This window comes from Mizuhopecten yessoensis, unplaced genomic scaffold (genome assembly GCF_002113885.1).
Source record: "Mizuhopecten yessoensis strain PY_sf001 unplaced genomic scaffold, ASM211388v2 scaffold10227, whole genome shotgun sequence".
Lineage (NCBI taxonomy): Eukaryota > Metazoa > Mollusca > Bivalvia > Pectinida > Pectinidae > Mizuhopecten > Mizuhopecten yessoensis.
The window spans coordinates 396,293-468,381 of record NW_018408441.1 but is presented as its reverse complement, the minus strand read 5'-3'; the positions used below and the strand labels follow the sequence as shown (position 1 = coordinate 468,381).

General features: G+C 36.8%; 2 protein-coding genes across 2 annotated transcripts in view; both read right to left on the bottom strand.

Annotated features, from left to right (window-relative positions):
- LOC110459825 (neuroglobin-like) overlaps nucleotides 1-16,852 on the bottom strand; it is a 93,347-nt gene extending 76,495 nt beyond the window's left edge. Inside the window, exon 1 of the mRNA XM_021512277.1 lies at nucleotides 15,976-16,852. Coding sequence (XP_021367952.1) covers nucleotides 15,976-16,127 — 152 coding nt within the window. The 5' untranslated portion in view covers nucleotides 16,128-16,852. The remainder of the gene's footprint in view (nucleotides 1-15,975) is intronic.
- Nucleotides 16,853-34,323: 17,471 nt separating this feature from the next.
- On the bottom strand, nucleotides 34,324-63,092 carry LOC110459826 (globin D, coelomic-like). Its single transcript, XM_021512278.1, has 4 exons — nucleotides 62,179-63,092; nucleotides 38,117-38,354; nucleotides 36,273-36,415; nucleotides 34,324-35,367 (listed from the first exon to the last, which is right to left on the bottom strand). Exons 1-4 carry the CDS (start codon nucleotides 62,322-62,324, stop codon nucleotides 35,346-35,348), a joined length of 549 nt encoding a protein of 182 aa, XP_021367953.1. The 5' UTR covers nucleotides 62,325-63,092; the 3' UTR covers nucleotides 34,324-35,345.
- Nucleotides 63,093-72,089: the final 8,997 nt, after the last annotated feature.

The following is a 72,089-nucleotide window of genomic DNA, read 5'->3' as shown; positions in this document are numbered from 1 at the left end:
AAACCAATTAAGGATGAATGCATTCGGCAAATGAAATCGACGGTTTAGAAATGTCAAACCAACACCAAATGGTACCTCTCTATGTATGTCTACAGTTGATGTTATTCCGCCATTCCTTACTCTGATTGGCTGGTCTTTGTTTCTTTTGTGCTATGTAACCTTGATGTTGCGTTATACATTTGGTTCTTAAATTTAATTTATGCTATGACTGATTGATTTTGTTTTTCTATATTCGGTAGCTACGTCAGTCTGTCATACTTCACTAAAATAAGTTTATCTGTATTCGGCATACTCTGCAGTTTTGCCATTCTTACTTTGATTATTTTTATCAGTTACGTATTGGTTTTTTGTTTGAGTTTTATTACTCTTTATTGAAATAAAGCGTCATGTGCGTGCTATATTCTGTAGCGTTGTCATATTTGCACATCTTGGCTTCTCCCTTGTGTAGACTCTTTTTTGCAAAGAAAATATTTATAGGAAGGCCTACACATTACAATATTGAGAAGGTGTTTCATTAGTTACATCAAGAAGATGACAGTTAATGTCAATGTTCTATAACACTGTATCCGATAGACCTGCTCTGGTTAACAATTCGGAAGAAACTGACACGCCGCACGGAACTCCTATTCTAAACACAACCATTCGACACATATTAATCATATGTATCTACACTTTTGACACGTTCCCACACTCCTTATAGACATGATTTATGATACAGAATATAACAGTTGTACCATAAAATAATGTCACATTTCGAATAGGATCTTAATGTTACAGTCTCGGTAATGTGTACTGTCACATCATGTAACTTACTATCATTGAATCAAGTGTCGTTTCCGGCATTTCACCAAGCTGTCTTATGTTTTAAGGTACAGAGTGGTAGATTTTGCTGGTAGAATTTCTTACTGAGGTTTTCCATAACCTTGATGGTCACAATACATCTTTGGATTATTTGCACGGTTCGAACTGTACATACTTTACTCGTTATTAATTTAAAGTAAACTATTACTTCTATAATTTTCGAATTCATTTGTTATTATAGGGTTTGTATAAGTCCTTTCTGTTTAAACAGTATGTAATTCATTATTGGTACATTTGTCCTATTACCAAACTGTATCGCTGCTACTATATATGTTTGTCTAACGTTCATTTTCGCAGTAACAACAACTATTGTGGAAGATGAAAAAGCCTGAGTTTAGTAACCAATCAGTAACGTAATATCGCCAGGTCATGTGGCAGACGACACGCACATTTTGTGACTAATTCACGCGATAAACACTGATGATCACATTCTATCCGGCCAATAATTAATTAGCGCGTGACTTGGGTGCGTGCCTCGCTACACTCATATAAAAATATCCAGCCATTTTCCAGGATTCCAAACAATTAGTAGGTAAATCGGATCGCCCTTATCGAAAGTTGGTCGGCATTGCTACCGATGCTGAGATTTGGTGAGGTTTTGTAATTGGCTACATTTTATTTTTACTGTCAGGTTCAGGATCACACTCGTATTTGTGTTTTTTTTTATAAATGTAAAAGATAGCCATCGACACACATCCTACACCAGTAGGTCAATATTGGCCTTACACCAGAAAGTCAACGACTTTCCTCGTACATCAGTAAGTCATCTTATTCAGTCGTGTATCAGTAAGATCTCAATGACAACAGCAGATACATGTCCTCCCTGATCTCAATGACAACAGCAAATACATGTCCTCCCTGATCCCAATGACAACAACAGATACATGTTCTCCCTTATCCCAATGACAACAGCAGATACATGTCCTCCCTGATCTCAATGACAACAGCAAATACATGTCCTCCCTGATCCCAATGACAACAGCAGATACATTTCATCCCTGATCCCAATGACAACAGCAAATACATTTCATCCCTAATTCCAATGATAACAACAGATACATGTTCTCCCTGATCACAATGACAACAACAGATACATGTCCTCCCTGATCCCAATGACAACAGCATATACATGTCCTCCCTGATCCCAATGACAACAACAGATACATGTTCTCCCTGATCCCAATGACAACAGCAGATACATGTACTCCCTGATCCCAATGACAACAGCAGATACATTTCCTCCCTGATTCCAATGATAACAACAGATACATGTCCTCCCTGATCTTAATGACAACAACAGATACATGTCCTCCCTGATCTCAACGACAACAACAGATACATGTCCTCCCTGAGACCAATGACAACAGCAGATCCATGTCCTCCCTGATCCCAATGACAACAGCAGATACATTTCCTCCCTGATTCCAATGATAACAACAGATACATGTCCTCCCTGATCTTAATGACAACAACAGATACATGTCGTCCCTGATCCCAATGACAACAGCAAATACATTTCATCCCTGATTCCAATGATAACAACAGATACATGTTCTCCCTGATCTCAATGACAACAACAGATACATGTCCTCCCTGATCTTAATGACAACAACAGATACATGTCCTCCCTGATCCCAATGACAACAGCAAATACATGTCCTCCCTGATCCCAATGACAACAACAGATACATGTTCTCCCTTATCCCAATGACAACAGCAGATACATGTTCTCCCTGATCCCAATGACAACAGCAGATACATGTCCTCCCTGATCTTAATGACAACAACAGATATTTCTTAACCTCATTGTCAATATCAGAACTTACCTATTAGGAAGCTTGGGCTATTTTCTTATCTCTATGTCACAACCAGACAATGTATTAGCTCTATGCCAACATCAGACACTCCCTGATCCCTATGCCCACAACAGGCACGCAATGCCCCTTTGTCAATTTCTGCCACCTACCTGTAAGGAAAGATGAGCAACTTTCTTATCTCTATGACATCATCGATAATGGGTGAAACGTGTAAGAGTTCCGTGAAAACTCCCTTTCTGAATTGGTTCAATATATTTTACATCTCGAGGATCTGCGTGTCTTACAGACCAACTCTCTTCCAAAAACCTCCCCCGCATATGTTAACAAACGAGCAGCGGGACTGATTTCTTTGTCGAATGTACAATGCTTAAAATATTGCTAGCACTCAAACGAAAGAATTACTAATTAACATCTAGATCCAATTTAAACATGTCAAGCTCACGATCAGAGTGTTCCACCGAACTTATCGCGAAAGTGACCTAGTACCATGTAAATCTGTCAAATGCAGATTTCATGTGTTGACGGGCGAGGCCGATAGATTGTTTGATTTGATTGAGTAAAATAAATATCTGGTATGAAACATAACATCAGATTTCATTTTTATCCGCTGTTGAACAACAAATGTTTGCACGCGCAAAAGAACAGACTAATTTAGATAATCTAAATATCTAGCTCACCTAGCTTGGATACTGAATTGACGATAATAGGCTTTCATTTTATATTACTGTACTAGGTAGGATAGATGTAATCAACATATTTATGTTTATCATGGAGGAAAATATTACTCTGGATTAAAACACGCTAGAAAATAAAAATCATTTTCTCTCACTGATTATATATGTTCAACCATAATGCACGAACAAAATTATATTGATGATTACTTTTGAAATATGATTTCCACTGTCTTTGTAAAGAGCTCAATTTATATGGCAATATGTTGGTACTGTTATTCCCAAACTTTCATTAGACGCCATATTGACCAATCACGATCAATGGTTTTTGAAGAATTTTCCAGTTTTTCAAAACCCTTACAACTAACCTAGCCAACGTAAATGACGACTGACTGTTTATGAATTGTGATATGTTATTCATTTGGAAGCATCAATAAAAATGTGTGGACTTGGTATTTATAAAGAGCCAAGAATTGCCAACATTATGTTAAATAAACTGCGCTTTCCCATATAGTACATCCTTCCTCGTGCTAAGTTCAACAAAATCACGTTTTAAAATGTTAGAACACCCATCCTTTCTCCGTAAATCAGGCAAACAAAGATACAAAATATTTGTTGTCAATAGAAATGAGACTTATCTAGTCCAACATCACACTCTTGGTAATAACTAATACACAGAGGGATGGAATTTCATTATGCTCCACTTCTAACTAACTGTTTTTGCATTATTTCTGTCTTAATTGATAAAAGAACTATGTACAAAGCCTGTGAGATACTTGGCCGCTCCCTTAAATACGTCCAGACAATTAAAAAAACAACTACACCACAGTAACACTTCCAGGAATTGAAATTTTAGATACACTAGATTCTTCCTATTGATCTTTATACATATCTGTACATTTCACAACGCTTGAAAAATGGATACCTTACCACAAAACTCAATGACAATCGTCACGATTTTAATTCCACGATCGTACATTGTAAACCTATTTCAAAGGTTTACACGACACCGATGATTAGTTACTTCTGGTCTTGTTTTATAAGTTAAAATACTTAGCGGGGCTTTTATTTTACCGGAGAAGACTCATGCTCTGTAAATGTGTTTTACAGTTTCCAGTACGACCTGATTTTCAACATTAAAGTAAAGTATTACTATGTTTATTATAGCGAAATATTTGTTTTTTCTCTGTATGTCCTAGATACGTGGTAACCTAACAATTTCCCAGATTTTACAAGGACACATTTTGACAGGCATCAAATGTGGTTCATGGGTTAAAATTTTCCTATCGACTTAATGGTACGATTTTGTGATGCGTTGATGTATTTCTATTTCTATTTTTGTTTACATGTGATACTGAACGTCGCCATGAAACATGAATAAAGCAAACGTATATATCGACATGTAATATGGAGGCACATTGACTAGCTAATGTACGTTTACGGTGATGCAGGGCTTGACCACGATTTTCGGTATACTTTGTTTATCCAAGACAGTTATATCACAATAACAATATTAAATGTGTAGCTGTCAACATTATTAAATAGTTTTTCAGTTTTCAGGCCCATTGCCATTTTAAACGACCATATTTTTCTTAACAGTCTTAGGATACATTGACATAATTACTGTTGTTGGAAGTAAATTATTGAACAAATTGTGCGATTTTCATATTCATTAATAAATCCTGATTTAAAAAAGACACTGTGCTTGAATTGTGTAATTAAAGAGTGTAGTACATCGATGATTTTATTTCAGGGAAAACGTCGGAAATGTATGTAGAAATGATCTATCATAGGGGGAAATTTAGGTTTTTTGATACCTTTTTATAGGTTTCGAAAACTTCATAAGCTGAGTATTGTATTTAAAAAAATAAAAACATTTTCGTCTGTTTATTATGTTGGAAATATGCGCAAACTCTTCGGAAATATAATGTTTAATGGATATAAAAAGAGTGTTATGTATACCACTATCCATAAACGTTAATTAATACATAACTATCTGTTTCAGCCAATAATGTTCGCTGTACATGTACTTACCATCATGCAGAGGTACTCATATCTGATTAGAGGATGTTTTATGAGTGATTGTTGATGACAATTTCTATAAGAATACTGATGATACTATGATGTATAATCCCTAGAGTAAGCGATAATTGGTAATGGTTTATATCTAATTAGCGATGTGTGAATGTTATGTCGACCTATCGGAGATTAATTAGTTTCATTTATAGCCAATGAGTGATGATCGAATATTACTTCTGTCCAATCAGAAACGATTTATTATGATACGTATTCAATGAGTGATGATTAAATACTATTTTTTATTCAATTCAATATTACAGTTATAAAGAATTATATGTATCACAGGGCTTTACACGTACGGGATGAATATGCTCACGTCATTCACTTTTTCATGAAATGTAGTTTAATAGAATGTGGTTCAATAGAAATATAAACGGAAAGTGGAACACTTCAGACACATGAGACAATCCAAGAAAATGTCTTCGGGTTTAGAATATTTGTTTAAATTTTGTTTATGTGATACAATTGAGTTTGTATTCATTTTTCACTTTATATAAGATTGATTGACTTGGTCTCGTTATTTTCTACACACTTAACATCACGAATGTAAAACAGTTAGTTCCCTCAACCTCAAGTAGAGGAGTGATCATTTACAAAATGTATTGACGATAGTTTTTAGAATATATATATCACTTCCAACCGTTAGTCCGCGAATCCTTAATGCAGAAAGTAAAAGCTCAAAATACATAAAAACACGGACCAGTAGAGACAACAGAATAGGAATCAAAGTGATGTTGTGTAGATTACTGCCCCCGCCATATTTACCTTTTTTTACAACATTTGTTCTTTTGATTAAGCTCACACTGACAGCTCAAAAATGAAATTAAATTAAAATAAAAAAGAAATTATCCTAAATTTCCTTTCTGATATTTGTATGATAATGTATGAACATTTGTGTATGTTTGCTTGTTTGTTTTATATCTTGTATATATTGTATATCAATGAAACAATTTGAAAAATTAAAAATTAAAAAATATTAAACATTATGCTTTTCTATCTAGCCTTTTTTAATTGCATGCGTACTATTTAGCCAACTAAGTCACCTAAGACATGTCTGAATCGCTTATATAATAACGTAACAGTAATATTCTTTATTGATCATTAGGCTGAGCGTATAATTATAATAATAATAATAGTCTTTATTTATACTTGATGGCAAAGTTTAGTCAACGAATCGTCTTACATTTGGTCAAGTAGTTAAAAAATATACAATAATTAACAAATAAATAAGAATACTTCACGGTAAAATGAAATTTGCTATAACTTACATGAACACTTCATGAAAAACAATTACTTTTTATGTGTTCATAGATTGATTCAGTAATCAAATTTTGTAACATCTTGATATACTGTGGTCGTTTATGGATTCCTCATAATGTAGCAAAACGGCATCTTAATTAGACACACAGAAGTTCTAACGGAATGTATAGCATTAACACGAAATGTGTTTACAAAAGACATTACATAGATACGTTCACAATGTGTAAAAACAGATAGATGATGAATTAATCAAACATCGTACTCTGTAAGAACGATGAACATGGAAGCATATTCAAGTTACCATATGGTATTCTGTCAGGCACGTGCGACCTAATAAACATGGAACCAAGTGAACAGTACTTCGATAACATACCTACACCTGCTGTCATTTGTGAATAATTAATCAGCACGGGTATACTCAATACAGTATAAATAGCAACTGTAGTACATGTAAAAAGGACAACGTGCTACTTAGCAATTGTAGGATATATAAAGCAGTGCACTGCACCATTTTCACTGATTTTCTTTCTTTCCCTCTCCCTCTCTCTTTCCGAGGAAAGAGATAAAAAAAAAACATCATTAGTTCATGAGTCACTTTGTGGTAATGTACGTAACAGTCCTAATGGAAGAGGTACGTAACTACTAATTAGCCATACTAGCGCAAACACAACACAGGGACAATAAAAAAAACACTCGACGAGCGTGTGTTAATTTGTGTACGACAAGATACATCAAATATCATGTTGGCAAAAGCAAGTGAAAGGGGCGGAAAGCATTGATGGATAGACCCTTAGCTCGCCCCAACCGTAGTTTTACATTGTAGAATACAGAGTCGATGTTCTATGGTACAAGGTTATTTGAACAAGAGTAAGAGAGATGTGGTAAACTGCGAACCACTATAATACACTTACAAAAATGTATGTACAAGTAACACGTTAAATGTGTCTACCATTTACATATTTAATATTTAATATTTTGTTATGTGGGCAATACAAAATAAATAGTAGCTTTTTTTCGAATGCTTCACACATCATTATTATACTTTACCTTCATAACATAGACCATGTGGATGATAATGATCACATGACGGGTCAAAACACATTAGGTCGCTCGAACATACTTGCAGCCCCCCGATCATATTTCCCTTAATCGAAACCTCTCTAGCAAGAGTCACCAGAACCGAGTTCGAATGACTGAAACAGACGATAACAATGACGCGTCAACTTAACTTCAACTTCACTATTGTATGTATCATTGTGTTATTTCGGCATAATAAAATCTGTATTGCCTTTGTGGTTAGGAAACACGATTCTTCATTTCTCCGAGATTAATCATGATTCATGAGGTCGAAGAATCTCTGAAACATGATTAATCTCGAAGAAATTAAGAATCATGTTTAACATTCCATAAGGACAATAAATGTTTATTTTAGAAACCAAGTCTTGTGTCAATATAAGCATGTCCATATATATTCGTGTCTCACCAACCTTTTACAATTTTCGTTATAATAATGGCAATCCTCTTTGTGAATTGACTCCAGTTTTCTTAATGATAGCAGGCACCTTCGTGAATTGATGTGTGTAATGATGATAGCTCACCACTTTGTGAATTGAATTTAGTAATGAAGATAGTGACCCCCTATGCGAATTATAATTCGGTCGTAATGATGACAATCCTCTGTCAGTAATGTTTCTTTTATTCAAATCAGCTTTTCCTCAATGAGTATTGTTTCAGTAGAAGTGAATGAACATTCTTCTTGAGAATTGTTTCAGATAAAAAAGGAGTTAGACTCCTAGGCAAACAAATTTGCCATTCTGGCGAGAGCAACCTCATGGAACTCCATGCGTAGTGTAAAAGTACAAAAATGTTTGCAGGTGTAGTTGATCTGTTTCACGCTAAGCAGTGCATACCCTGTCACGGTGCGTTAAAGTGACGTATATCTATGTAAAACCATATTCCACTGACTGACTGCTGCACGCAGTGTCGGTAATCAGGAGTACTCTTTGATTCTCCGTTGCACCCAACCCTACGTTCTGTAGCTTACACTCAAAATATTTCTTACCAACGACCAAGAGCTTCCAAGCTTTTAACATGTTCATGTGTGAGAAATGTTGCTCAACTGAAGGGGAAAACAAATCTTATTTTTTTCCTATGGAAGAAAACCGCCAAACCGGCTAAATGTCATTGTCATACCCAGGACAATTTGAAAGGTTTGGGGGCGGGGGTATACAAAGGGAGGCCGTAGTCCGAGTGCAATATCATATATGATCAGTTACCAGCAGCACAGAGGGGGATTAGAAGAGTCAATAGCCCCATGAACGTAATTTCTTCTGGTGTGGTGACCGGCAGTGGAAATGTAAATTTTATTCGCTGTAACTTTGGAATCTCAATCACAATTGTTTTTACTTTAAAATAAACAGACTCCCGAAAGAATCACTGAAAAGATGAATGGCTTGACAACAATGTCATTGTGTTTATTGTACATTATCTTCCTAAACAGTTGTTATTGATTCACTATATGTCAGATCAATTTGATTTTTAATCATTGTCAATATGAAATTAGATATTCCCTCCTTCTATCATACAAGGGGTTGTATCTCTTCAAATCTCCTCTAATTAGTGAATCATTGACTTGTCCGCAAAATCGTATTCCTTGAAACTTCCAATTTCATCGCTGTCACAAAAGATGATAGTCAGTGTGCTTGTGTTCGGAAGTCTACATGAATATTTATAGATTTGAAAATCATGCTTGCAGCAACTGCCCTTAATACTGTGCTGTAATGCATATAGATTTGCAATATCATATTTCTACATGCAGTCGTGTTTGCTTAGGTAAACAGAAATGCATCAGTTAGATAATACATTTAGAAAGCGATATTTAAACAATATACATATAATGAATGATATTATCCTTGTTGACATATGTACCAAATATATACATAGAAATAAATGTATTTCTTTGGACAAACACGCTCCGCTCAATGTTCTTGTTTTATGTAAACAAGTTCAAATTTATATACATGTGTGTATACATATCAAAGAATATGGCCAAACAAAAATAAATATTTATGTAAAATCAATGCTGGCAACCCCATTACCTTAACTTAAAGGAATATTTCTTTAATTTGAATCGACAGTCATCGAACGCCTGTATACCGACTGCCATTTGTAACGTGTCGTCATACGAGTTCGTCTCAGTGGACAACGACATGTAGACTTGTTTACTATATGACTTCTCTGTGGCTCGAAATGGATCTTTCTCAACTTACATGTCTATAAGAGGTAGGAGGAACGGTGACATTAACATCCACTCGTCAAAAAAGCAATGTTTTATTACAAAAAAGCTTTCAACAAAATGTCCGAATGGTGACAGTCGAATTTCAGAAAATTCATTTGTAGGACTTGGCGCAGGCGTGTTGGCAGCGCACCTTAATGTTTTCTGACTTAACACCTGGTAAGGACATACAAATATTGCGTCAAGTGTCATCCTGCGCATCTTACACGAGAGTTCAAGCATATTCTTTGTACTTATTTGGCAAATATTTGAAGAACACGAAAGCGACATTTTTTGAAATACGTGTATGTGAAGACTCCTGCAGAGATAATTCCGGTTACGACTCGAGTGAGATTCGAGAAAGACTCCATGGCCATTAACTAAGACAGTTACTCTGTGGTAACTCGAAATATACTGGACGGAATTTATTTTTTATCGGAGTGGTACAAATGGGAATATGTTTTATGTCAAACGACTGAATTTAAATTATTTGCTGATGTATAACCGCTTATTTTGAAAGTCAACCTCAAAATGTTCAGGCACGTGGTTACCTTTTTTATCGTTACGCGGCCGTGCGATTCTTTTGACGTAAATCAAACTAATCTGCGTGTATCATCCACAAGGTGGCGCGTATCAGAACCTCTAATTTCGTCATGAAAATTTGTACGAAATTCCACAAGGGTTCATGTTAAATATCGTTGTGACCATTATTATTACTTTCTCGTGTCGTTTTGAAAAAAAAAAATCAGGGACACAGGTCATGGTCTTAAACAATAATGCACATTTTTTCGCAGTGTTGATATAGTGAATCATTGTGTTAATATGAATATAATTTCAAAAACAATTATGAAATATATACTGAGAATGTAAAGGCGACATACAGGACAATTCAAACTTTCATGTGAAGGAAGTTATTTGTTTCTTATCCATTACGAAATAACCATAAACTGACAATGCGCTATACCTACCCATCCCCTCGCCTCCCCACTCTTACCGTCCGACCCCCTTTTCTCTGTAAGGATTATTCTTCCCCCATCCCTTCCCCTAATATCTTGTCTCCATAATTCATTCTTCTTCCCCAACTCCATTTATCTTGCCTCCATCAAGGTTTCCCCCCTACCACGTTCCCTAATCTTTTGTATCCTTAAAAAACCTTCCCTGCATTCCTCATTCGCACAAGTTTACACCATTGATTTGACTGACTGACCACTGAATTTCATTACCATTAAATGAAAAAATAACATATATGCACAAAGGGACGGAAGTCCTTGTCCTATGTCACACAGTGAAAATCACAACAGAATCCGGCGGAAGTTTGATCTCCGAAATGCTGATTTCTTACGACGATCAGAAGAAACTGAAGTAAGCTATCGGTATACAGCAATGTTATACTGGATCGCCTACGTGTCTCCAACTATTTCACTCACTGTGTCACAAAGCAGAGGACAAAATTGCTTTGGAAATATGAAGCTCCGCGTGGCGATCAGGTACATGTACATCGTTAAAGCAAGTTTTTAACTGGGTTAATAATGAAAATATTTATTGCATTGGAAAGCAATGAAACCGAACTAATAAAATAATTTGTTGTTTGTTAAACTTGTGACTCTTTTGCATTCTACTGCAGCATGGATGATGACGAGAAAGTGGAGTATTTGCCTTAAGATCCACTGTGTCCGAGTTGGTGGGCCGACTAATCGTATAATGATAATTACTACTCATTCAGTGTTAAAGAAGGAGAATCGGTGGCTGCCACAAGTCGATGTATGGCACACGGTGTATTGAAGGTCAACAGCCGTTTCCTGATTGCTTTATGATCGCTGGAGCAACTTTAGAGTAGGGTATACATTTATATGGCAACGCTAACTCAATGACCTAACCGTCATCTTACATTGCTATCAAAATCGTTTATAGAACTTTCCATGTCGTGCCCGGGGGCCGTGTGTTTGTGTATTCGCCGCTCCGTGATCCGGTTACTGTGATGGTAGAATATCAAATCATCACACAAAGCCATTCCTGCGACGTCCATATGTTCTGTCCATAGTCAACCATCACTGGCCACAGCAACAAGGACCCGTTTATTAATTGCACTGGTTACAGTGACAAGAACCCGTATGTTCTGTACACTGGTAACAGTGACAAGAACTTTATGTTCTGTACACTAATTAGACTGACAAGAACCCGTATGATCCGTACACTGGTAACAGTGACAAGAACCGTATGTTCTGTACACTGGTAACAGTGACAAGAACTTTATATTCTGTACACTAATTACACCGAATAGAACCCGTATGTTCTGTACACTGGTAACAGTCACAAGAACGTTATGTTCTGTACACTAATTACACTGACAATAACCTATATGTTCTGTACACTGGTAACAGTCACAATAACGTTATGTTCTGTACACTAATTAAACCGACAAGAACCCGTATGTTCTGTACAATGGTAACAGTGACAAGAACTTTATGTTCTGTACACTAATTAGACTGACAAGAACCCGTATGATCTGTACACTGGTAACAGTGACAAGAACCCGTATGTTCTGTACACTGGTAACAGTGACAAGAACTTTATATTCTGTACACTAATTACACCGAATAGAACCCGTATGTTCTGTACACTGGTAACAGTCACAAGAACGTTATGTTCTGTACACTAATTACACTGACAAGAACCTATATGTTCTGTACACTGAAAACAGTCACAATAACGTTATGTTCTGTACACTAATTAAACCGACAAGAACCCGTATGTTCTGTACAATGGTAACAGTGACAAGAACTTTATGTTATGTACACTAATTACACTAACAAGAACCTATATGATCTGTACACTGGTAACAGTGACAAGAACATTATGTTCTGTACACTTATTACACTGACAAGAACCCGTATGGTCTGTACACTGGTAACAGTGACAAGAACTTTATGTTCTGTAGACTGATTACACCGACAAGAACCCGTATGTTCTGTACACTGGTAACAGTGACAAGAACTTTATGTTCTGTACATTAATTACACCGACAAGAACCCGTATGTTCTGTACACTGGTTACAATGATAAGGACCCGTATGTTCTGTACAAAGTAAGCAAACGTCTAGAGCTACAAGGCCCCTTAGGTCCTTTCCATGGTCCCCAACACTGATTATAGAGACAATGACACGACTTGATAACTTTTTTTAAAATACTGAAATGCGGGTTCTTGTTATTGAAATTCTATAGCATTCCAGATGACTTGACAAAGACAGAAATATCAAGCGAGATATGATTAGTGATTTTATTCAAAACGAGTGTGTCACCAGTTATTAGGGTTTTGTTAGGATGACAATATGAAGTAGCAGATTGGTATTTGTTATACTAAATCGATATCTACGGCGTAAAAGTCTGCGACTTATAATACTGATGTGTAGTATATGACTCTAAGCATATGGAACAAGAACCAACATCACGGCAGGATTCTATAAAGAAGATAAGAATAAGCGCCAATAGAACGGTGCATAGCTCAAGGGAATAGACTGCGTGCAAATATATCTAGATATGACAGCCCTAGACCAGGAAATATACCAAAGCTGACATCGCTTAAAGAAATTAGGAAACGCTAGGACTTTCGTATGGATAATTCCTAGCCACAATCAATAGGTTCGTTCCATGGGAGAGCTCCTTACAACCCATATCCACGGTCTGTCCTGGAGCAAAACGTCAACCACAAAGCTATGTAGTTTTATCAAGTTGTCTAATTGCCACATGGCTCTGTACTTTTATAACATTCAGCTCGATATAATTATCACACTTAAGCAAAGACTGTGCCATGCTTTCATCGTCTGTTCCAGTTGATCTCTAGTATAGCTTGTACGTGCCCTTGTTGTTGAGTGACGCTTATTACCCTGACGAAACTCTTGTATATGTCACTGTTCAGTGGTCCCTGTCATATTTTTAACTCTAAAGTGTCATGTGTACACCCTGTTATAGTATCAACTTCAGAATGTCATGTGTGCTACCGTTTAGTGTCTCGTTTTCACTTGTTAACGTCCAGTGTCATGTGTCTGCTATTATTTAGTGGTTCATGTTATAGTATAAAACTACGGAATGCCGTGTGTACAACTATATAGTGTCATTTTGTTCACTTGTTAAATTCTAGAGTGTCCAGTGTCTGCTATTATTTTTCGGTTAATGTAATATTATAAAAAAAAAAAGAATATCATGTGTGTAACTTTTGAGTGGCGTTTGTTTCAGTATAAAACTATAATGTGTCTGGTATTACAATGTAGCCACAGTTTCGTGACCACCGTTCAAGTTTAAATAATAAAATAATTTCTGCCTGTCGTTGATTGCCTAAAAACTTGTATTGAGCTTCTATACGATGAGAAAAATATAGTAATGATTTCTGCCGACAAAACTCGACAACAGAAATCAAAATAATCGTGATGGAGGGAGTACACAGTTCCGTCTGCATTCGCAATATCGTTACAGAAAGTGCACATGTTATAAAAAGTTACATAACTAAATAGCGTTATTTCTAAAATCGTTAAAAGTAATTTATTCCCTAGAAAGTGTAAATTGGAGGTGAGCAGAACGTTGGCCTGTACTAGTGTAAATTGGAGGTGAGCAGAACGTTGGCCTGTACTTTCAGTGCGACGTTCACATCACGACAATATGTCATGTTTTCTCTCTAAAATTCGGGCATGTTTATTCCGTTAAAAAATAACATCAGAACTAAACGATATTTGGACTGTTACAATGATACTGGTGTAGAAATGCACATCACCATCAAAACCACGGAGGTGTTTGAATTTCAGTCAGAGTAGCAAAAAACAAAACTCGACGCGATTCCTAGTCATAATACTAATCGATCATAATGTTAATAAAACGTCCATAAAAATGTCTTTAAGTGTTATCAATCCATTCTAACAAAATATGGACGAGTATTTAGCACATGCATGCTAATTACAATAATACAAGTATGATGGGGAAAGTACAAGTTTTAGGAAGCTGTGAATCGACTTATTTAAATGGACTTGTTGGATTATTAGAGGTAATTTGATAGACATTTTTAAAATATTGTGAAATGGAATATATCTACCAGAATCCTATCCTCACATGAAAAACGGGATTGGCCTTGTTAGTTACAATACAGCATAGAGACGTTACCTTAATTTTTGAATGTCATCCAAAGAAAACGTGCATAAAGCACCTATCCTGTGGAAGTCACGTAGCTTTGTAGCGTTTTAATATCTTTTTAACTACTTGTACACCACAGAAACGCATCTCATATTATCAAAATGAATTTGCATTCAGGTAATCTATTTATAATTTTCCTAAGACACAATTTGTGGTAAGTTTTAACTAGTAATACCCTTATTTATGCTGCATTTTCTCACACTAATGAAAAGTGTATATACACTCACAATTATGTACTAACTCAACCAAACCTCACGGGGAGTGTGTAGACGTCTGATCCCCTGATAATGGTAGTGAGGAGACGTCTGTGTATTATTACGGCTGGTGTATGTTATTGTAGTAGGTCGGTCCACCTGCCCCTCCGCCGGGAGGGAGAAGCAAAGACAGGCCGGTCTTCCATTACAAAGGTAAACAGCCCACAGAACGAGCGGGGTAGAAAACCGCTTTGGTAGATAAACATACTTTTATATAAATATCTTATGAAAATATCTTCGCTAGGAACTATAGTGACTGACATACGGTGTATTGTAGGTGGTACCGTGTTTCATTATTTGTACATATAACGGTTCGAATCGGTATAAAGGAATGTGGCAATGAGATTATAATATACAGGACGAAATATCTACAAAACTCCGTAAATGAACATGTAGGTTGAGTAAAGGGTTACTTCACACGCTGTCAATATGGAATAGCTTGGATACGTCCAAATCAACAATGTATTATCCTCGTGCAAGCAATAAAAATAAATATCTTTTAGTACAATCGTATCAATGGTTTTTAATGAAGAATGTGGATGTCGTCAGAAATATATAAAGTAAGCACGCATGCATACATACCTGAGGAAAACGATAACACCAAGTTTCGACAAGTCATCTTTAATGATGTCCCAGGTGTCCTGCACCAGATGTATTTGGCGCGGTGTCAAATAGGTGTTTAGCTGGGTGTCCCCTGTAGCCGCAGACGGACAGTTCAATGCTTGGTTGCCCATTACGTAAGGTGTCTTATCACGGTGTCCTCAATTACAGTAAGTACAATATAACAATAGAAAAACTATACCGCATTACTTAGGTTCAGCATCGTAATAATCCATGTCCAAAAGTATGCACACGAAGGTCGCCGAGTTCAGGTGAAGCTAGAATCAATTTCTGACCAAAGTTTTGTCCACTATACGGAAGTCATATGTATGAACAGCGTGTCCACCGCAGGAAGCATCTAGTTTATATACACAGCACTCTATAGTTTATATTCGTATTCCCATAAAATAGTTATGTCAATTCCATTGACCTTGTGTAAATATGAAGACGTCAGGAAAAGCACGTGTAAACTGCTGTCATAGTGCACGTGTAGTGTAACCGCTGCCGAGTGAGAGATGTCGATTGCGCAGGAATAAAATCTGTTTCAGCAATCAGAGGCTGACACAAGAAGATAGGAACTGATGCATCGAACTTGAGATAGAGAGGTGTCATCGAGTCAATCGCTCAGCTTGCACAGTTAGACGATGTGTTAAAAGTCGAAGGCCTAACAACACTAAACACCGACATAGTGTTGGATCGTTGTAAATAAATACGCACGTGGTCGCTTAAATTCCGGTCGATAATAAAAACAAATAACGATGAATACATCAGCACGAGCCAATGGAGGTGAGTGGGCGTGGCCAAGTGACAGCTACACTAGTGAAGAGAAATTTAATAAGCGAGCACTCCGATATTCCGTCACAGGGATCCGGATGGTGCCGTTAACTCGCTATATATATGTCTTACATCACAAGTAATACACCGAGGCAGAGCACATGCAGAGCGACACACTGAGAACAAACTTATGCAAACATAAAAATGATAATTTGATTATGTCAGAAGTGCGTTCACAAGCGATATTAATTATACATAGATACGTTTAAATGTAATTCATTTCGTAACCAATGGTTTATTTCTTACCTGTCTAATTTATTTAAATGACAACACGTTTTTTCATTTTAATACGGGTTTTTTTCCATTCATCATACAGTATTTCTAGGTTTCTTTATGGTTATTTCGTTTCATAGTCCTCATAACTCAATTAAACTTTTTTAACCTAGATAAATCTCCATTGCACACAGTTCATCATCTCACGCAGCTCAACATGATACACTCTTTTCAAATCAATCACCAAGCTTCCCATACCAAACAACATTCACCGCTTCATACACTGCATCCTATCACACTCACACCGATTCCCATACCAAACAACATTCACTGCTTCACAAACTGCACCACATCACACTCACACAGATTACCATACCAAACAACACCCATCGCTCCACACACTGCACCATATCACACTCACAGCGATTACCATACCAAACAACATTCACCTCTTCACAGACTGCACCACATCACACTCACACCGATTACCATACCAAACAACATTCACCGCTTCACACACTGCACCATATCCCACTCACACTGATTACCATACCAAACAACATTCACCGCTTCACACACTGCACCATAGCACACTCACACCGATTACCATACCAAAAAACATTCACAGCTTCACACACTGCACCACATCACACTCACACCGATTCCCATACCAAACAACATTCACAGCTTCACACACTGCACCATATCACACTTTCACTGATTACCATACCAAACAACATTCATCGCTTCACACACTGCACCATATCACACTCACACTGATTACCATACCAAACAACATTCATCGATTCACACACTGCACCATAGCACACTCACACCAATTACCATACCAAACAACATTCACCTCTTCACACACTGCACCATATCACACTCACACCGATTACCATACCAAACAACATTCACCTCTTCACACATTGCACCATATCACACTCACACCGATTACCATACCAAACAACATTCACAGCTTCACACACTGCACCATATCACACTCTCACTGATTACCATACCAAAAAACATTCATCGCTTCACACACTGCACCATATCACACTCACACTGATTACCATACCAAACAACATTCACCTGTTCACACATTGCACCATATCACACTCACACCGATTACCGTACAAAACAACATTCACCCCTTCACACATTGCACCATTTCACACTATCACCGATTACCATACCAAACAACATTCACAGCTTCACACACTGCACCATATCACACTCACACCTATTACAATACCAAACAACATTCACCGCTTCACACACTGCACCATATCACACTCACACAGATTACCATACCAAACAACATTCACCTGTTCACACACTGCACCATATCACACTCACACCGATAACCATACCAAACAACATTCGCAGCTTCACACACTGCACCATATCACACTCACCCCTATTTCCATACCAAACAACATTCACCGCTTCACACACTGCACCATATCACACCCACGCCGATAACCATACCAAACAACATTCACCGCTTCACACACTGCACCATATCACACTCACGCCGATAACAATACCAAACAACATTCACCTCTTCACACATTGCACCATATCACACTCACACCGATTATTATACCAAACAACATTCATCGCTTTACACACTGCACCATATCACACTCACACCGATTATTATACCAAACAACATCCATCGCTTCACAAAGTTCAATTCACCATATCACACTCACACCGATTATTATACCAAACAACATTCATCGCTTCACAAAGTTCACCATTTAACATTCACAATGTTTACTATCTTACACTTACACAATTAACCATGACCCACTCACATTTCACATTCTCACACAAAGAGTTCACTATCTAACTCTCACACAGTTCATCCGTTTATTGTGTTTTTCGACATCATTAAAATCACATTTTAAGAGAACCAGACTTTGGTTGTATGAAAATGAACAATAATTAAGTAAGAAGTCGATAGGCCGGGCATTCTCTTTGAATGGTCAAAGGTTTGTGTTTGTGTCGGTCCTCTTGGAAAAGTCCGGGATCCATGACCGCCGGACAGCCAGTCTCTATTACTGACGTATAACAGTAACTATACAGACAACTGCAGGCCTCTTCCAGGCTATATGAATATTTACAAAACGACTGCTGGTCCAACAAAAGACGATGATTTTAGCCCATATGGACCTCTTCATATATGGAGGAGAGTCATGTTTCCACTGTGTCCACGCGCCATTGCGTGTGAGCACCGCTGCTAGGCAACGCAGACAGATAATATACCGTACACACCAGGACCAGAGCATGAAGGAAGTAGTGTCGTGGTCTTCTGGAGCCTTGCAAAATTGGTTCAGTATGCATTTAATTCTCAGCAAGAGAAACCAAATATGCATATATATTGCCAAAGCTGCACCTACGTATTTAAAAGATTGATATGATTTCCATTAAAGGATTGACCCGGTATGGCGGTCTGCCAGATTAAGGACATGACCCGTGCTATAAAAACATGCATGCTTTCAACTTGTTTACTAATCAATTTCACTGATAAAATATCACACAATCAAAAACTGTGATAACTAATAAACATCATCAAACATTAAACCTTTTATTTTGATATCGCATTTAAAGTGAAAGTACTTGGGACATTTGGTAGGTTAAATAAAATTGATTTCGATACAAAAACAAGGATCTGTTGACGATTATGCCATGACGCATTTTACGAATCAGGGAGTGTTTGAGACTAATGTTTGCTCGACTTACCATTCTACAATACTGAAATTGACGTATTGGGAAAGTATTTAGCAATATTATCCTTGCTTCCAGCCAATTTAAGCCATTGCAATACACTGCGGTTCTGTTTTTTATTCTGGATTGTATTCCGCCAATATACTTGTTGTTATGAACAATCACATTTCTCAATTATCCTTCAGAGAGGCCTACGAATACTGAATTGAATTACAAGGTTTTGATAAGAAACCCTTTTTGTTTGTAATTCAGTTTATTCAATGTAGTGGGCTTAATTTTAACATCATTTTCAAGTAAAATTGTAAGCTTCAAAAGGTAAGAAGAAAAAAAAAACACCATAAAACCACATTGCAACTGTTGGCCGCTGATAAGATGACGTGGTGGACAATGACAGATCCAATAAGAAACTCTTCCACGCTGTACTTTTTATAAACTGAAAGTTTAGCGTTGGATGCGGAGTAATATGTTTTAAAACAATTCGTGACAACAAAACCATAATCTGAACTAAAGATCGATAAATCTTAGGCAAACAAATGAGAGATTTACATTGAAACCCTAGATGAATATCAGGAGAATAAAATTAGGTTAGGGATAAGCGATAGGCGTCTTTTGCTTCATAGACGACACCCGCTATGTTTATCTAGGCTAAATCCAAGTAATGTCACGTCCTTATTTGGAAAACCGGGAAAGCATCAACAAGGCACACTAATGAGGATAACTAAAAAACATGTAACTTCATATCACACAAAGAGATAGCATATTTTTAAATGAGATCATGTTGGCGATCATTAAATTTCTCCGTAGTCTTAATCAACCTGCGTATTTGGAAACTTTTGTAAGTTTGTCCGTCTGAAGTTAAAATCTATCACGGAAGCCATGATGTTCGAAGCAAGGTTTTAATACCGAAGCAGGGATGTCACTATTAAGAAACTGAAACTTCACGATCGGAAAATCCAAGTCGTCCCGTTTAGCGTAGAGCATGTTTCTGTTAATAATGTTGTATATAAAAATCGAGAAAAGCAATGCAAGAGTATACATGAAGGCACCTATTATACTAAAATAGGTTTTACCTAAGGTTGTTAAGTTATTTTGTACAATCCAAAACCAATGCCGTACATTGACATCATTTATTCTAGATTCTTGCTCCATGTGTTGTTTGGGAATCGAAGTAAGTGTATCTTGTACATATCATTATTAGGGAATAAACAAGTAAAGAAACCATGTCCCTTGTTATATTTGGGCCAGTTGTCTCAGAATGCATATCACATTTGCGCTGCAGTCAAAAACAGTATGCTGAGTATCACCATTACAAAACATGGCATGACTCAATTATTTTTTTCCCATTCTATAAATGAAAACTGCCATTTCAAATGTAAAAACCATAGCCGATGCATACGATGTTTTTTTTTTTTTTTTTGTAATTTAATAGCGTACACACTTACTGATCTTTTCTGTTAAATAATATATACCTACCTGTTATATTATTGCGAACACACCTATCGATTTGTTCATTTCATCACGAAACGTGATAAGTTTGATTAAATGTATACATTTGCAGTGCTGACATCGTGTGATTCTACGTCAGTTTGTTTCCATAACTGTACATTGTACCATCAGTGTGTATCAGTGATAGTCTGACTGGCGTCTGATTAAATGCTGACAAAAGCTGTTTGTATTCATCATAATGCGATAGATTTGGTTCATATTGGCAAGCATTTGTATTCTCTTCTAGAATTTCTGAGACGGAACCGCATGCATTTCCTATTGTGTGTTCCTTTCTTAACAACAGTTTGAGTGTGCAGAATTTATCCTAAACTTTATGGAAGACAAAATACGGGGGACAAGAGACTAGTAATACTGTTCATGATTATCTACAGCCGGGAACCTATCTCTCCTGACGACTCTATATTAACAACAGGCCTTAACGGATATTCGACTCAAAAACTTTAAAATTATCTCCTTACTCAGACAAATTGAAAACGACTATATTTGTGCACTCATTTGATACAGAGATTCACTAAGTGAGAGTGAAACACATACCACAACATCAGCACTTATTACGCAATCAAAAAATCAAAATTGTTACAAAAAAAGAATTACACCAACCGAAGTACACCAAATAAAAGGGTAATTTTGAACCCCACATGAAAAACCGGTAACTGCTGAAAGGAAAGTACGTTTTCCTTGTTCGGCAATTTTAGGAAAAACGTTAGGCATGAAAGTGTTCTGAAGATCACAGTCACAGTGAACGTGTATTTATCATACAGATTACAGATCTCATGAAATAAAAACGTGAAAAGTTTTAGTTGAATTTCTTGTGAGTAGATTGAATGAACACTTCATTGACTAACCTAACGCATCGGGGACTCTAGATTCAACCTGAAAATAAAAACGTTAGACCACAAAACACTTCATTGACTAACCTAACACATCGGGGACTCTAGATTCAACTTGAACATAAAAACGTTGGACCACTAAACACTTCATTGACTAACCTAACACATCGGGGACTCTATATTCAACTTGAACATAAAAACGTTAGACCACAAAACAATTCATTGACTAACCTAACGCATCGGGGCCTCTAGATTCAACCTGAAAATAAAAACGCTAGACCACAAAACTCTGCATTGACTAACCTAACGCATCGGGGCCTCTAGATTCAACCTGAACATAAAAACGTTAGACCACAAAACAATTCATTGACTAACCTAACGCATCGGGGCCTCTAGATTCAACCTGAAAATAAAAACGTTGGACGACAAAACACTTCAGTGACTAACCTAACACATCGGGGACTCTATATTCAACTTGAACATAAAAACGTTGGACCACTAAACACTTCATTGACTAACCTAACACATCGGGGACTCTATATTCAACTTGAACATAAAAACGTTGGACCACTAAACACTTCATTGACTACCCTAACACATCGGGGACTCTAGATTAAACTTGAACATAAAAACGTTAGACCACAAAACAATTCATTGACTAACCTAACGCATCGGGGACTCTAGATTCAACCAGAACATAAAAACGTTAGAACAAAAACCACTTCATTGACTAACCTAACACATTGGGGACTCTAGATTCAACCTGAACATAAAAACGTTGGACCCCAAAACACTTCATTGACTAACCTAACACATCGGCGACTCTAGATTCAACTTGAACATAAAAACGCTAGACCACAAAACACTTCATTGACTAACCTAACGCATCGGGGACTCCAGATTCAACCTGGACATAAAAACGTTAAAACCACTAAAAACTTCTATCTACTTATAAAAGACAAGACAAAAATATCATATGTATTACAGACTTAAATTATGAGAAAATTACACTTTCGACTCTATGTAAATTTAAAGATATGAAGGCGACAAAGGGGACTCATTCTGTGATGTCGTAAGGTAAAGTCATGAACAATAAATGAGATTCTAGTAATTCTCAAACTACTACTAATAATAACCGGGGAAAAAATGAAAGACTCAAGAATGCAAATATCTTTTCCTTCCCAGCCATGACGACCGTATTTGCCCGATTGTTAACTTACCTTTCTTACAACTACCCACTTCCCTACGTGAGAGCCAATTATATTCTATTATAATCATATACAGTGTAATGTCAGGGTTTTTTTCTGCCGAGATGGCTTCAGCCCACCAGTATGTCATGCAATGACAATGCGTGAAATAACTCCACACATTCTATACATTCAAACTATATTCGCCAAAAACAGAAGCATTATTGATAATCTTTTATCATACATTATGTCATTACACTGACACTTGCTTTCACTAACTTGTATTTTTATTGTTGTAGAATATGTATCTATTTGTGACCGATTGTCCAGCTGGAGAGTTCATATTTGTATTTCTGTGATTATGTGATTCTCTGTTAACAGAATTTGACAATGACTCAGAATGAAGTTTATTTTTCTATGATTGAATTTCTATCCGATATGATAAACTTGCCAATGATAACAATACACTTTTATGGCCCTGGTGTTAAGGTGATTTGAAAGTTTGTCATTTTCCTATTCGGCTTCGCCCTCGGCAAGTATAGCTTCTTCAGGAACATAAAACGTCGATGTCGATTTATCGTCGGGATCATTAATGTTATAACTGTTAACAATGTATGAGATTTTAGGTTTTGATTTTGTCCTGCGGTCAGTCTTTGGATATCAGAAAAGGAACAATACTCATCATCATCAGCAGCAGCAGCAGCATTGTGTCATTCTGGAAGTAAGCAATTCTGAATATTAACAAAATATCATTTATAGTGGGTTTGGATTATATGCGTTTATTAAGTTGTTAATACGTTTGTGAGTGTGGAAGTGAAAAATGTACTCATACACATGTGTATAGTAAGCATGTAAAATGATTTAGAACCCAAAAAAAACGTCAATTATTATTCAAATTATTTTCAAATGTTGCTTACGATCCCTTGCAGGTTCGAGATAAATAAAGGCACTGCTTTATCCCACTGCATCATCGTAGGGGGCGACTAATGTAGGGCCTTGCAGAATCAATGGTGGTGTCTGTTCAGGGGATATAGAAAACAAAAGCCTGCTGTATCCCACTGCATGTGTATCGTAAAAGGTGACTACTGTGGGGTCCCATGTAGAAGCGACCAACATTAATCTGCTGCCCCCAATGTAACACTTGGAATTTTTTTCGTTTCCTATCCCTCCGGACTACATTCTTTTCGGTCTATTTTCTCCTTCCGGCGGTGTCTCCAAGGCATCCGTCCTCATATGACCCTGGATGCAGCGGGGATGTCAAACCTCAAACAAACAATCGTTCATAACTATATCATGGCAATTTGTACCGAGGAATTACTTAATACTTGTAAGGACCCTGCAATTTCTATAGTGTATTTCTCCACAAATAGTTTGTGGATTTATACAAAATATACGTATTAAGCGAGATTGCTTTTCGTTATCTTGCTCCTATAACATTTTGAGCTCCTAAACAATTCTTAGAATTGATACATATTTTTAATGGATATCTTTTTGCTGAAATATATCGATTGCGAAACAGAAGTAAGATTTTCAATTACTCGTAAAGGATGCAAGCTTCTAGTGACAGATATTTGTTATATATTCAATATAGATCAAGACGGTATAGCAGAGTAAGCTTTCCCATACCACAAGAGGAAGTTATCATGAATGTCCTGTCAAATGTGGAAAATGTAGGACAACCACGATATTAACATATCTTTAAATGCTGTCTATTTGTTGATCGGCATGTTTGATATAACCATTCATTCTGTTGTGTGAACGATATTGAAAAGCATTTTCATTACAGAAAATTAGTATCCTAAACACAATTTCCATTAAAGTATAATACAATCATATAAACGTACATAGTGTAGTATATCATGTTATTTACATAATTAAAATATTAAGAAAACACATATCTTCGCGAATGAGTCGTTAGAGGTAATGTAAAAGCACGTATTTTAGGATATGACTGATGAAACCTATTCTCCAATAAGTGGACCAATTAATGCCTTTTGTCCAGTAAGAAGACTAATAACAGCCTATTTTCCAATTAGTGGACGAATAAAGTATAAAGGCTTTTCGCCCAATTAGGAGACTTATGGATGCATGTTGTCCAATAACAGGCCTTATAACTGCATGTTGCCCAATTACAGTAAACACATGCCCGTTATCAGTTGTTTTGTGTTGGAAATACGTATTTGCGAAAACTAAGTTAGTTAAGGTACCAATAGGTCGTGGTGTATCCACTGCCCCTAATCACATTGCCATGGTCTGTCACATACTGTTCACGTTCTGTGACGGCCTCTAATGATTACATGTCAGTATTACTTAATTGAGCTTTTACCCTTTTTGCTTTCACTTTGGATGCGCATGTCTTTGATACGGAGGCACATACACATACTCATGGATGATTTCTTTTGATGATAAAATGTGAGCCAGAACAGACAGTGTATACTGAGATTGCAAGACGTTTGCAAAACATAGTCTGCAAATGAAAAACAAATAAATAACAGTTGCCTCACCTCCAAGTAATTATCAGTTCCTCATTACTTAACCAGTCTTTAAACATATTTTAGTCTCAATTACATATTTTTATCATGAAATGCATGTGACAAACTTGTCAATTTATTTTATAAGGTACTTTATTCTGTGGCTTTGGTTGCAAATATGCAATGCTTAGCTTTTATAGATATGCAATAACAATACCAACTTGAGGTTGATACTTGCCGGCTATCTACAATATGTCAGTAATGTTGTCAAATTCACAGGACATAACTTCCACTGGTTTCGTGGTACAATGCGAATACAGTGTCTATACCTTGCAAATACGGTGGGATTCCAACAATACATATTTGTGTTGACATAACAGTAATTTAAGGCTAAAGTCAAAAGTCCGGCCGGTTACCCTATAATATTATACATATACAGTGGGTCTATATGTAGATTATCATATACTTGCTTGAAATATCGACCAAATTGCATATGTGATACTGTATCATTCCAATTGTCGATATTGCCCGCCCGTGTAATAACCTATCGATAGGACTAGATCGCATCCGGTGATATCAGCCCGCTTCCGGATATATCAGCCCGCATCCGGGTCATACACAGTTCGGTTCGGTGACCGCTTCACATTTTAGAGGTTTTTTGTTGTCGTCTGCATCTCTTGTCTACAATGGAGTCTCATGGAGAGGCAGTACAATAGAAAATGACCAAAGGTTGGAAGTGGAAAGGTTTGTTAACATCGAAAGGGAGGACACCGGTAGTTTTGTCGACATTGCATGAAAAACTGCAACACGAAGAGGAAAACTCATCATGACGTAAAACTCAATATTTGTTTTAATGGAGTTTTTTCATTAGTTAAATGTATATGATAAAAATGTTTTAACATACTTGTTTTCATATTAGACCCCAGATTGACCCTCAACCTATATCAGGCCCGCATGCCTTTGGCCCTTGGGTCTGATAAAGGAAGCCCGTGCCAATCTAGGATCTGATATAAACACAGGCATGTAATAACCTCTAAATATCACCTTATATATATATTAATGGAAAATGTCACTAACGAAATTTACATTTGCTGTTATTGCTTTAGACAAATACTTGATAGTTTTGTCTGAAACTCTGTTTAGAGTTTTATGGCCATAACTCTAGACAGAAACAAGTAATTTGCTTAAATATATAAACCGCATAAAAGTCAATATTATTATCATGCAAAGAATCTAATTATTGTTGTTTTATCATTTGTCTATTTAAAGACTAGCTAAGGACACACATGTAGTTGCACCTATAAAACTAATAGACACAGTATAGAAAAAATGAACTACAATGCATCATTCAGCTGTCTCTAGGACTTATCGGTGATGCTAGGAGTCAAAAAGGTAGAAATCCAAAGTCGCCCAAGCTACTGTGGACATACAAATACTACTAAGCAAGCAAGTTCAGATGATCGAAGATCACTCCGTTTTAAGATTTTTGTCCTTTTCCCTTCTTACAACTTCACCCATACAGTGTTATCATTACGACTTTTTCCAATATTGTTTGCGATAGCAAGAATCGAGGTTTACCTGCCATGTATTGAGAGGAACTTCCAATTTCCTGTAAACTTTTTTACGTCCTTATTATACTTTCGTGGAATATGCTAAAATTTACGAAATTATACGATATTCATGTGGTTATTCTATAAGTTCACTATTCCAGTGTATCTAGATTCGAGTAAAACACAAAAGAGTTGTTATCTACCCAGCTGCCTTTTAATATTCAGCTGGCATACTTGACTAGTTTGAAGGTCTGATAACTAACACACCAAGCGACAACGATACATTTGTCCTATACTCCATTAACGGTTTTAGGAGACGAGTTCTTGATCAACAATCTATCGCTTTCAAAACGTACAGTTCATCGCGCATCATTCTCTTGTTCAAATAAAATATTACCCGCCATTATTACTTCAGTGAAAGACTGACTTCAAATAATAGCGAATCCGTGTGTTCAATTAACAAAACTAAACTAATGTGGATTGTGAAGGAAACGATCAGATTATCTGTCGGGGAAACTTGAACCAGTATTTTTAGCATGACATTAGAGTTAACTATTTTACATGGTATGCAATATTTCCCACATTGAACATCAATCGCGTATAAAAGACATGGTTTTGGACAGAATATTGTGTCTGGAATGGACTCTGATACAATTTAAATGAAATACTACTAGTTAAAAAGCTGTGAACTAATGTTTTACGGGTCTAGACACCTTCTCCCCTTTCCTGTTTTTCTATATATATTTCAAAATCATAATGTATTGCCTAACTTAGTTTTTAATTTCAATTTCATATTCTTTGTGCTTATTTGTCAGTAATCTCTAGCTTTAATGACAGATAAAACCAAAGTGTTGTCAAAAATGATGAGTCTTATTAATGATATTTGTTAGATATCGAACTCCCGATAAACAACTACAACAAAAAGGAATATTGAACAATGTATTGATTGAATGATGGTTTCTGATTTGATGGCAAAATAAACAAATTGTATTTGTTCATTCTTTAATTTCATATTAAGAGGTAAGAGAGCAGAGAGCATAGTGACGTTACAATTCGAAACAACGTGAATACTGACCTGCTATTTCTAAATATTGTAACATCGAATCAATATCACAAATCACTGAGTTCCACGTGATTAGGATCCAACCAATTAGGATATAGGCAAAAGGTGTGTCATCTCATATATCAATATCTGGTATAAATTGTTGTATCAATATAACGTTTATATTTTATATTAACATGGTACATAGTATATTTACATTTAATTAAAAAACATCTGTAAGCATTGCAGAGTCATGTGAAGGTACATATTGTCTGCCATTTTATCACAATGAAAAGAATGAGATTATTTTACCTAAATTATTCATTTAAACTGTTTACATGCTAGTACAGAGCCCGGAACCTTACTCGCATTACTTGATTATCACCGTCATATTTCGTGCAAAGCACCAGCAAAGTTTCAATAATTCAATCAAATGCTTATTCCTGTGATGACTTAGGCAGATCCTCGGGCCTTTCCTGTTTCCGCCGTCCCCATCCTCCTTTCAATGAATGTGTGTTGATCAGGCACGGTCATCTTGTCATGCAAGTCCAGGGTAAGCTCAAAACGTTCAGGTTCGATAGCTCATGGTGACTTGCCGTAGTTATGTCAGAATAACCTCCCTTTCAATAGGAATCGTCTAGGTTGGGATTTTCAACGTTTTTTGCACGAGTTATCTTCCTTCAATTACATGTATTTTATAACGGTAAATAAAACAACAAAAAATGACATCCTTAACGTTTGGTTAAATATTGTTAGAGTAACGGCTGCATGCAATATCTGAAATAAAAAACTTTTTTTCAAATACTATGTTCATTCCCTAACCGAATGGACAGTTTGCGGCTTTTCTCCTACTTAAAACACAAACCCCTCTGTATTAATAGCGGACACCTTTTTGTGTTAAGAATGGACAGCTACTGAACAATGTACAGGTAATGAAGCTTACAATGACCAGGTATCTGTGTGTATGCAGCATGACCTATGGCCATTCATGCATGAATGCATATTGCTACCTTACTGGACAGGTACAGGTAGAGTTACATGTACCATATTTGGAAATGCAAATGATTTTCATGTCCACATAGTGATAAGGTGGATTATTCTTGAATCAAGATATGTGTTTTTCTATTCCATCAATATCCATACATTTATTTTTATTTATTTTTTGTTAATAAACTGTTGATTTTTCTCTAAAATTTGCTGGTGCTCAAAACAATTTTGTTACCTGTAACTGTCCATTGTTATACCAGTAGCTGTCCATTGTTATACCAGTAGCTGTCCATTGTTATACCAGTAGCTGTCCATTGTTATACCAGTAGCTGTCCATTGTTATACCAGTAGCTGTCCATTGTTATACCAGTAGCTGTCCATTGTTATACCAGTAGCTGTCCATTGTTATACCAGTAGCTGTCCATTGTTATACCAGTAGCTGTCCATTGTTATACCAGTAGCTGTCCATTGTTATACCAGTAGCTGTCCATTGTTAGACACAATAACTGACAGCTACACGTACTTAAATGTACATTCTACTATATAATGTACAATGGGAACAAAGGATGATGTCAAAGCTGTATTTTCATATAGGAGTAAGAATACATTTTTGATACTTACTATACATATTTCTTCATTCAGAATCCTCCTTATATTTGCAAAGCTACAGGTATTTCGTAATAATTTTGAACGTTTTGATCTGCGTGAAGATTTTTGTTGTTCACGCTCACTGCCAATAGCGACAAATAAAAAATCTGAAGATGGTAGTGTAATTTGCGTTGCTTAACAAATAACTATGTACTGTATTAAAGTGGATTATTTCATAACCATGTTAGCTGTTCGCTGTTGTCGTTGTCATCTTTTAGCGTCATATATCCGGTGTGTACTTTATAAAATTCCATATTATACTTTCTTTTCTGATTATGACGGACACATTTCTTAATACTTGATGAATAAACTCAACATAGATAACTTGTCTGTGTAGGTAACGCTTAAGTTTTACGGAAGGTTTCGTTTTCTGGTTGTTTTTTGTTTTTTGGTGGGTTTTTTGTGTGGGGGGGGGGGGGGGGGGGGGGGGAGCGGAGGATTCCCATTTTGATGCTGTGCTTTATTCTGGTCTATTGACGCTGTAGTATATCTTGTCCTTGTGTATTGATATAACCGTAAGTTTGTGTACATGGCATGTTTCTTTTTATTGTCTCTTTTGAAGTACAACGTACGTGTATACCTGTCCAAACAATCTGTCGATTTTGTTGTTTCGTTGCCTGTTAAACTGATGTTCAAGTTAATTAAATATCTTATCATTAACAAAAGTGATCGTAGTATTGTACCACGCCCGCAGTCTGTTCTATTACCTTAGTACGTGTGTTTAATAGCCCGCGAATCAACAAAACCCGATATCACATACAGACGACACTAATAAAGGATTGAGTGACATAGTTAGAGGCATTGTTTGTCCTAAGTTTGTCATCATGTGTGTTATATTCAGACACAAACGAACCTCTTTAAAATAACAACATACATTATGCAAAAGGTAATAAAACTTTTAACAGGCTGATTTTCAACTGAAGATGGACTAGTAGCTTACTATACTATATAATACGCATTGTGTACAATATTCATCTGTGTTATGAAATTTAAACAGTGTGAAGGGAATAATGTTATTTTGGATTTTTGGGACGCTCTCTTGTCTGTTTAAACCTGTTTGTGTTTACTCCGGCCTAACATTTCAACATTATTACCATTTATATATGCATTAACAATAGGCCATCTTTTCTATCAATATAATTTATTGACAAAATTACTAGAGGCAAATTTCCAGGAACACAGTTTGATCCCTAAGTTACTAGAGGCGAAATTCAATCGACACAGTTGGATCATCAAGTAATATAGGCGAATGTTCAATAGAATAACGGAGATTCCAAACGGAGATTCAAAATGTCCATCCAAGGAAGTAACTGTCTTTAATACAGGTTCAATTACATTATCGACTTGTTTTCTCGATAGCTCCACGTGTTCACCTCCGTTACATTTCTGGGTACATTAGTAATCAATCAATGATTATTAGGTAATCTGCTACATGTATTGGGTACTGGATTAAGTCTTATTGGACATTCATATGGATACTCACGATTGACAAATGACCGTCAATTGGCCATTCCATTCGATATTCGCGAATCTCCAATGTTAACTTCTCTTTCCAAATTAAATTCCCATTACTACAGAGTAATGTTAATTGAGCTGCGTTCAAAACGGACTCGTTCTTTTACCTCACTGTACATGTGTTTATCTAAACGGGCAATATACACTTAGGAGGGAATGGTACTGTCTTCACATTTTAAAGATTTCATTCATTGACAAACTGATGATAGCCAGTTTGGCGACAATTTTGACATGATGCAGAGGAAAGATATGATGCAATTGCTGTGAAAAAACAAACGAATTGTTGCACTTTTTTCGTTGAAATCTACTATTGTTGATATAGTTTTACAGGCACGGTAGATCTGATACACTACTTTATTTTTCAGAATAATACTACACTTGTGGAGTTGCCTCAAGAGAATTCGTTATGTATCATAAATTATATACAATGTATGTACCAGCTTTTGGATATAATAATATATAAAAATAACAAACTATGGGTAAGGCATGACGCGTATTTATTCAAATTTACAGTATATAACATAACTATTGAATTGTGAATTCGAAAATATATCTTATCAACATGCAGAACAAACATTAATATGTGATATCAAAAGCCTATCTACATCATAATATATATTATATAAGTTAAGACAACATATGAAATTCTATTACACTTCACTACCGGGCTTGTTTGGATACTTCACCCCATGTTAGTTTTTAATTTAAATGCAATATGTTATTCAACATAGACGTTGATCAAACGAAATGATGAAGGATGGTCATTCGAGTTAAGTGTGTATGTAGCTTAAGACCCATTTAAACAAAACCACGTGCAAACGTTTAACTGCAAAGATCACACTACCTGTTATAGGTATTTATCAAACATTATGAAGAAATATTTGCTGACATGACATAATAGGTACGAAACAAACACAGTTGAAGTGATTCTGTGAGCGAGTTGTGCGATCAAACGATTAAAAATATAAACTTTGTAAGCTTGTGAGATGAAAATAACATAAAATACAATTCGATAAATGATGACGTAGAAGTACACTATCGTGTATGAATAGTACCTGTATGTCTCCTTACTATTTACAGCTGTTGTTCACATAGGCTTTCATCTGAGTATGATCAATCTCGTTATCATTATCTACAGTTTAATTACGAACATTGAAATCTCATAACCTTAATTTATATTTCCTACATAGTGACTTCTTTTAATAACGCAAAACGACATATTTCTGACGTTATTAATTCTACATTTATACAAATGATAATACTTTTTTTTACATTTGTTCCATTTCGTAAACTTTGAATCAATGATATTTTCTGTATTATTGAAATAAAAATTAAAAGAAGGAAAAAAGTGTTTGGAATTCAATAATTGCTATAAGCGAATGCCCGGTGCATTAAATTGAATAGTTGTGTGTAATTTAAGATCATTCAATTTAATATTTATTTTATCGTGTCATTTTCCTATTAGAGATTGATAAAATCAAGGTATTTACATATGATTTATTTTCCGCCTTTAAGACTATTATATAAAAAGATGATAGCTGCTTTAAACATATATGACTCCAGGTTATGCACATGTAGCTGATAGGTAAGTATGGCATACCTAACAGAAAACACTTACATTTGACAGTGTTACCTCCCTTTGTTTATGATGTCTCGTGATATTGTGGTGTATATTGTACATTGCGGGTTTTGTTCTGCGTCACTGTTCAACAAGGGAAACATTTAGAACCAATTCACCTTTATAAAGTAAATGCATTTTAATATACATATGAATATAAATATATAGGATTTAAAATTCATTTCCGTTTTCTGTGATATTTATGAAACATAAGTCGAGAGGTTTTCGTAACCTAGTATGCTTTTACCTTTGCTAAAAGGAAAACCTCACTCTGAGTTTCATATATCTCATTAAATGGAAATGAGTTCAGGATATTTTTCAAGAAAGATACAAGTAATATCGAAAAGCAAGTTTTACAACACCAACTTTATCTAGTGTCCGTTATAATCAAAGTCACTATATGCCGTCTTGAATTTTGTAACATCATTTCAAATGTTTTCACTCTGACGACACAACAGATGGCATTACTTTGTGTAATGAACAGAAAAATGACACGAACACATAAACTGCATAACACGGTAGCACATAAATAATAAATAATAGAATATAATATAGACATCCGACATTTATGTTCAATAATCTGTGATTGCATATAAAATATTTCAAATGGTAATGAATTTTACTTCCCATATAGATAGGAGTTGGAAGGGAACGTCAAATCTTAAATAATCAGATGGAAGTGACATTATTATGATAAGAAAATGTATATAGACCAATGTTTATAGTCTACTATATCGTGTAATAGAAATCCCGCTAGAATTCCACGTACAGCACTGATAATTTGGCAAATTGGCTACTCTTTAACACAGGAACAGTTGTTCAGTACTTATAGAAACCTGTCAAGCAACGACACTAATTGCGAATACATTCGTGTCTTACAGACATTTTTGTTTCTTCAAAGTTCCGCAATGTATGTTCGCTTTACATAAATAATTTACTAAAACTATAAAAACCGTCCCTAATTCGTATCTTTAGTTACAGTTTGTGGCAGTGGTCGGGGCTCCTTAGGTTGTCGGCATTAAAAGTTTAACAATGTAGTTACGTTTCAAACAATGTATTTCTTTGAAGTGATAATGATACAAATGTACGTAAGATAAATGATAAAATGAAACTGAATTGTTATGTAAATAAACATGGTAGTGAAACTGAATTGTTATGTAAATAAACATGGTAGTGAAACTGATTCGGTATGTAAACAAAACATATGAAAGAGAAATTGATTCCTTTTTTTTTTAAACAAACTTGGTACTGAAAATTACTCGTTAATAAGAAAGGCATGATAAGAATGGTATTTACTTGTTCTGTAGACAAGAAAGGTAAAAATATAACTGAATCGTTATGTGAATATTGTAGGAGTGACTATATATACATTTGTGAAAAAGGCTACGTTTTTCCATGTAATGCATATACCATGATGTATGAAAATCTATTAAAGCATAGCAGTATCACCAATACCAATATTTGAGTCAATAAATCATTAACTTGAAGCTGACTATAATACCATTTGTAAACAAGATCTATTTATCGGTATTAAAACTGATGACGTATTCACGTCAAAGGCACAATACAATTAGCGAGATATATAACCATCTAAGGGGACTACACTAACTCAACAAACCATTGCATTTGGCATGTAAAGAGTCCTACAACGCGACAGATGCAGGTAAACTAAAATTATGTCAGAAGTAATGTAACCAGTACATCAATCAAAGTAGGGAGTATCACGGGGAAGGAAAATACTATGTTGGGAACGTCCTTTGAGCATTCTTTACGTGCAAAGTCACATATTTTGATATGGCTTGCGACACATTCGTAGCCATTATCTTTAAACGAATCAGTACATATCTATCTCCAAGAAAGAAAACTGACAATAAAACATCCTTGTACAGTAAAACATGTCGGTAAAGGCGCTTACATATATATTAATTGTACAAGTCCACCATTCTTTCATTAATATCATTTCTTTTAATCCGACAGATTCATGACCCGTTCTACATGTTTTAAACGTCCATGTCTTGTATGACATTGTGCGTGTACAACACGAGCAAAACGAGTATGAGTTCCATGAGTTCCAATGAATGTCCTTCTTTAACAACGGGCTATCACACCCAAGCAAACCAATTTCTCACTTCCGCGCACGTCAAGTGTCACCAAGGAATAGAGTAACGTATAACATCAAAGTACTGTTCCCTGTTGCAATTTCGCAGGATCAGACGTCCGTGGCTTTGTTACTGAAACAAATAAACAGGATTTGATAATGAATAATGGACCCAAGTAATTAACTTTTAATAACAATCAAATTGCACTGATTAGACAAAAATATTGTAAGAAGGCGCGAATATATCTAAAATACACACCAACAATATATTATTGTTACGCAGCATATAAAAAACCGGGCATCACATCACTTACAGTATAATAAGACAACATACCAAGACATAAATGTATGTAACGTCTTGTAATTCCTTGCAACCTGGCATAGCACCGCCTTACATCCACACATACGAATGACTTAAATTAAAACATACCTATACTTAACGTCTTATCTGTTCCCTAAATGGTCGAACAAACAATAGACCTGCTGTATCCATGTTGTTGTAAGAGGGGATTAATGTGCCCTGCAGAATCGGTGTTTTTTCCATAATGGACCACGTTCACTTTCGCTCTCTACACCCCTGGAATATGTCATGGCAAAATTGAAGACACGAAGATACAAATGTAGCTGTTCGATTGGTCTCAGGTACAAAAAAACTGACCAATCGCTAGGCTGATACCTGTCCTTTGAAGATTACAAAGGAGAGACGCCCGACTTCAAATGCTGTCAACATTTACCGCTACGTGACCGCGATATTCTTTTAATGTATATCAAAGGATCGAACAAGTCTCCTTGTCTCATCAACAAGGTGGCGCACACCGAGCCTTCAATTTTGCTACGACATATTCCATAGGTGAAGAGAGCGAAAGTGAGCGTAACCCCTGGATATCGAGGATGAGTGGACCATTGAGACATTGAAAAAGCTAAAAATGTATCTGCTGCCCCAATGGTGACACCAGTACCCGAACTCCCCACCCCCGAAAACAAAGGGCATTATATCTGACACACACAATGATACTCCTCCAAACCCCAGGTAATTACATTCCAAACTTGCTGGCCTTCATTCCCCTCCTCATCTGGTTGATGGTATAGTAGAATAGTTTCTTCCACGCCGCCGCGACCTCTCGTGTGTATCGCTCTTGTAACACGTCCCGGAGTCCGTAGTCCAATGACGGCCACAGATGCTGTAGAAGAGATATACAAAACAGCATTATTAACGTTAACTATCATATAGTTGCTAAAAGCTTTTAAAAGAAGAAGCATTTATCTTCTTGGTTTGTATACAACATCAAATCTCAAAGTAATTTCTTTCCTTTTTAAAGTTGTCATTAATCTATCGCCTAAAACATAACTTCATCTTATCTTTGTAACTCTGTTTTGACAGAGATAGGACGTTGATAGAAAAGCTTGGTCGAAGAGCAATATATTGAATTAGTTCCGATCCGATTACCCTTTTAGTCAGAAGAATGTGAAAGTCAATTGAATTGATTGTTTGTAAGTATTTGGTGACGACACCGACAACTGCATCCTATTGTTTTGATACACAATGGTCACGCTATCGATTCAGTGTGTGGAGGAAATCATTGTAAAATCAATACAGATACCGAATACCTACAGGGTGCTAATATGACCGACTCCAGGGAAATCCCTCGACTATGGCCGCACTTAGCGCATGCTTCTTTATAAACATGGAACTATAAACCTGTTCGGTTGAATATACACTCATTACCGTGGAAGGTTATCCAGCTTCCAAGTTTATTATGAGAAGCAATGGAGCTATGTGACAATCATTTTAACATAACCCTACCAGTCAGTGATGCATCTGAACGACCATTATGTAAGCAGCAATCGTAGATAATGTTTTTCTAAAACAGGTTTCTAGACTGATAGTTGTCATGCTAAAATGACAATGTCTATAAGACGTATATAATGCTGTAGTTGCTTAAATCGTTGTATTGATGGTTTTGATATGGTATAACATGCTATGCCGATACAAAGGCTCTGTCTATATGGTCTGTACATTTTGTACGAAATGGACGTGAACATATATATTATATTCTTGCACAAAACAATGTACATATGTACATGTTCTGGTCATTCGCGTCCTGTAATTTACATATAACTATACATATACATCTAACGAATTATATACTGACTAATACTCACTTATAGATTACATGTACATTAACATGTACTTGATTAAAGCCTTAATTACATACTGACATACAGATAAAAGGTTCAATTCACACTGACAGGATTTATACAAAGGAGACATCACTAATGACCGTCGTTTATCTCGCATATCTTACTCAAGTTAGTAAAATTAGTTTTTTTTCCTTAAAATAACGAGTATAACGATTTTTGTTCTGTTCTTTTTTTAATTGAACGTGACCAATCAGAGTTCGATTAACTTGATACATAACGATCACGAGTTGTGGAATTTCTTTCTTCCACAGTTTGTTTTTCTTGAGCATTGTCGATTGATCGCCGAAGTAGACCGCGTAGGAATTTGTGTTTGGTAATGATAAACCATCCAGCCTTGCTGCCAGTTCTATACCAATATACTTCAAATCTTTTAGTGATAGTCGATTTAAATCACTTCCGTGTGTTTGTAAAGCTAACTTTTTTTAAAGTATCCATCTACTATGGTACTCATCATCATGGATGTCCATCGCGAGGGATTATGACGTCAGTGAAGTGAAGTAAAATATTTCGAATAGATATTGTAATCCAGGAGTCACAAAGTCAAAGGGCGCGAATTAAATAACCAGATATAATTATGTCTTTATGACTCTAATTTAGAATAAAAGACTGCTTAAGGAAAAAACAAAAATCTGTGATTGGATGTGAACAGACAGCTACCTGTAACTTTGCTGATTACTCACGTATAACATTTTGCCCTTGACCTTCCGGCGAACATGCGTAGAGCCGATGGCTATGATAACTGTGTTCATGAAGTCGCTCTCCTCCATGTTCTCTATGGCGCCACCTAGTGTGTGCATGACATTATGGCCATGTTTTCTCAGCATCTCCCCGTCCATCTCGAGCTCTAGCTCGTTGTTCTCGTTCACCCGCACGATCTTCGGGAACAGTCGCTTCAGCTTCGGCTCGGTCTCGAAAAACCTAACAAATTAAGCAAAGTCATTTTAGAGATTTAAAGAGAAAGGGTGTCCATTGTCTCTTCCATTAGAACAGGAAGGGGCTTATTTGTTTCTGCCATTACATAAAGAATGGGGACGTATATGTCCCAATTGCAATTAATAAGCAAAATGTAATGTAGGTAACAAAACCTTTGCCAAGTTCTGCAGTCTTTAGATATCATAAAACATTTTGACCACGTCGATCACATTTCCCGTCCTGAACTTGAAATCAGTTAGATTAAATTCTCTTCTACATCAGTCGCTTTACTTAACTAACTTCAAGACCAACGCGGACGACTTACTATTAAGCTGTGCTATAACCAGAACGATTAGTATTACCCAAACATTAACTTTCCTTTTGTTTATAGTAATATCCTTATTCCTCCTCACACGATGTTAACATGCTGCAGTTGATTCGGTGTTCAAGAGTTCGCTTTAAATACAATTATATGATATGTGTCGACTACTGACGGACAAAAGTACATCACATGGTTTCGAAAGATTCAGGTTGATGAAGACTAAAGGCGATCATAATCTTATTGGTAAATACCTACTTAAGAAGGGCAATATTGTGATGATGCTTATTATTGTGCCCTATTGTTTAGTTATCACTATCCTGGCATCGCTTTGAGGACCTGACATCGCATGGATTTGACAAAGTTTTACACTCCGAGTGTTGTTAATAAATAAAATGACGCTTTCCGTTCCATAACATATGGTCTTATTGTGTCTGTATTTTCGTAAGTGTTGTCATGTGAATCTCTCATTTATTTAATCTTTGACCTAGTTTTATTGATTTTATGGTCAAACTTGTTGTTGTTTTCCTTCCATCAAAAATACTGGAAGTGGGACAGACATATTGTTTTTCCCGTCAGCACACTGTCGGGGAGGGGTGTCGTCTCCGCCATCAACGAAGTGGAAGGATGGTGGCGGTTGCCTCGGCCAGCAACATAGGGAAGGGAGCTTAATGTTTTTACATATAACATAATTATTTCTTTTATGAACAGTGCACACGGCATTGTCTGGAATTCAAGCGGCAGATCATCATTTCATTAAGTCATGTGATGGAATACAAACTGTTAATAAAAACTGGAGTTGTAAAATTCGGAATGTTAAATGGTTTCCAAAGCCCACATGAAGAGATACCCTCATAGTTCTAACCAAGCAGTAGGCAATCAATTCATTATTGTTAAATACCTACTACCTATTATAATGAGCCTCCTATGTAGTTCTGCACCGCGGTGAAAGATTACCGACACAGCAGATGGATATGCCATATGGTTTATATTTCATTAAATGAAGTTGGCTCACCCATCATCTGTAATGAAAACTTATCTGTAAGTAATACAGTAGCTCTAGAACATGGCACAAGCTGTGTGTATTCATATTTCTCCTGACTTTACGTCTGGTTAGAAGGCAATACAGGCGATAAGTATTTAATCCATATGCAACAATTACCGCCAAACTGTCTCTGAAGACAGAAAGTTAAAACTCAAAACAAGCAACTTTGAAAACAAATAACGGATAAATAGCGACTTAATTAAAGTAATTATCTTTTAAACGACTTAATCAAAGTTATCAACTTTTTAACGACTTCGTCAAAATCTGAAGGTGAGATAAATGTATTATCATGTACATTTCGTGTCAATTCCTTCGTTCCCGATCACTTTTTAGTGGGAGGGGGAGGGGGATATGAAGGGTAGAGGTCGTGACGTAATACGCAGAGTATGTTTTTCCCATCATTCACAGAACTATCTCCCGTTTAACCAGTTCATGATTCTCTTTTTTCACCAGACTAGTCACTACCTAGGGTGCGATGTCTATGTCGACATCCAGGGTATGACAGACATGACATGAAGGGAAACACTAATTATTGGCTTCACGGGAACAATTAGATATGACGTTAAAATCAGAGGTCCAATGAAAATCAAGATAAAAACAAATTACAAATGTTTCAAACTAATGTTTTAGCCCGGGTTAAGGTTACTAAAAATATGACCCATCGAGTTGGAAATTTCTCTGTTACATCCTTAGGGAAGGGGAATAATTATAGTAATTAACAGTTGTTTGTCATATTCTGCTGTAGATGTGAATGGCTGTTCCTACATCTAGTTCGAACGGCATGTATTATGCATTGTTTCAATAAACAAGTTAACGTTTCCTCGCTCATTAGAGAAACAATTTAGTGGTTAACAGTGAGAAGGAATTCAAGATTATACATTACATTCCAACAAATGTTTTCACAGCAAGATGTTCACAAAACCCTATAATGAGAGCACTCAGCAAACAGTGGCAGATAACCCTACCGGGATCTCTAATCAACGATAGGTGTGAATGGTTTCTCTATCTACTCTATTCAAAACGTTACATGTTACGAATATCGCCTTAATGTGTTGTAAAAATCGTGAGAAAAAAGGGGAAAATGCTCGATTTACATAATAGCCTATTATAGTTTCGTTTTGTGATAAAAAAAAGCTTCATTTGAATTTGATTAAAAACTTGATATTTAACTCACATCATCAGCTCAATATTTCTATGAGTTTGACACACAGAAGCAGTTTACTAGACTTTATGCATATTTGACTGTTATTGCATGATTATGTAAATCTTTTACATCAACTTCACGACCACATGTCAGGTTATACATGTAATTAAGGGACACGTGTTACCTTGGTCCTTGTCAGGTTAAATCTGTTGTTTACTGACACATCCCCCCTGTCATGTTATACCTGTTGTTAACTGACAGATGTTACCTTGTCATGTTATACATTTTGTTTACTGACACATTCCCCTGTCATGTTATAAATGTTGTTAACTGACACATCCCCCTTGTCATGTTAAACCTGTTGTTTACTGACACATCATCCTTGTCAGGTTAAACCTGTTGTTTACTGACACATCCCCCTTGTCATGTTTTACGTGTTGTTTACTGATAGATGTTACCTTGTCATGTTATACATGTTGTTTACTGACACATTCCCCTGTCATGTTAAACCTGTTGTTTACTGACACATCATCCTTGTTAGGTTATACCTGTTGTTTACTGACAGATGTTACCTTGTCATGTTATACATTTTGTTTACTACCACATTCCCCTGTCATGTTATAAATGTTGTTTACTGACACATCCCCCCTTCTCATGTTATAACTTTTCGTTAACTGACACATCCACCCTTGTCATGTTATACCTGTTGCTTACTGACGCATCCCCTGTCATGTAATACCTGTTGTTTACGGACATATGTCACCATTGTCATGTAATACCTGTTGTTTACTGACACATTTTACCTTGTCATGTTATACCTGTTGTTTACTGACACATCCCCCTTGTCAGGTTATAAATGTTGCTTACTGATGCATCACCCCTGTCATGTTATACCTGTTGTTTACTGACCCCCCCCCCCCCCACGTCATGTTATAAATGTTGTTAACTGACACATTCCCTTGTCATTTTAAACCTGTTGTTTACTGACACATCCCCCTTGTCATTTTAAACCTGTTGTTTACTGACACATCATCCTTGTCAGGTTATACCTGTTGTTTAATAACACATCCCCCTTGTCATGTTATACCTGTTGTTTACTGACAGATGTTACCTTGTCATGTTATACATTTTGTTTACTGACACATTCCCTTGTCATGTTAAACCTGTTGTTTACTGACACATCATCCTTGTCAGTTTATACCTGTTGTTTACTGACACATTTTACCTTGTCATGTTATACCTGTTGTTTACTGACACATCCCCCTTGTCAGGTTATACCTTTTGTTTACTGACAGATCCCCCTGACATGTTATAAATGATGCTTACTGATGCATCCCCCCTGTCATGTTATACCTGTTGTTTACTGACACACACACCCTGTCATGTTATACCTGTTGTTTACTGACAGATGTTACCTTGTCATGTTAAACATTTTGTTCACTGACACATTTCCCTGTCATGTAATAAATGTTGTTAACTGACACATCCCCCTTGTCATGTTAAACCTATTGTTTACTGACACATCATCCTCGTCATGTTATACCTGTTGTTTACTGACACATTCGACCTTTCCATGTTATACCTGTTCTTAACGGACAAATCCCCCTGTCATGTTATACCTGTTGTTTAATGCCACATGTTACCTTGTTATGTTAACACTGTTGTTTACTGACACATGTTACCTTGTCATGTTATCACTGTTGTTAACTGACACATGCTACCTTGTCATGTTATATCTGTCATTTACTGACACATCCCCTTGTCATTTTATACCTTTTGTTTACTGACATATCCCCCTGACATGTTATACATGTTGCTTACTGACGCATCCCCCCTGTCATGTTTTACCTGTTATTTACGGACACATGTCACCTTGTCAGATTATACCTGTTGTTTACTGACACATTCTATCTTGTCATGTTATACCTGTTGTTCACTGACACATCCCGCTGTCATGTTATATCTGTTGTTAACGGACACATCCCCCTTGTCATGTTATAGCTTTTGTTTACCTACACATCCCCCTGACATGTTTTAAATGTTGCTTACTGACGCATCCCCCCTGTCATGTTATAGCCTTTGTTTACTGACACATCCCCCTGACATGTTTTAAATGTTGCTTACTGACGCATCCCCCTTGTCATGTTAAACCTGTTGTTTACGGACACATGCGACCTTGTCATGTTATACCTGTTGTTTACTGACACATCCCCCTTGTCATGTTATACCTGTTGTTTACTGACACATACCCCTTGTCATGTTATACCTGTTGTTAACGGACAAATCCCCCCTGTCATGTTATACCTGTTGTTTACGGACACATGTCACATTGTCATGTTATACCTGTTGTTTACTGACACATGCTACCTTGTCATGTTATACCTGTTGTTAACGGACAAATCCCCCCTGTCATGTTATACCTGTTGTTTACGGACACATGTCACATTGTCATGGTATACCTGTTGTTTACGGACACATGCGACCTTATCAGGTTATACCTGTTTTTTTACGGACACATGCGACCCTGTCATGTTATACCTGTTGGTTACGGACACATGTTACCTTGCCATGTTATACCTGTTGTTTACAGACACATGTTACCTTGTCATGTTATACCTGTTTTTTACGGACACATGTTACCTTGTCATGTTATCACTGCTGTTTACTGACACATCCCTCTTGTCATGTTATACCTATTTTTACAGACACATCCCCCCTGTCATGTTATATATGTTGGTTACTGATACATCCCCCTTGTCATTTTATACCCGTTGTTTACTGACACATCCCCCTTGTCAGGTTATATCTTTTGTTTACTGACACATCCCCCTGTCATGTTATACCCGTTGTTTACTGACACATCCCCCTTGTCAGGTTATATCTTTTGTTTACTGACGCATGCTACCTTGTCAGGTAATACCTGTTGTTTATTGACACATCCCCCTTGTCATGTTTCCTTTTTGTTTACGGACACATGTTACCTTGTCATGTTATATCTGTTGATTACTGATACATGCTACCTTGTAATATTTTATTTGTTGTTAAGGGACACATTATACCGAAACAGGTTATACATATTGTTTACTGACACATTTGCCTCATGTAATATACATTGAATGTAACAGACATTTGTATCTCATGCTGTTGTGTTCAACAGTTTGAATTTGAGTTTACACATCTCTTGTACAAGTTGCTACTATTCATCATTGGTATGTTAACACTTTGACGGGAATAGCCAGATGAATCAACGTTTCGGCCAGAATAGCGTATTTCTTAGATATGTAGGACCCAAAGCTAATCAAACCTCCAAATTAAAATGATACATTCGTGTTTTTGCCAGTGTTCTTACAAGTGTTACTTTATACTCTAAGTTGTATAATTGTTTCATGTTTTGGATACACACGTAGTGAAAGACAATCTCCCATTACAGTCTGACAGAAGGGTGCGCCAAGTCACAACCCTGTGTTAGTATTACACTCCATAGACAGGGAGAGCAAACAGAGGGAGATTCGTGTGCAGGTAGTGCCAGAAATCAGTGCGTAATAGGAACTTTTTACGTGACCAGGTACCACATAGATGATATATATACTATCAAAGTGTACATATGATGATATGGCTAATTTATAGAGGTAAAAAACAGGTTTCAGTTTAGTTTATAGGATCGTTTTCTTTTATTAGTACGCATACATCATTTAAAAGCCAAAGCTTTGCTGGACAAGCTTTTCATAGATTGTATCATAGCTTGGTGCTATCCATGATATGATAACAAACGTCATGGGTTGACTTTGGTCTTGCTAGTTTAATTAAAGTAGATTTCTCAGATTTTGCATATATTCTATCCACAAATTATTTACTACAATGTACACTACGACAATTCTTTTTTTGTTAGAAACAAGATAGTAAAACAGAAAAATGATTTTCTCTCATTTGGGATGCCAATTATCCTAGTTTCCCTTCCGCCTTTACATCGTCTTCGTTAACGACGTCCGATGGCGAAGTTAGCATTAAAAGAACTGCGTTACAGGTTTGGTTTTGTTTCCGTCACATTTATTGTCAAACAAAGTGATTGCGTCACCATGCGGTTCGAAAGTGATACTAAGGAAGTTCCATAATGCAACGTGGGATTTTCTTTTTTAATTATTATTGTTTTAGCCATTGCTTCATCATCTTAGACACAGACCTGGTACATATAAGTTAATTGATAACTAAGATATATACAATCCATATATTTAATATCAAAACTAATATAATGAAATCTTTTAATTATATACAAGTAAATTTTGTCTAAGTATGATGCCAAACAGAGGGATTCCTACCGAAGACATAAAAATAAGTTTAACACTAAGCCTAATTATTACACAAAGCCATGCAATAAAAACAGCGCCATTTTTCTGCATCTAGACAGCAGACGATAGTAGCACCAAACATACACAGTTTCACGAGCCACTAACGGGCTTCCATATGTTGTTATTGCTGCCATTTCAAGCACGGACGTAATTACGATAAACTATAATTCCTTCAAGAGGAAGCGTTTCTTTAAAGTACACCAGTCATGCTTATGATTCTTGACCTCGAACTTAGAATGATTTAGTCCTGCGGATGAGATAATCAATGTCTGTTTCCAATCCATGCCAAGCTATTCGGGGCTTTCGGTTTATTTAGACACGTGTTTTATGAAGGTCGGCAAGTTTAAACGTGTTTTAAAACTAATGTGAAACTCGGGCCCCACTTCACATGTATTTGTTTCATTGAAATTCTATCGTTTACTTAGCAGTCATATCTTCTTTGCAGTACCTTGACGTTCAAGCTGAAATCCGACACAAATAATTTCTATGATAAAGATTTTCCTGAGTACATTAATTGAGTGAACGGTTCGTTTCTTTTATGACGGAGCTGGCGTTGTCTTCATTCTCCACGTGCTTATAATGAGACTCTACGTTAATGGACGAAACATTGACTTGACCCAGGGAACCAATCGTCACGGTATTACTGATACATTTACACTACACTTAAGATAGCAAACCTTTTCTGTATACCGTACATTGCTCATTTTTCGAGGAATTCATTTATTTAATTTCTGTGTGTATCTGCAAATCAGTGTTACTCTTATACAGAGAAAGAAAGAGCAGTCTGGATACGGAGACTCTGCAAGAAGATCTTAACAAACTCCAGGATTAGTCTGCGAAATAGCCTCTCAAATTCCATCCAAACAAGGGCAAAGTACTTTCAATTAAATCTGAAAACAAATGAAATGGAAAATATTATATGCTTGGAGCATCGGGAGAGAGAATAGAACTAGAGAGCATATCATGTGAAAAAGATATCGGTGTAACTGTGGATGAAGATCTAAACTTTAGGACACATATTCAATTAAACGTAAACAAAGCTTACAGTAGTGTTGGCCTTATTAGAAAAACATTCACTTATCTGGATGAAAATATGTTCACACTTTTATTTAAGGCGCTTGTTAGACCACACTTAGAATATGCCTCTAGTGTATGGAGTCCATAAAGGAGCAAGGATATTGATTTAGTTGAAAACGTCCAGAGAAGAGCTACCAAAATTACACCTGGATTTAGTAATTTGACGTGTACAGAGCGTCTGCAGAGATTAAATCTACGAACCTTTAAGCACCGTCGGGTGCGAGGAGACCTACATGTAATAAACGTCTTTAAGATTGTGAAAAACTGTAATGGTCCTAGAGTGACCGAAAGCATGTTTCAGTGGGATATCAGTAGTAGAACAAGAGGGCATTCTTACAAAAAAAAAAGTTGTATGTACTGATATGGATATAGAGGCTTGTAGCCTGCGTCCATAATGTGTCATATTAAATCATATTAAAGAAGTGCATGATAACGAAATATTTGCCACATGGGCGTTAATTGGAATACTAAATATTATACATCAGTGTTGATGCTCAAGTACATACAAATGTAATACAGCAGAGTACCAATAGACCTTGACATATTTATGTATCAACTAATGCTGTGATAATAAAATATTTATAAATCAAATATAGCTAACGAAACAAATGAAACATTAAAAATGTTTAAGATAACTTTTGCGAGATAACCAGTAACGAAGTTTGTTACAAATGTGTAAGATAACTTTGCTAAGATTGTTAGTAATGGAACATGGTATAGTTGTGTTAAGATAACTTTAAGATGATTTGTAATGAAGCATGTTAAAACTAGTAAAGATGATGATAAGTAATGACATTATATACGATATCTGATAGTACGGGATATGCGTGGCAATGATGGCTGTCTGGTTAATATTATTGTTAGGAATACATTATAGCTATAAAAGAAATAAACAGTCACAATGTGTTTAAATATGCAACTGTGATTTTAGACAAACCATTTACTTGAGACAGATTAACAATGCCGCCTTGGCTCAAAGATTAACGAGTTGGCAGCGGATTGAAGCGACTGTAGGGCCGACACCGAGCTACGCTTACAACTTTGAACCATTTTAGTCGACAACAAAAGTGCTTCACCAATTCAATGTAAAACAAATAGAAAGGCATAAAGAACAGTGTGTTCTGTATATTTATACAATTTCCATTATAAACTAAAATTTGACTGGAACTATAATACAAGGATTCCTTCTTTTTAGTATTGCTGGAGCCAATGTTCTTTCGTTACCCTTTTACCAGACTGAATCAATCACCTATCGTTACCCCTCTACCAGACTGAATCAATCACCTATCGTTACCCCTCTACCAGACTGAACCAATCAACTATCGTAACCCTCTTTACCTGACTGAACAAATCCCCCATCAAAACATTTCTACTCTACAGAGTTGTTTAGGATTCGAAACCATTCAACCGGATGGACATGAACGTTTTTTTGATGATATGAAAAATTTGTTTCGTTTCCTGTAATCTAGCGCGTCTGCTTGTTTCTTTGGCAAGCGCCGCCAATTACGAGTTGAGCACTTGTAACGCAGTGTCGGATTTTTTGCAGTTTCATACCGCGACAGCGAAACTAATTAAATTATAGAACTGACCTTCACATAGCATCAGGTGTCTTCGATTAAGTAAATATTCCAGATCAAAACGAGGTCACCCAAGCATATATTTGTATTTTATTTTGGTCGGTTGTTGCTATGTGCCGGATAATTTCTGCTGTTGTTTTTCACCCTATTATATTTATTCTAACTTTTTTTTACGGTATAGGTTTACAAAGATGCACCGGGGCCGCGGTGGCCAAGTGGTTAAGGCGTCTGATATTCTTCTTCCACTAGCCCACCACCACCTGGTCACGGATCGGAGGCCCACGAGGGGCAGACGCCTGGTACTTGCCGTAGGTCGGTGGGTTTTTTTCTGCGGGAACTCCGGCTTTACTCCATCACCATCGGTGTAAAAATGACGTAAAACACAAACAAACAAAGACCCACCGAAATAACGCTTAATATGGTGACTTTGAGAATGGCTTAAAGATGACATGTATCACAAACATGAATTAGATTCAAACGCGATAATCAAACTTTTGTCTTTAAGTACTTTTTGCGAATCATTACTTTCGCTGTTAACCAACTAAGATACTTTTTGAACAGTTTAGAGATACTTAAATACTCACTACATTTAGTGGCTATCATAATTTAACGGCAACAGGAGATAAAGAAAAAGAATAATCGTTTATATTAGTAACAAAGGGGAAAAATAGAACAAAACTGCCGCTGTCTTCTATTTGATTTAAATTAAAGATGTTTTAGAGACAAGCCAGGAAAAGATACAAAAAGCGTTCGGTGACCTACAGTATAAACAGTATGTCTCTAGGACTGGTTTAGGGTGAACGTTTCGTTGACGTCTGTTTACACGTGTCAGAGTATAGATTTTATAGAACTATGGTTGTGAAGTTCTACAAGCTCAAGGGCAGATAGAAGGGTCAATAGTTCGTACATACTGCCATATACATGTACAATTACACTTATATCTGCTAATGTAACTGCTGTAGGAAACAAAACCCCACACATGTAAGTATAAACTTCCTTTATATCCCGATGTTACGTTTAATCAAAGGGTGTCTGTTTCACTTGCGATTTAAGAGTACAGCAACTACCGGTGCCTTTCAAACTAAACCCATATTGATAAACAGACTAGCGGCGTGACGTCGTCGTAGATATAAAATGGTTCTTAAATAAAAATACCTGTTACTTCTGGTCATTTTTACATACTTCGAGATCCCTTGTGCAATAATACCAGAAATATACACATGCATGTCATCATACCTGTGTCTGTTGCAATCGTAAAATATTGTGACATTATGTCAGAAATGTAATCAAGACAATTACAATACCTTATATTAGTCTACTCTATGCATAATCATGGTATTTATACCAAATCTAGCAAAAAAACTATTATATTGCCATCCAGCAAGATTTTGGCATCATAAAAAGGTTAGGGGGTTATTTGATTATCAAGAGGAACGAATACACGAATATTTCAAATGAAAAACTATGAAAAATAACAGCAGTAAGGAAATGGTATCGGAAATAAGGAACATGAAACGAAATGTTACTGTAATATGCTTGCACAATAACCATGCATCTGAAAACGATACCGTGTTTTCAGGAGTTTCACAAGAACAAATGTCTTATCGGTATCACCATGTGTATAAAACGAAGAGGCCCACGACTGTTGACTAGAGATTTTTCAACAAGCAAGCAAGAATTTGTTTCCGTAAGACACATCCTGAAAATATTTTTAGAAACTGTTGATCTTATATTTATATCACTACAACTATACTTTATATCTTTTGGCACATTCCAACAACAGAATTGAGATTCCCTACCACCGACACTGTTAAATAATAGGTTGGGGGGTTGGATGGGAGGGGGGAGTAATATAACCTTTTTACAAACAGCAGAGAGATCTAAATCAAACGTTCTTGTTATTAGCTGCTTCGTGCATATTCGATAGACATGAAGTGTGTATTTACCTATTGGCTTCCAAAGAAAAGATATACTTCAATGATAATTAAAATTAATAATAAACATATCTCAATGCTTCACACAAATCATATTCCAAACAGATATACATTCCATCAGGTCTTATCTGTAAATATCGTAATGTGTTATTTGTTATAGGCAAGAACAGTGTTTTCCCCAATATGCATTGTATACTGTAACACGAACTGTTCCAACGCACAACAGTCCGATTGAGATGGTTATTGTATTGAGTTACAGAGTCCTTTAAATAGTGACATTAAGTGGTATTAAGATCATAGCACTTTTCCATTCAGGAATATTAAAATATGTGCTTTTTAAAAACTTAACAATTTAGCGTTAATATATAAGTTTTGATAACCTCAAGTGAAGCAATATCCACGTGAATTTGATCATCATTTAATACAACAAAGTGTTTATCATGACTGCGCATGTTCCTTTGAAGGTTTATCGTAGATAAGAGTTGACATTTAAAAGTAAGCAGAGAATGTACGCAGATGAACATTTGACCTGCATTATCACAACGGAGGTTACTTCACTTTCATTTTTTTTTGAAATTTACTAACAAAACTTCAGTTCAATAATTTGTATTCCAGATGATTTATTAAAAGGAATTAGACAATGAGCTAGGCCTATATATATTCTTCCCGTGACGTATTACTTTAATATAATAGTTCACTACCCAAACATTATGGCATTTATGTGAGATAGGACTATAAATGTCACATCGCTGCAAATCTCTAGTGCATTTGCGTACAGTATGAAAAAATGCCCTCCATAACCCCTCAACATTTAACACTTGATACAGAATGACTGAAGTGTTCATCTCAATACCAAAATCTAAAACAAAAGTGACAACAATATTTTTCTTTTCACAATAACAGCATTCCAGCCGCACCTGCTGATGATGTTTACGTGTCACAGCTGATCCGCTATTCCTGTTTTAGGAAATGTACTTTCTGGATAGAATGTTCTGTCGACGAATAAACCAAGTAGCTAGAATGTTTGTGTCAAACATCATAATATTTACCTTAAAGTTCGTGGCTTGAACTTTTTAATGTTGGATTTGACATGAAGTACCGGTGCTATCACCACAACCACATGTGGTGAAGGATACACGTAGCCTGCAATTACACTAAGGTTGTTTTACTTCCGGGCTTTATGTGGAGTTCCTGGTGTTTTAAGTAGGGGCCTCATCTCTATTTCTCCTGTTGTTTGCTTCCGTTTCGATTTTGAGGTGAGATTTGCTTGCGTATTACTGTTTTAGTATCTGCTTTAAGGTCCTTACGTGATTGCACAATTACGGTAGTGTGGTAGAAGAGTTGACAGGAAATGTGTTTGTTTAATTTCATAAATCATCTGCATTTTGTGTTTATGTGATAATGCACGTCTTGCCCGGTTTATCTTTTTCGCGAAAGATAATAGCAGGAATATGGTTTATGTCGAAAAACAACCAGCATTGGCAACGCCTCAAGTGTTAAATACGTAACGATCGCCATGTCAACCAGTCAGTCAGATTTTACAAATTTACATTTCCTTTTTTTTTTTATCTTCAAGGAAATGTTCACTGTGGTTTTTTTTGTATTTAACATATCTGCAACACTTTAGTCATGGAACGATCTACTGATCAGTGGTCGTAGGCTCAAATAATTTATATTGCCTATAAGTTGTCATAGGCTCAAATAATTTATATTGCCTTTTAGTTGTCATGGGCTCAAATAATGTATATTGCCTGTTAGTTGTCATGGGCTCAAAAAAATGTATATTGCCTTTAAGTTTTCATAGGCTCAAATAATTTATATTGCCTGTTAGTTGTCATAGGCTCAAAATAATGTATATTGCCTTTAAGTTGTCATAGGCTCAAATAATGTATATTGCCTTTAAGTTGTCATAGGCTCAACTAATGTATATTGCCAGTTAGTTGTCATAGGCTCAAAATAATGTATATTGCCTTTAAGTTGTCATAGGCTCAAATAATTTATATTGCCTGTAAGTTGTCAAAGGCTCAAATAGTTTATATTGCCTGTAAGTTGTCATAGGCTCAAATAATTTATGTTGCCTGTAATTTTTCTTAGGCTCAAATAATTTATATTGCCTGTTAGTTGTCATAGACTCAAATAATGTATATTGCCTGTAGGATGTAACAGGTACTTCTATAGCCTCCAATAAACAATACATTTGGAAGAAATGGTTGATACATTTACTTATTACAAAGATATTTTGTACGGAAACCGGTTAGTGCCACATGAAGTAAAAAATTGTATAGCTATCTCGTAATTACGACATAATTATCTCTTAATAACGACATTATTATCTCGTAATTACGACTTAGTATGTCGTAATAACGACTTAATTATCTCGTAATTAATTATTAAATAATTACGAGATAACTGAATGTGACACATTGCACCACTGTATTATCATTGTATGCTCAGTTTCGTATTTTTCTCTGCGCATTCTCGGAAAAACTTTAACTTCATATCGCGGTTAAGTCGAAGCGGTGCAGTACATTGTCTTTGTTTTCTGTTGTATTTCATTTATTTTTCACTAATTGTGTAGGGTTTTATAGTATCAGCGACGTGCATAAAGGGTATTGGTAAGTACATTGATCTATATTTTGTGATGTCATCTTATTAATTTGCTTCTGCGGTAACAGGAGGCCCACTTGATATAAGATGACTCAAGAAATAGACTTTGTGTTTAAATAAAAAAAAAAAATGAAAGTAAGGATTTGCGTGTTTGCCATCCGTACGGATATCTAATGCCTTCGTGACAAATATGCCACGTTGATTACACATCACTCAGCCATGATGGAAAGCTATAAATCAACATCTGTATGGGTTATTTTGCATAACCCAATTATTCGTCATCCGCCAGTTAAAAAAACTTGTTTTTTGAATAACAACAACACTTAGAATCAAATACCACAAACACTTGACATGTATATACAGCCGCTGGTTGATGCGCGGATCGTCAGTGAATTGAGTTTGTCTGGGCCTGTCTCATAACACCTAATATCCCTTCACCGTAAAACCATTAGGCTAAAAAGATGGGCTTGATGTACATATTTCAGTTATCAAGACACCGTAAACGTGTATATGATATAGCAGAAAAAAAATACAACCCCAATACATATTGAACTGTGTCAACACACAAAGACAAAATATGTAAACTGTTTCAGCACACAGGGACAAAATAAATAACAGCGTCAACACATATAGACAAAATAGTAAACTGTGTCAACACTCAGGGACAAAATAAATAACAGCGTCAACACATATAGACAAAATAGTAAACTGTGTCAACACTCAGGGACAAAATAAATAACAGCGTCAACACATATAGACAAAATAGTAAACTGTGTCAACACTCAGGGACAAAATAAATAACAGCGTCAACACACATAGACAAAATAGTAAACTGTGTCAACACTCAGGAACAAAATAAATAACAACGTCAACACATATAGACAAAATAGTAAACTCTGTCAACACACAGGGACAAAATAAATAACAGCGTCAGCACACATAGACAAAATAGTAAACTGTGTCAACACTCAGGGACGAAATAAAAAAAGAGCGTCAACACACAAGGATCACGGAGATAACATTTATGATAGTGTAAACAGACAGAAAACATAGTTTACACAGGTAAAAAATATAAAACATTGAAAACAATGGGAAAATGTATAACAGTGCCACCATACAGGGACCAAACTTACTACAGTGTCGACACACAGGGAGAAAGTATGCAGACGCACAAAGAAGCAACTACAAAATATACCACACCATCAATACACATTGACAAAGTAACTACAGGATGAACACTCGAGTGTACCACATTACAGAACAAAACATACCACACCATCAATTCACTTTGACAAAGTAACTACAGGATGAACACTCGAGTGTACCACATTACAGAACAAAATATACCACACCATCAATACACATTGACAAAGTAACTACAGGATGAACACTCGAGTGTACCACATTACAGAACAAAATATACCACACCATCAATACACATTGACAAAGTAACTACAGGATGAACACTCGAGTGTATCACATTACAGAACAAAATAAACCACACCATCGATACACATTGACAAAGTAACTACAGGATGAACACTCGAGTGTATCACATTACAGAACAAAATATACCACACCATCAATTCACATTGACAAAGTAACTACAGGATGAACACTCGAGATTATCACATCACAGAACAAAATATACCACACCATCAATACACAATATACCGCTGTAACGTAAAAGTGGTGAACTGCTTTGACATGTTTCATTGTATAGTAACATGTCTGTTTGGGGGTATTATTTTTTAACAAAGTTAGTTATTGTCAGATTAATTCTGTATGGTGTAAAAGGTCATATAGATTATTGATTGACCTTGACGTTTACAAGTGTTATATAAGTATACAGCTATGTTGTGCGTATCACTTATGATTGTTTTTTGTTTGCTTTCAGTAATTACGTTGATGAATAACAAAATTCAAACTCATCATTAGCAAACATCAATCGGTGACCGATCCAGCTACAGAGATTACATTCGACGTCAATGTCGATATCGAAGATATAAATAGGCTGTGAAGATATCATAAAAAAGGCATGCCCGACATTTGAACAAAAAATAGCATCAAAATACGGATAAATATTTCTGATACCAACTTTTTAAAACATGACTATGATAATGATACGCACTGCAATCCAATCGTCAGCAAATACCATCCTAATGACTTCCGTACTGAATGATATATAGCAGCGGTTATGACATTTATTGGCCAACATGTCCAATTCAAAGAGTCACTAACTAAGTCAATTAAAGGGTTCGATTCGTTGGCATTATCGCTGTTAAGAAGAAAAAAACCCGTCAAGCTTGGAGGAAGCAGCGTCGAGGAAGCGCTCAGACGTCATGATATATTAACAATTTTAAACTGATAAGAGTTCAACGAAAAAATACGGAAATATCTTGAGCTTTAACCATTACAGTATCAGTATACATAAAAGGTACGGTAATGGTAACGGAGTACACGGAAAATGGACACAGGATAAGAGTATGGAAAAGTAACACACGACGAGAGAAAATGAAAAAGACGTAGGATGAGAGAAGTGGAAACGGACACATAGTGAGAGAAAAGGAGGACACGGAAAGGGAAGAAGCAGGATAAGAGAAAAGGAAAGAGATGTAGGATGAAAGAAGTGGAAAGTGACACATGGTGAGAAAAAAGAAGGACAGGGAAATTAGGGACGCAGGATAAGAGCAGAAGAAGAGAGAAAAGAAACGTAGGTTAAGAGAAGTGGAAAGGGACACATAGTGAGAAAAAAGAAGGAAAAGGAAATTAGGGACGCAGGATAAGAGCAGAGGAAGAGAGAAAAGAAAAGTATGTTGAAAGAAGTGGAAAAGGGGACTCAACAGGTCGACGAAGGATCAGAGAAGTGAACGGGTCGACGCAGGATCAGAGAAGTGGAAGGGTCGACGCTGGATTAGAGAAGTGGAAGGGTCGACACAGGATCAGAGACGTGGAAGGGTCGACGCAGGATCAGAGAAGTTAGAGGGTCGACGCATGATCAGAGAAGTGCAATGGTCGACGGTAGATCAGAGAAGTAGAAGGGGTCGACGCAGGATCAGAAAAGTGGAAGGATCGACGCAGGATCAGAAAAGTAAAAGGGTCGACCCAGGATCAGAGAAGTAGAAGGGTCGACGCAGGATCAGAGAAGTGGAAGGATCGACGCAGGATCAGAGAAGTGGAAGGGTAGACGCAGGATTAGAGAAGTGGAAGGGTCGACGCTGGATCAGAGAAATGGAGGGTCGACGCAGAATCAGAGAAGTGGAAGGGTCGACGCAGAATCAGAGAAGAAGAAGGGTCGACGCTGGATCAGAGAAAAGAAGTGGACGGGTCGACGCTGGATCAGTGATTAGAAGTGGAAGGGTCGACACAGGATCAGAGAAGTGGAAGGGTCGACGTAGGATCAGAGAAGTGGAAGGGTCGACGCAGGATCAGAGAAATGGAAGGATCGACGCAGGATTAGAGAAGTGGACGGGTCGACGCAGGATTAGAGAAGAGGACGGGTCGACGCTGGATCAGAGATTAGAAGTGGACGGATCGACGCTGGATCAGAGATTAGAAGTGGACGGGTCGACGCAGGATCAGAGAAGTGGAAGGGTCGACGCAGGATCACAGAAGTGGAAGGGGACGCCGCATCAGAGAAAAGCGACGTGAACGAAGACACTATTTGCTTTTAACGTTCAGGTGATATAGAGCAAAACCACAGCGTTTCTTTTCTTCAGAAACGCAATACAAATAGCATGGCATCGACTAGGGAAATAGCTTAACTTCGTGTTCAAGTGAATTATTAAAAAAATGTCAGTGAACCTCAGCGATTCCAATATTTTACTTTTTATTAAATATTGTAGTACAACGTAATTTCAACTGATTTAGAAATCACACTAAATGACATTGCAGCTAGGTTTTGAACTTTAAGAATCGGCCAGTGGGCGTTTTCAAAAAGTTTTGAACCGCTCCTACTTACAATAATGATGTATGATGCGCCAATATGGGGACACGCCGAGACTTATTGATAATATACAAATTCGAACAATGAAATGTATTTTTGGAGTCGTTGAACAGTTTATGGACAGGACATCCTCTGTCTGGCTATACTACGGAAGGAAGTGCTTAGGCTAGACGGCCGTCACAGGTCAGCAATAATAGCAGATTATAACACAAAATGCTTGCGTGGTCATCGAGTTGAAGCAATTCTTTGAATGCGAACGTTTTCCAGTTATCATTCACGAACGTGTACACTAGCAAAAGCATTAAAACTTCGTTCAACAAGCGTATATTTACGTAGATTAGACGAGTTAATATTGTAAACTAGCGGCTGGAATGATAAAACTATGACTGGTATTAAAAGAACATTCCGATGTATTATTTGAAGAAAGAAGTGGCAATGAAAATCACTGTCATAACGCAATTAGCCATCATAAAGGACCTGGAGAATTTATAATGCCTCACTTGTTTTGAGCTTTTTACGCTACAGTTAAAATAATGCAGACATCTGAACAACAGTTATAACCTGCTTTAACGTTATATTATAGAAGTAATTGTTTCAGTGAGTGGATAGGTGATTGCGGAGTGAGCGGAAGAGCCAGCGAATGGTTGGAAGGGTATATTGCAACAGGATACGATCGTTGAAAAAGTCGTCAACTGAAAATCGGACATTTATTTCATTCAAAACCAGCAAAATCTAGATGACCTCAAAACCTTTTGATTAGCGTGATAAAGATATTATGAGTCCATCTAGTGACTTCAATTATGTTCATGGTGAACAGATTACGTACTGTTAGACAAAACCATAATGCATATCACCACACTTGTATATACCAAGAACTGTGTTTGCTATATACCAAGAACTGTGTTTGCTATATGAACTGTGTTTACTATATACCAAGAACTGTGTTTGCTATATACCAAGAACTGTGTTTGCTATATACCATGAACTGTGTTTGCTATATAATATGAACTGTGTTTGCTATATACCATGAACTGTGTTTGCTATATTCCAAGAACAGTGTTTGCTATATACCAAAAACAGTGTTTGCTATATACCAAGAACTGTGTTTGCTATATACCAAGAACTGTGTTTGCTATATACCAAGAACAGTGTTTGCTATATACCAAGAACAGTGTTTGCTATATACCATGAACTGTGTTTGCTATATACCAAGAACTGTGTTTGCTATATACCTAGAACAGTGTTTGCTATATACCATGAACTGTGTTTGCTATATACCATGAACTGTGTTTGCTTTATACCAAGAACAGTGTTTGGTATATACCATGAACTGTGTTTGCTATATACCAAGAACTGTGTTTGCTATATACCAAGAACAGTGTTTGCTATATACCAAGAACAGTGTTTGCTATATACCAAGAACAGTGTTTGCTATATACCAAAATCAGTGTTTGCTATATACCAAGAACAGTGTTTGCTATATACCAAGAACTGTGTTTCTGAAGTCTGAAATTTAAACGAAACGTTCATTGACTTATAAACAGAAAGCAAATAAATGCATCTATTACTCATTATTGCTTCTTTATATATAATTAACTGATTAATTTCAACAGCATATCGCTATGAGCTTTTCCTAAAATGCCCAGAGACATATATCGAGTTGGAGATATATCTGGTAATAATGTAACCCGGTTTGTTCAGATCCCGTGAATACTGATTATATACCAAGCAGATCCATGAAGTATGCTCGGAGATAAACTCTAGAATGCGTACCGGCATAGACTGTGGCTTCAGAATACAAGATTCTAGAAGTCCATGTTACTGTCAAAGATATTGATTTTTGCAATATTAACTTATTTTGGATTAATTTGGTTCCCATATCAATAAACATTGGCCTTTATCTGTCTCGGCGTCAATCCTTGCAGTCCCTCTATCACGTGACAATATTGAACACATCTCAATCGCAGTAGTTCGTGATTTACATCCAGCGATCACTAAGCTTTGATACGTAAATACAATTCAATTAATGAAGTCTAAAAACGTCCATAACTCACACAGGATTGCCATGTCCTAATCTTGTTCCGAATATCGGGACTACATCCCGTCGACCGGAGCCTGACAATGCACTCACACCATGCGGACGTGCAGCAGTCGCGCAATATGTTTGTGTCACACTGATGGATCGCTGGTCACTTTAATACATACAAATGTATTAGATATGATATGGGATGAGGGGAAAGGGATTATGTAATCCGTCAGTAGACAAGCACAATTGTCTACGTAATACGCTGTATCTCCGCACTATTACAACAATGCTTATAAGGACATATGCCAGCATGTAATTAATATATATCTTCATAGCTGAATGATAATTCGGTTATTTGTGTTGCGACAGCAATGTCTGTATAATATTGATACGAATGACATGGTTAAGGTCTGGTATAGCTCATTTACATATATATGTGCTTAACAATAGCCAGATATTCAGGAGTTATTTCAGCAGTAATATGCTGTGGCACAACATTTTTGTTGGAATTTCAATTTAATTTCATGTATTGCTCGTAATTAGATGTTACACAAAACTTGAAAAGTAGACAAGGTCTTTTTAAGTCCTGTCATATCGTTTCAATATATGTATTGTATATAATGCTGCCGTCTTATGTTTCATGCCAACGTTTATTTACATACATTTATAACTTATACATTCGGTATTTTACCACGTTTGTGGAAAAAAAACGACACTTTTCATTTCGTTTTGTATTCCATAAAACGGCCTCAGTTGATTATTTTTCAAACATTTTCGAATCATTAGTTATATTTTCCACCATAATACACGTATACACATAGATTAGTCTTAGGTAGAGGGGGAAAAAATTAAAGGTCATGGTGAGAAAGGTAAAATTGTACTGGGTACTTGACTAATGGTATTTTCGATCCCTCTACAGCTCTGAACAATTGGTCATTTGTGTATTAATGTAAGTGTGTGTTGCAGCTAGTATTATGTAATGATACATCAGTGAATCTTGAAGATTGATATGGCGATTTAATCAAAGATTGGAATTTGTTTTAAACAATGCAAACAGCACTTATTACGCCTTGCGTATTGCAGAGTTATCTGCTCTTGTGAGCAGGTATTGATTGTTACGTCATTTGTTTGCGAGATTAACGTCATCAATTTTTGAGAAAACGAAGTAATTTTCTCACACAAAACAATGACGTATCAATCAATACCTGCTCACAAGAGAAGACAACTCTGCAATACGCAAAGACGGATTACTACACTGTACATCATTGTAGGTAGACATATAGGAAACCCTCGAATCAATACCCTGAACATACAAAATATGTTTAATATAAACTGTTCTACTTATCTAATTCATCAACTTGTCAAATGTAATATAACTAAATAATATTTGTACTATCAATAGTTGTCATGAAAATACTCTAAAAGTGGAAGACCAGTATAGAAGTGTCTTAATATATATCAATCGGATTCGTTAATCGACCAATGACATCAGGCAATACATAAATTATGTAAAACTGTACGGAGCTTGAACTTTAACATGGCTATAATACTACACAGTAACATGATGTAATTAGTTGATTTCTATTGTTATACAATCAGGTTTTGCAGTGAGTAATTACTGCATGTTTACACCTGACTGGTTTTACTCGTTTGTATCCGCCATTCTCTCATCCTCACAGGCAGCGAGCCAAGATAAGCACCCCTTTACTCCAAGAAATGACAAACGACTTTCAAGTCTCGAATGTAAATGTTGCTGGGAATTCTAAACATTCATATTTTGTCTGACGTCAACATTCATCATTGTTGGGCTATTGTTTACACTGTGGTCCTGTTTAATGTTGTAACTCTGTCTGAATCAATCCGCAACAGAACACACGTTACAACAATTTCACATATAAACGAGTCTCCGTTTACAACTCTAGCGAGAAACCTTGATATGAAGTTATCTACCAATTTAACACGCTGCCAAACATTAGGGGACGGGGGCGGTGAACCAACTAGCTGTTTGGGAAGTCGAGTATCCGTTAATTACAAAGTCACTAACTCATTTTACTTACAGAATCTTTTTCAATTTGAACTCAATAACAATTATCACAAAAGGAGTAGACCCTTCTGGTGGTTATAATGAAGGTTTACAACGCCTACTGCCAAATATATATACTTTCTACTTAAACAACTTACTTATAAATAGAGTAGACCTCTAGTGGTGACAGGAGACGAAATATGTCTCCCGTTTCCTTCTTACCTACACTGTAAATGGTGTATGAACATTCAGCTCGTGTATCAATTTAATTGATATTTGGGATAGATCTTGGTTAGAGATGTTTAATGGAAAGTACTCAATTTTACAAATTGTAATTTGAGTTGAAGCTCCATGTTTTTTAATCTAACAGGAGGACATGAATTGATGGTGGCCTGATGCTATAAACCGCGGACGGCTGAAGCTTGTATTGATATAAATACACATCACACATCATTATCTACTCCAGAGCCTGCTAGGCAAATTGACCAATAAACTCATTTTAATTTGAAATCATGACTAAATATATTGCTTAATAGAATTCTACGTATGTTACAATGGTGTCTGAAAATATAGACGTATATCTATTTTAACACGTTTATACTTATTTCGTCGTAAATTTCGCGATTACTTTACGCCACGAGATGTGGACTGTTAAAGCTTGACTATAAGACCCAGATGTTGGAGCCTTGTAGCTGGAATTTTGTCTGGCATGGCTACCAAGAAATACTAGTTTAAGTGTGAGTACTTTGGTAACGTTGCAAGGGGTTAATAGGCAACTGTCCATGTCCACTGCATTCTACACACTGTACACGTGGGCTTTTTATTGTTTAGGCTATTAATGGCACTGAAGGGTGCTAAAAGGGAGAAATGACCACATGCTGCAGTCAAATATCTACTTTTTTGGCTATCTGCATTTTGCAAACTGGATTTTCAAATAGGTGCTTCCTGCCTTCGTATCTTTAGTAATCATTTCTCACTGCTGTCAATCACTACTAAAACCATACGGGGATCCTATTTAAATCAATTATATCATTATAACGAAGAGAGATAAACGACATTTGAACGAGTTTCTGAAGCCGTCAAGAAAAGAAATGTGGTTTTCAACGAAGTTTTCGACAACCTTCATATTAAGAGGATAGTTTATGCTGACAAATATACATGGCATGAGCTTGGCAGAGTACTACAAAAGCACTCTCGCGCAAATAGTGTATTACGTCGAACAATTGAGACATACCAGTACATGCCATTCCACGGGAAACCATTTAATATATTGATAACTGTATGTTCAGAGCCTCAAAATAGAGACAATATTTAACAAACAGTATTAGTTCTTCAGAACTACAAAACACATTAACCTGAACTGAGGGACCGTATTATGACAGCAGCCTTCTATGGCCTTTTAACACGGAACAAAACCGAACACGCGCATTTCGTGTTTTCTGATTAGTTACACGTATCATATTCTTTGATTTTGTCTTATGACATTTCATAAAATAATCCCGATATTTTATCATCAGTTTTGAAAATCGTTTGTTACAGGAGAGGGGGGGGGGGGGCATTATAACAAGGGAAAGACATTGTCTCAAGATTCTTAAGTATTTCTACCGAATATAAAGTCAATATTTCATTACATTGAACTTGTATTGGAAGTTGGGGGGAAGGGATGGGTCCGTTATTACGTAAAAACTGTATTCTGAACGCCATACCGTCGTTCGTAAACCATATACATGTATGTTAAAAACAGTTCCCTCGTCCCTTTGCGGTATGTTACCGTACTTGTACTTACCTCACAAAGACGATTACGCCCAGATCGTGCAGGTCATCTTTGATGAGCTCGAGCGTGGTTCGGAGGATAATCTTTTCGGCGGGTGTGAGATATGAGCTAAGTCGGTTCCGGTTCCGACCCAAACAATGACCAGGTACGTTACCCATGCTTTCTTACTTTCACGGATTCTACTCACAGTATTTATCACACATGTATCTATACCATTCAGGCACTAGGTGGATTATGATGATAGCACAGTGTTATATTTTGTAAAATATTATTTTTCCTATTCATGCGCGTTTATAAGCATATCCGTCGTGTAACAGCACGCACATAGGTGTGTTTGCATTCACATCTTTTTTGTTATTGTCCCTCCATATCCCTTGCGTCAAAGCGCAGAGTTGTTAAACATGCGCATCTGAGTCGACACATTTAATAATTGCTTTAAGAAATAAAAGGCCGTGGCCACTGGGACGCTATTGGTCAGATCCATCGCCTCTTCCGCCTACTAGGCTACAACACGTGCAGTTCACCAATGTGCATATTAATCCTGTGCATGGCAACACTATATACGCTTACATCATTACGTTAAGCTTCCGTCTTGTCACACAAAAAGTAAATATAGAATATAACATTCAAACTTTCACATCCACTACGCTAAGTACATCTAAGCCACTGAGACATCGAATCGTTTTAGAATAGAAATGTTAAACAGTTACGGAAGATGACATTTAAGAAACCTTTCAATTTTGCACTCTACTTCAAATTCAAGCGCGTTGCTGTCAATAGAAGTTTCCGCCCCTGACCGCCTGAGAGACAGAAACAGTGGTGATTTACATTAGTATAAGTCGTAACCGCGGAACTAAAGCATACCTGTTATTAGCGCATCAAACGGCTGCATGTAGGCTCGCGTCCATTACGTGGCGTGTGCTTTAGAGAGGCTGACTGTCATTAGGCGGTCAGAGCTACACCGACTCAGGAAAAACCGCATAACACGGAACACCAATCAGCGCTCTCAAACACGACAAAGGAAACACGGAAAGCAACCAAGTCTGAGAGCGTTCCTTATGAACACCTCTTCAAACACGGTGTAACGTGTGAACTGTGGATAAGATAGGAGGGGTTCCTGAAAGTGTTACTGATCCATTCTACGTGTATAATAATTATGCACGGAAAAAGAAAGTTGGATACTTCAGCTAATTGGTCATTCTTTGACTTCAAAGACCACTGATTTAAGAGCATTCGTACGACTACATTTCTTCATTAGAAAACAAAGTGTAGGATCTTTGAAAATACAATTTAGTAGATTTCGCAATTCGACAAAATATGATTTAGTATTTATATATGGCAGCAAGACAGCGTGTTAACTCCTTGTTTCTGGTAGATTAACTGGGTAAGTAGTTTGACACATAACTGAGAATATAACCTTACGTTTGTACTATTATATTCTGGTTGGTACGAATTCTGACAGTTTAAAACTAGGTTTAATAAACAATTGACCTGATTTTTGGTGACCAACGATGGACATGAACAAACATTCAACGGAGAACGAAATCTACGTGTGTGCATCGATATACAGTAAGTTCCGCTTAAGATCCCTTCTCATATGCCAGTGGCGGAACATGACATTGACAGAAAACATTGTATTTATTGTTTGATAAATTCCTTAAATTATAACCACACATCAACAACCAGATGTTGATATTAACTGCCTTTTAGATGAGACGATAGAAAGATAATAGCGCGTCTATGTGTTGTTATTGTGTTTATTGAAGCAAGTCAAAACATTCAAATTAAAATGAATAGAATGCAATAATAAACCTACGGAAGTCGTATGATTTGATTTGACATTATGTATGAAGACACATCAATACAAATAACGTCTACTATATGTTACCTAGCAACTAATAGCGACTTCCGGTTAATTTTTAGACTTTATCCGGTTGCCCCTCTTGATTAGCCATTATAATGGGATTGTATCTGATATTGTTTTGACGTGACAGTTCAGACGAAACAATTATTCGGCCAATGAATGGTCACTGTCAAATCGCAGTTCTTCATCCATCGGCGATACAATCAGCTGTATACGCATGCGCTATATACTTGTCAGAACCAGATATCATCTGCTGAGAACGAAACTGCGATGATTCGGTCAAATACGTTTGTTCATTTAAGGAATGATTTTTATTTTTTCAACATTTATGAGGTCATAACAACAATGGGTTTATGGACATATTGAATGAATCGCGTTAGCGATTCATGTAAAATATGTCCAAAAACCCATTGTTGTTATGACCTCATAAATGTTGAAAAAATAAATATCATTCCTTATATTTACATTGACGAATCCTTTCAGTGGATCGATATAACAACGAATAAAACAAATAAACAGGGTTTGTTCCTGCTTATACACGGGTGCAACGCAGTGGCGAGAACAGTGTTTTTTCGCGGGGAAATGTGACACTATCGTGAGAGATCTTAGCAACCGTCAACAACAATAACACAACAAAATGTAGTTCCATATTCAATGTTTATTTGTAGCACAGGACACGTAAATACGTGGATATTTCACAAAGCACAGTTCAATAATATTTTAAGATGTAAGAATTAAGCATCTAGGTCGGTCGTTCCGAGTGAGTAGTTTTTGTAGTGTATTACTACGCAGTGTGATCAGGTTACTATCAGTTTCCACGTGCTGAGATTCTATGAACACCTGTGTTATGCATTTATGAATGTATTTTTTGTCAATGGGTCTAAGCATACAGAATGTAAATATTACAAGATATATCTGGTTTGCAACACAGACGTGTGCAAGCCCTGAATATTTTTTCCCATTTCCTTACTTTTATTCATCCTTTTTTGTCATCATTTTCCATTGATCTTATTTTATTAAAATAATTTTCAGCTTTTGTTCACGATTTAATCGCAGTTTCGCAAGTGTCACGGAAACAGTACACTCAAGCACCATTGTTTAAACATACCAGTTATTGTTGAAATACAATACGTTAACTGTAAAAATGCAGAAAACCAATTAGCTTTTATTAACGTCGTTGTCTGAGGGACGCGGACAGGTCAATCTGGACCGCCATCTTGAAACTTTAATTGAAATATAGCTTTAATTTGTATTCGAAAAATAACTGTGAAATCAAACTTTGAAATTCATCTAAAATCCATTATCACCGTATACATGTATCTACCAGGCTATATGTTGCCTGTGGAGTTAGACGGTTTCCGTTAGCTGTTCAGAGCACAAGGACAGAACCACCTATTCTTACAAGGATTGAAGCAGCAACATATCAGAACCAAAGAACTTATTTCACTAAAAATGATTTATTGATACCGTATTGTATACATCTGAATCAGATTTGTTAAGAGTTTTGTATTTCTAACAGCATTGGGTCTCATTTTTATAAATCATTGCCATTTTCTATCAATATGAAATATTTCCTATATGTTATCAATGAGAACAAGCCATTGATATATACACTAGATGTAGTGGCTCTTATTAGAGCTGGACCTGACGGTTTGCTGGTATATGGGAACATTGGTCCAGTGGTCGTTAGGTCAGTGGGCTGGCAGCAAACTGTTGGGGTCCAATTAAAGACACATCTGTACTAGCAGTGGAAGTATTGGGGATGATTTAATACGACAATGTCATGGCAGGGTGCACTGGCCTACCAAATGAAATACTCCTGACTGAGCTGGTCTCTTTAAACTTGGTATCATGGCATGGCAGAGGGCGCCGTCCAGTTCAAAGAGAACGTCTCTCACTGAGATGACCCTCTTTGAGTTGATGCCACGAAATGCTCTATGTCTATTTCGTTTTCCTTGATTATGTTATCGCTCAAATAGCGGGACCTAGCCCTAGCGATGTCCCGTAGTTTATTTGCCTCACACCAGGACAATGTGAAAGGGTGATGGGTTGACCACGATCTAGTTCCGTCCTTGCGCGGCCGACTTCTCCAGACCAGGCGGAATAATTGATGAAGGTGCATGCCCAGCAATTGACCAGCTCGTGAGTAATGTGTTCCCTAGCGTGCTGACCTGTCACACTGCCACATAGGTTTACATTAAATACGACAAGACCACTGATAATATCCACTTACACATACTAGCTGGCGTCGATTTGTCGTTCATGCGAATTCACGTGAAATGTCTATTGTGATTAACAACGAAGCACGACGTATCTTGTCGTTGTCCTGATTCTACGAACCATGGAGTGGGGTCTTATCAATGTTTTGAAGAAGAAAATAATGTATCTATGTATTTTTTATTGAATTTGTGCTAGATGTCATTGATAAGATTGGACACGATATCCGTGTACATGCATATTCATACACTTGCGAATGGGCAACAATGCCTTTTTTCAATTTTACAGGTGGCTATAAGATCACTTATCTGAAATGTTAGGGGTTTGATACCGAAAAATATATTTCATGGTATATAATGCCAACTTGTGGTAACATTTTTTTTTTTTGAAATCAATATCGCAAACAGGATTGTGGTCGACAGATTAAATGGAAATGGGTTTAAAGATAGTGAGTATCTGTGCTCTCTGGAAAACATTGATAACAGGGTCCGTACGTGACGTGCAATGAGCACGTGTATCCGTCGTGTGCGGCATTATTTATTAGAGGCGTGACATTTTGTCCTCCATTCATCAATCGCAGTTTCGTACTCAAAACTGAACAGACTAAATTACTCGTTAAATTATCAAAACATAGGTATCCTTTTGAGTTAATCTTGTTGGTCTTCTCGAGTTCCATATATCGGTCACAAAGTAAAGATGAGTCACTGATTTGGCAATGGCTATTGTGATGTATGATGAATGTTTGTGTGTGTGGAATCTGTGACAAACGAGGTGTTAAGCATACTGTGTTCCGTATCAGCACCTGAAGAATGACTCCATAGTCAGTAACATCGGACTAGGTGAGTGGAACACTGGAGCACATTTTCGTGTCATCTGCCAGTTAACAGTGACGTCGCTCTCGTGGATTTATCTTAACTTATCAATTTATCAGCCTACAAATAGTAGTACTGATTACATATTTATGTATATGTGTAAATAAACAAAAGGCAGAAGAGAAACTGACTTTCATAAAGATGACAAGAAGTATTCTGCACTCTATCAAAACTGAATCAATATTTGTTGTTTGGGAAAACTGTGAGAAGTTATTTTAAAAAAAAGTTTACAAGTGTTCACCTGTCAAGAGGATCACATGATCGGAAGTTCATTAACTGAAATATACATGTTTACAAAATTAGAGACCTGAGCAACATACTCAGGATATTTTATTTCAAGTCATAAATACCACCACATATTCTGACTTAAACCTTACAATGAAAAGACCTATCTGGCCAGCTTAGTACTAAAAAAACATCATTCTGGTCTGTCCACTTCCGGTAACAATCGAATGTCCATCCTCTTACGCGTGAACTGGGATGCTCGTGCACAACCTGAAGTACGTATGACAATGTTATCATGCACCACATCTCATTTTTGTTCCGTTTCCAAGTGAGTCACACGCGAACTTCGTTTACAAATAAAACATGCCGGTAATAAAGTATACGGAGATATAATATTTCAAGTTCAAGTGTGGAATATATATAAGGATTGTTTACTACTGTTGTGGTTACGAATATTACATACAATCAGGTGAGATAAAACTCAAAGGTTTTTTCATAACGTCATAACGAAATTGCTTTACCAATACGGCTAGATACGCAGATATGTTTGCAATGTTGGTCTCTGTGAAGACTAGTTAATCTTTCAATTTACAAATCAACTCCCTGTCAAATAGTCCCACCGTAGAAATGTATTGGTTCTGACATTTTGTATATATCTCGTTCTAGAAAATGAGATCAGTAATGTGCAAGACCACAGTATATCAATGAAAACATAAACAAAAGATAAACGTAATACGTGTATTAACGCTGTTCCTAGAGTATGTTCAGATATATATAGAGAGTTTTTTTCACTCAGAAATTCGTAGAATGCCTTGGAACAAGACCTTAAGGATCCTCGTCTCGTAGAACAAGACCTTGAGGATCCTCGTACCGTAGAACAAGACCTTAAGGATCCTTGTCCCGTAGAACAAGACCCGGCTTAAGGATCATCGTACTTTAGAACAAGACCTTAAGGTTCCTCGTACCGTAAAACAAGACCTTAAGGATCCTCATAACGTGGAACAGGACCTTAAGGATCATCGAACCAGCCAGAACTGTAAATACGTATTGGAAACTGTTTTCAGTTATGACTATAACTTTGATCAATGATTAATGAAAATAAAATCAAGCTTAGCAGGACTTTTCATGAAAAAAGGAATAAAAATGAAATAAGCAATATTAGCCAACATCAGTGTTTTAAGTATTCAGCTCAACTAGACCGGGACTCGAACCCTTGACTTCCCATATTGTTTTACTATCGCTTTAACCGACTGAGCTACCCGATCAACGGGAGTTTTTTGTCAAACTGTTCTACAGATATATCCAACAGGATATCAAGGGGACGGGGGCTACTGCAATAAAACACAGAGAAGTAGGACAGGGGTCCTTAAGGTTTGGTCATCAAATCTGTAATATATCTATATTACGATGGGTGAGTTGTATCGGAAACACCCAGCAGGCAATCGGAATCGACTTTCAGCATCATGTCATTCACATACGGTATATACTCTATGATAGCGCCACCAACAAACGGTACATCATACAAGTAACACTTACACGGTACGAAATTACAAAGGAATTTACTTTGAAGACGGTGATTGGGGTTTAGAACGTTCTGTTCCATTCTCACGAAATTTAAAGTTCATATTTTACCATCTGTTGATAGGGACCAAATGTGGCTGAGTTTTTCATGTACATCACAGCGCATTCTTGGTTGAAATGAAAATGTATTTAGACACAAACCATCGTTAGCCGGGCATATAAAGGAACAAACGTACTCCTGGGGTTCTTGTGATGGATGCAAATGTTTCCAGTATGGTGTTAATAAAGATACCCAGTGGAGAGAATGTCATTTATGATTATCAACTTTGAAGATGGAATCACTATCAGCGTCGGTATGAGATTTAACAGCGATTGGCGCTCCCTGTCTTCGTGTAATTATGTCAGAGTGGTACCTATGGATCTAGTCAATATGGTGTCTATTAATTAGCTCCACACAGTCCAGTCCTTGTAAGTGTCTGATTGGACATGTTACAGAGGTCAAGGCCGAAAGTTACGTCATCTTGATATGATAGTTACACTCCTCCAAAACGGAAGCATTGAAGTTTGGATATTTCTATTGGACAATGTTTTCATACCCTTTTTTCTCCTATATAAGTTCAACGTAACTGTGGTTCAAACTCTCTGTAAAACGTTTCAGCTGTGTGGACCGTATTCGATCAGTATGACGAAATTCGATCAGGCGATAACTCAGTAACATATGACAACATACAAAGTAAATACTTATAGCCTTGTAGATCATAGCTGAGTGACTTGTATTGTTATAATCTGTATCACATTTGACTCTGTTTATCAGCTCCTGTGATTTCCATTAAACGAGAAAGAATATTAACAACTTCCGTCACTTTGATTGGTTAAAATATGGAACTACGGAACATGGCGGAATGACCCTGGTTTGCGCTTTTGATATATCGTGCTCTCAATTACAGATCGATATCCATCCGCGCTCTAGTACCACGATCAATGCTTAAAGTGTACAAGTGCCTTGTCAACACTCACAATTGATGAAAACCTACAGATATCAAAATGGTTAAATTCTTATAAAATAAATGTTTGAGTATACATGTAGATTTCTAAACATAGCCGTATGTTGTTGGGTTTTTTTTTGGGGGGGGGGGGTTGTTTTGCAAAACCTATCACATCAAATTGGTTTCTATTTGGATTAAAAAGTTGTATGTATCTAGCAATGCTATTGAGCATGCAGAAGAGTCTTAAAAATGTTGGTAGGGAAAAGTTCCATCACATTGTTACATTATAAAAACTTCGTCACGTCAGAATGTAAGTGTGTTATATACGTGGTTCAATGTTAAAACATTAACACTGAATAATATTGGAAATTGAACGAGGTTAAAGTAAATATGTATATAGATTTAATTGAAAAATATACTTTGATTGACCTTCACCTCTCTTTGGTTGGGGCCGGGGACGGGAGTTTGATCTGTTGCATACACCTTCGTGTGGCACTAGAGCCGGGGACAAGAGTTGGGTCTGCTACATACATGTAATTCTCTGTGTGGCAACAGGGTCGGGACGGCAGTTTTGTTTGTTACATACTTCTCCGTGTGGCATTAGGGACGGGGACGAGAGTTGGGTTCTATTACATAATCTTTTAAGTGGTATAAGGACCGGTGACGAGGATTTGATCTGTGCATGTTACATACTCCTTCGTGTGGCACTAAGGCCGGGGACGAGAGATGGGTCTGTTACATACTTCTCTGTGTGGCATTAGGGCCGAGGACGTAAGTATGGTCTGTTACATACATGTACTTCTTTGTGCGGAATTAGGGCCCGGGACGAGTGTTTGGTTTGTTACATACTTCTCTATGTGGCATTAGGGCCGGGGACGAGAGTTGGGTCTATTTCATGATTTTCTAAGTGGTATAAGGGCCGGTGACGAGGATTTGATCTGTGCATGTTACATACTCCTTCGTGTGGCACTAAGGCCGGGGACGAGAGTTGGGTCTGTTACATACTTCTCTGTGTGGCATTAGAGCCGAGGACGTACACGATGTAAGTATGGTCTGTTACATACATGTACTTCTCTGTGTGGCATTAGGACCCGGGACGAGAGTTGAGTTTGTTACATACATGTACTTCTCTCTGCGGAATTAGTGCCCGGGACGAGTGTTTGGTTTGTTACATACCTATCTGTGTGGCAATAGGGCCGGGGACGAGAGTTGGGTCTATTACATAATTTTCTAAGTGGTATAAGGGCCGGTGACGAGGATTTGGTCTGTGCATGTTACATACTCCTTCGTGTGGCACTAAGGCCGGGGACGAGAGTTGGGTCTGTTACATACTTCTCTGTGTGGCATTAGAGCCGAGGACGTACACGATGTAAGTATGGTCTGTTACATACATGTACTTCTCTGTGTGGCATTAGGGCCCGGGACGAGAGTTGGGTTTGTTACATACATGTACTTCTCTCTGCGGAATTAATGCCCGGGACGAGTGTTTGGTTTGTTACATACCTATCTGTGTGGCATTAGGGCCGGGGACGAGAGTTGGGTCTATTACATAATTTTCTAAGTGGTATAAGGGCCGGTGACGAGGGTTTGATCTGTGCTTGTTACATACTCCTTCGTGTAGCAATAAGGCCGGGGACGGGAGTTGGGTCTGTTACATATACTCCTCTGTGTGGCATTAGGGCCGAGGACGTAAGTATGGTCTATTATAACATGTACTTCTCTGTGTATAATTAGGGCCCGTGACGACTGTTTGGTTTGTTACATACTTCTCTGTGTGGCATTGTTACATACTTCTCGGTGTAGAATTAGGGCCCGGGACGAGTTTTTGGTTTGTTACATACTTCTCTGTGTGGCATTAGGGCCAGTGAAGAGTGTTTGGTGTGTAACATACTTCTCTGTGTGGCATTGTTACATACTTTTTTTACATACGGTTTAGAATTATGGCCAGTGAAGAGTGTTTGGCATTGTTATATACTTCTCTGTGTGGCATTAGGCCCCGGGACGAGTGTTTGATGTGTTACATACTTCTCTATGTAGCATTCGGGCCGGGGACGATGGTTTGGTCTGTTATATACATGTACCTATCTGTGTGGCATTAGGGCCGGGGACGAGTGTTTGGTTTGTTACATACTGCTCTGTGTGGAATTAGGCCCGGGACGAGTGTTTGGTTTGTTACATATTTCTCCGTGTGGAATAAGGGCCCGTGACGAGTGTTTGGTTTGTTACATACCTATCTGT

Coding starts and splice junctions, on each gene's coding strand:
- LOC110459826 (XM_021512278.1), bottom strand. CDS start 62,324: ATGGGTAACGTACCTGGTCATTGTTTGGGTCGGAACCGGAACCGACTT. Junction 38,355..62,178: donor GGCGTAATCGTCTTTGTGAG/GTAAGTACAAGT, acceptor TTAATTTGTTAG/GTTTTTCGAGACCGAGCCGA. Junction 35,368..36,272: donor AAGGCCAGCAAGTTTGGAAT/GTAATTACCTGG, acceptor TATTTGTTTCAG/TAACAAAGCCACGGACGTCT.